Raw genomic sequence first — 71,743 nt, forward strand, 5'->3', positions numbered from 1 at the left:
TACCGCGTTAATTATTAAGTACTTGTATCGTAATATTTTAGAATATATTATTTTTTTTATTCGTTACTACATCCGTCAATCATTAGCTACCTAAATTCTCTTCCTACTCGGCAACATATTCGTGTATTCATACATAACTCTCTAGAATCTATTCCGCCTTCGTGTGTACCGATCTCACCCCGAATGATCTGCACGAACGCGTAATACAATAACGATATTATTCCCGATGCGCTCGTACCGATCACACTCCGAATGATCTGGGCGCAGCAGGAATAAGACCGCCTCTCTTCTCATTGCTTATCAACGTTAACGAATGCCGAAACGCGCCGGTCGTCGTCACCAATTGAGAAAGTTGGCGAAGTCTTTCATCTACGGGCAGTATCGTCCGAAACACCAGTATCCAGAACGGGTCATCGAAGTCATCACTCACACCTTCGTCGCCGACCCAGCTTCCGGAACCAGCATCGAGCACCAGTCTACGACCGTGCTGAGAGAGCAGATTGCACCCCGGAAACCCTGAGGACCACAGCGAGGTTGCGTGCGATCAAACGACCGACCGAGGTCCTCCGAAAGGTTAGAATTCCAATTGTGCGCCCGTCGCAGCGCGTTATTCGTGAATGCCCAGTGGATACGCGAACGAACCGCGTCGCGTGCCCTAAAGTTGCGATTTTGCGTCTTTGCCGCGGTAATCGCGCGATATATAATATATTTTGCGCGTCGAGACTCGTGGGACGTAACACCACCATCGAATCGACATGGCCAAAATCGAAGTTCGACATCACGGAAGATGTGCCAGAGGTGAAACGTCTCAAGTGTCTCGCTACCGTTAGCCATTCCGATGAAATCCTAACCAGGTATTCCGATATATCTCGGTTAATTAGAATCACCGCGTATTGCTTACGATTCAGACAGCCTCACAAGAACAAAGGACCTCTGACAGTCTAAAAGCTCCAATCGGCAAACGATCAAATAATAAGATTAGTCCAAGCATCGACTTTCGCCCAAGATCTACAAAATCTGAAAACCGGGTCAAATTTACACGCGAAAAGTAAACTTTTGCCGCTACACCCTTTCATCGATGAAAGGGGTATACTCCGCGTGGGAGGCCGGTTGCAAAACTCGAAACTACAATATGACCAAAAACATCCGATTTTGCTTCCCAAAGGTCACCATATCACAAATCTGATCATTCGCGACAAACGTGTGAGTAATCACCACGCCGGCATTACCACAACCTTATATGCCGTGCGACAGAAATACTGGCCGATCGACGGAAAGAATACGACTCGCAAAATCGTGCGACAATGCGTCAGGTGTTTCAGGGTGAATCCGCCTACACCCGAATACACCATGTGAAATCTACCTGCCTCCCGTGTTACCGAAACGCGGCCCTTCTACAACTGCGGTGTAGATTTTTGCGGACCCATTTATATCAAGGAACGGCGCTTCCGCAATCGCACCAAATTAAAAATTTACGTTGCCGTATTCATATGTCTGGCTACCAAGGCCGTTCATCTGGAGGTTGCGAGCGATATGACGACCGAAGCGTTTATCGCGGCATGTTAAATGACACGGCCCTCAAAGATGTTGTTGAGCCTACCTGCCTAAGAGTCAACCGAGCGGTAACGGTCCTTTTTATTGCATTTCGCTCTCGGGGAGTCTCGTTTTAGATCCGGTGGAGAGTACATCGGAGCCGCTCACGTACCGAATTCTATCTTTTATACAGTGTCTATCGTTGTTTAGTAAGTAAGATATACTTGTTCGTCAATAAATTCAGTTTAGCTCATTTCAGTTATACACTTTATCATCCCAGTCATTATCCTAAAGTAACATTTGGCGACCGTGACAGGACTGTGGATTTCTTCAGTGTCGTGTATAACTGAGTGGCTCATTTTTTGCGAACATCAAAAATGGATAGGATCAAGAAGAAGAGAACTACGGAGCGTGCAGCATTTACGAAAGCACTGAAGGCTTTCGACGAAGCTCAGACAACACCACAAGATGCGCGGAGTATCGGGGTTGCATTCCAGTTTTTGGAAAACAAGATGAAGATGTTGGAAGCAACCACTGATCACTACATAAACCTCTTGTATGATACAGCGGACATACAAGATCATACCATCGAGCAAGAGATGGGTGACGCAGAAGAGTATCAGAAGAATTTCCTAAGAGTCAAGTGGGACATGAAGCAGTTTATATCAACCCGAGCAGATGCATCAAACGGGAGCGTTTCGAGTGGTGAAAAGGAGAATAAAAAAACGTGCCACCTGCCGAAGACAGAAATACCAAAGTTCAGTGGGAATGTGCGCGATTGGTTGCGGTTTTGGAGCCTCTTTAAAAAGATACACGAAAATGACACTATCGACAAAGAGGATAAATTCCAATATTTAAGCCAGGCGATAGTACCTAATTCACGCGCAGATCATGTAATTAGAAGTTTTCCGGCAACAGCACAGAACTATGATAAAGTGATTCAAAGTTTAAAAAACCGGTACGGTAGTGATGATTTACAAATAGAGGTGTATGTGCGCGAGCTGTTGCAATTAGTGCTTCAAAATGCGATGACACCGAGCAAGAGTGTAAGTTTGGTGGTCTTATATGACACTATCGAGTCACATCTAAGTGCTCTCGACACGCTCGGTGTCACTACCGATAAGTGCGCGGCAATGCTGTTCCCTCTCGTGGAATCCTCATTACCAGAGGAGTTATTGCGCGTTTGGCAACGAAGTGCCAGGCGTGCTGAAACATCACAAGGATCCAGTGAGAAGGCGGATCCGTCGAGAAATCGGTTGGACGAGCTACTACAGTTCTTGGCCAAGGAAGTCGAAAGCGAGGAACGGGTCATCATGGCTTCCAAGGGTTTTAGCTTGAAGCCCCAGCCAGAGTCGACAGTGGAGAAACGCGAGGATCCAGACAGAAGGCGACAACGGAGAGATGTACCGAGTGCGACTGATCTACTGACGACGAAAGGTGAGCTAAAACCGTGTCTATTTTGTGGTGAGAGTGAACATCTCAGCATGAATTGCTATAAGGCAAAAAGGATGACTCTTAGTGAACGACACAACGAGTAAAAGAAAAGCGAGCATGTTTTAACTGTTTAAATATAGGCCATGACGCTAAAAAATGTCGTTCACATGTGAAATGTGCGTGGTGTTCGCGACGGCATGTGCTAATAATGTGCCGTGAAATGAAGAGAGAAGAGAGTGAAAAAAGTTCAGATACGCCGGTTAAAGTCGAGATTAACAATTTGGCAAATGCCAATAAAGCCGAAGTGTACCTGAAAACATTGCGTCTTTATTTGTGCAACGGTGAGAACAGGAGTGTCGTGCGAGTGGTAGTGGATGATGGATTGCAGCACTCGTACATCACCAAGAAAGCTGCTAATCGTGTGGGATACGAGTCGATAGGGGAGCAAGCCATGAAACATAGGCCGGCTAAGGGACTGTCATGCGCAAATAAGGCCTTTTGGCCATAGCCTCTGCAGTTCAAGTCTTCCCCACCTTCATGTGGTACTGGCTGTTTCCGCCGAAGGGGTTCAGACTCTCGAATGACGCAGCCATAGTGGTAGCTGTCGACGGGTACAACCACTCATACTTACTTCTACACACACTCTTCTACGCGTGTGTGTATGAGAGGCTTTTCCCCTTTTTCCGGGGAGCCAGGGTGTGAATTGAGGAACCCTATAAACGGGTTCACTCTTGAGTGAAGGGGGCCTACCTATAAACGGGAATGCCCCGGCGGGTTATGAATGGGCCGGGTACCACGTCAATAGGTACACCGGAGTATGTTTGTGTCTCCGAGATCGAAGGGCTGCTGTCTGGGAGCGCGGTGCAGTGATCGCCGGGGGAGGGAACGACCGGGGGTCTTGACGGGACTCCCTCGTGTCCGCGTGCGCCCCCTATCTGGAGGGTACAGCAGTTAACACCGGTGGGCACTGCCGGGCCACCATTAGTAGGGGGGCCCGAACCCAGCCCAGCCAGTTGGGAGGCAGCCCTGCACAGTGGTAGGGCGTTTACGCTAAATCCCGCTGCCTGTAGTAGTGCCGAGTGGCGTCCGGACGGGTACCCTGCTGCGGGGGGCGGGGGGGGCGACGAGGCCACCGGATTGTAGGGACGCTCGGACATCGGGGGGGTCCAGGACGGGCTGTCGGTGCCCCTTCTCTCGGCGATCCTCCTGACCACGTTTTACATCTACACTCTCTCCTACACTACTGTCTTTGTCCTACTGTGTCTAAAAATTCTTTACCATGAATTTAGAAAACAAAAAGCAGCAGGTTTCTTCAGTGCCGCCTGCATCTCTCGGCTCTGCCGAGTTAAGGGTGTTTCCCGGCACCCGCTACCCGTCCAAGTCGGTAGGCAATCTGGCCGATCTGGATGCGCTGGCTACAGGAAGCCATCGCCACGACATCGAGCAGGAGGGTTCGCCCTTCCTGCCGAGGAAAAGTTTGGCGCGGTCTCCGCCGACGGGGTCCCGCGACTCCGTGCGCGAGACCGAGGACGTGAGTTCCCGGAGGGCGGCCGTTACGGTCTCCTCTCCGGCTCCCAATCCTCCCTCTCCACCCTTCTTCTCCCCTCTCCCTCCTTCCTTTCTCTCCCCTCTCCCCCCTTCTCACATCCTCGGCTCTGGTAAGGGGACGGGGTCCAAGAAGAAGACCAAGCGAAAGAGGACAGCCGGGTCGTCTCCAGAGGAGATTACTGACTGTACCTCGGACGAGGCTTCCACGGCGGGTGGGAATGTGAGCCCTCCGCCAAGCTTTGAAACTCACATTAAGAAGGCGGTCGCCGGCACTCGAGCCCTCAGGTAGAGGCTGGGTGCCTCTTTGGAACAGGATGATGGCACAATGGGGTTATTTAACACCATCATCAGGAGCCTCAACGAGGTCTTACACACCGCTAAGGCGATGCGGAGGAGGGAGCGCACCTCCTCTGCCACGCGGCTCATACCACGGAGCCCTCCAACTCCGTGTACGGACCCCTTCGTCAAGAGTGCCACGATTGGTACACAGACCGACGAGCATGAGGCTATGGACGTCTGTGGTACCCTGGTACCTAACCGCAGGACCTGCGGTACACAAACCAGCGATCCCCTGGAGGTGGACGAACACGAGGTGCTCGACTGGACGCAAGGACCGAGGGACTGGGCTTCGTTGAGGGTCCTCATAGACCGGAAGTGGTCGGACGGTGCCTTCACGAACACCAGTATTGTTGAGGGAAACCCCCTTACCTGCTGCCCGGACGATGACCTCGCATGCTTTGTCCCGGCCGATTTCGAGGTGGGCGCCGGACCGGCGCAATTTATCATCGACCGGTTTCCGGGCGTCTTCGATTTGAGGGCTGACCCTCCGTCGCCAGGTGAGGCCACCTTCTTAACAGTTAGGACTTCCATCCCGCGACGCGATGCACCCCCCAGAATTCGCGAGAGGAGGGTCTTTTTCGCGGCTGACAGGGGCTCCGGGACCAACGGTTTTGTCGCGGAAAATGCATTCAAGGCGTTAAGGCATTTACGGGAGTTGGGAGGTAAGATGGCATGCAAGTGCATTTCCATCGCTCTCCATCCCGACATACCAGTCGAACCATACCGCAGGATGCTCGAGGCCATCTTTGCGGGATCTGGAATCTTGACAAAGATCTGGGGAGTTCGGGCTGGCCATGTGCGTCGCCCCCCCCCCCCGAGTCTCCCTCCGACACGGTCCTTGTGCGAGGCGAGAATCTCACGTACGCCCAAATGCTCCGGGCTGTCAAGGATAAGGTTGACATTGACGGTGCGGGGATTCTCGTCTCCGACGTGAGGACCACATGCTCATTCAGGTGAGGGACGACGGGGCTAAGGCCAGGGCGCTCAGCTCCCTGGTAAATGATAAAGTACAGGGGCTTAGGGCGTCGGTCGGTGTGGGGAGGGGTCCTCTCCGTACCTTGCACCTTCGCCGTATCGAAGGCGATGCGACCGCCGACGATATCAAGGCGGCCATTCACCGTAGGCTGCCCGACTTGCAACCTGACAGCTATAAAATACGCGCCCTCCGCCCGGCATTTGCCGAGAGGCAGAATGCCTCCATTCTGGCTCCCGCATCTGTGGCTGCGCGTATTCTCGCTCTCAGCCCTCTTCGGGTGGGCTGGAGTTGCTGTGGGCTTTCTGAGCGCGAGAAAATTCTCCAGTGCTTCAAATGCCGGGGTTACGGGCATCGGGCGGCCAAATGTGACGGGCCAGACCGTTCCAAGGTCTGCCGTAAATGCGGTGCCGATGACCGTCGGGCTGACGAGTGTAAGGGGCAGGAGAGGTGCGTGGTATGCGACCAGGCCGGGCATCCGGACGGAGGTCTTCGGTGCCCTGCCTATCGCAGGGCCCTCGAGGAGGCCAGAAATAAAGGGGGGAAGCCCCCTCCGGCCGAACGACGCCCTAAGGCTACCCCGCGTGTTCGGCCCTCTCCCCCTTTGGCTGCGAAAAGGGTCCTCCCGCCTGCAGGGCTTTATGCATCTGGCGAGACCGTTTCTCGCCAGGGGCAGTCGGATTGCATCCCTCGGGTTGTCCTCTCCCGTGCGGGCGGCTGTCCGCTGCCTGCACCGCGCGGTGCAACGTCTGGGGGGGAGTCCTCCTCGCCAGCAAATGCGCCTCTAACGCGCAGCGAGGACTGCGCAGGCCGCTGCGCAGTCTCGGCCGCCCGTGGCGACACGAGGCGACAAGAGCCGACGCTCGGCCCGACGGGAACGCTGATTCAGGGACGCGCGGAGGGGGGCGGAACGCTCCGTCAAACTACCGATGTCTCGCGGACGCGCAGCAAGGGCTGCGCAGGCAGCTGCGCAGACTCGGCCGAGCGACGCGAACCTACACGACTGGAGCCGACTGGCTCGACGCTTACCGCAGTGCAGGGACGTGCGGAGGGGGACGGCCCTCTCCGTCAAAACACTGGCTGACGTCAGGCTGTGTCTGCGACAGTCCTTCGCGACCGTTTCTTACCAGTTCTTTTTGTGTATACGTCTTTCTGTCCACAGTTCTTAGTCGTTTTCTTTTAGCACCTTTTTTCTACTTTCTTTACCGTACGTTAATTGTCAGATTTTAAATTCGTTTTCGGTTAGTGCAGTTACCTGTGCATCGAAGCTGTCTGGTTATACCTGTTTTATACTTTTACTTCCAGCCCATTACTGACATACTACTCCTGGTAATTACTCTTATTCTTATTTTCAGTTTACTTTTATTATTTTTATTTTCAGTTTACTTTTATTTTAGTATTACCCTTTTAGCAACCTATTTTCATAGCAATGGCCAATACGGCTAATTCTCAGGGAGTCCGGATGGGGGGTCTCAACGTACTCCAAATCAACCTGCATAGGTGTCGTCTCGCCCACGACCTGCTCCAGCAGGCCGTGCGGGAGCTCGAGGTTGACGTTGTCCTCGTGTCGGAGCCCTGGACCGTTCCAGGTGACTGGCACAGGGACGAATCCGGAAAGGCGGCCATTTGGGTCACGGGGAGGGGCGCTGCGGGGGCGGGAGTCAGGCCCGTTGGTGCCGTGCGGGGGGCGGTGGCGGTCAGCGTGGGTGATCTCACCCTCGTTGGCTGCTACTACTCCCCGAGTATCTCGCTCACCGAATTCGGCGCCCTTCTCTACGATCTTGAGGCCCTAATTGGACAAGTTCCTTTGGGCCAGATTGCAGTGGGCGGGGACTTCAATGCGAAGTCCCCGGCCTGGGGATCGGTCTGCTCCGATGCAAGGGGGCACGCCATCCTCGAGCTTATTAACAGGGTTGGCCTCGTCCTGGTCAGAAGTGCCGGGGCTTTTACCTTTGAGCGGGGGAGCCAGCGCTCCCTCATTGATTTCATGTTTTGCGGCGGGGGCGCCTATACTAGGTTGAGGGAGAGCAGTATTCTCGACGTTGAGACTGCCTCCGACCACCGGTACATTCTTCATAGGTTTGCTGAGTGCACTGCCGGGCGGGGACCATATCGTGGTTCACCGCGCCGGAGTGTAAATATCAAACGTTTTTTAGATCTTTACTTTAGATATGCGCATGAAGCTAACCCTCTCAGTATTTCTACTGTTGAGGATGTGGACGCGTACATAGACACAGTTGTCGACCTGGCCGGCCGGGCATCTCGTTTCCTCCACCCCAGGCTGCGCGATAAGCGCCCCGTGTGGTGGTGGAATAGCGAGATCTCGGCGGCCAGGAAACTCGTATGTAGAGCCCGGAGACATATGCAGAGGGCCAGACGCGGCCACGACGTCAACCTTTTAGAAATTAGGATCGCGGCATACAGGGTCCTTAAGAAGGACCTGGCCCGCACCATTGCGAGGGCCAAAACCTCCGCGTGGAGGACGTTTACCGACAGCGTTGAGGCGGACGTCTGGGGCCGGCCGTACCTGTGGGTCAGCGACAGGATTAAGGGACGCTCTCCGCCGGCATCCCTTGGCGCCGACGAGGTTGCGGGCGTCGTCCGCAAATTTTTTGTTACGGAGCCTCCTAGCGGAGCTCCCTTCCCTCGAGTGGAGGATATTTTGTTCGAGTGCCCTGCCTCTTCAGGCCATCTATTTTCAGAGGGGGAGGTCGAGGCGGCCTTCAACAAGGTTAAGAGGAGAGCGGCTGGCGTCGACGGCATCTCGTCCTGCGCGGTCTGGGCACTTGGGAGAGAGGCACTTAGCCATATCGCCCACCTTTTTAACACATGCCTCACATTGGGATATTTCCCTGAGGCATGGAAGGTGGGTCGGCTTGTGCTGATCCCCAAGAAGCCTGGACCCGGGGGCGGGGTTTCGTGGCGTCCTCTTTGCCTCCTCTCAAACTTCTCCAAGGCGTTCGAGTACTGTCTCAAGGAGCGTCTGGCGTCCGGGGTTGCCTTCGCAAGCAACCAATTTGGCTTTGTCAAGCGCAAAAGCACGGTAGATGCCATGCGTCGCCTCATCGACACATGGGATGCTGCTAAGCGTACAAGGTTGCATTGCGTGATGGTGGCCTTGGACGTCAGGAACGCCTTTAACACCGTACGGTGGGACGATATTCTGGGCGCTTTGGCGGGGAAAGGGGTCACGGCTCCGCTGTTGCGTGTGCTGAGCAGCTATCTCAGCAGGCGCGTGGTGGAGGCGACGACCCCGTCTGGACCTGAGCGTTTTCCAGTGCATGCCGGGGTGCCTCAGGGCTCTGTTCTCGGCCCCTGGCTCTGGAACGCCCAATACGATGGTCTCCTCGAGATGCCTCTTCCCAGGCACTGTAGTGTTTTGGGGTTTGCGGACGACGTCGCCCTTCTCGTCGGCGCGCGTAGTGCCGAACGCGTGGTTGCGTTGGCCGAGCAAACGCTCGCCCGCATCCACGCGTGGTTTCGAGATAATCATCTGGAGCTGGCGGAGGAGAAGACCGAGGTCCTGCACCTGACCGGCAGGAAGGCTCCCGAGGCCCTTCAATTGGCCCTCGGCTCGGCGTCCCTTCGAAGCAGCGGGTGCGTGCGCTACTTGGGACTGCTGATCGAGGAGAATCAGTGCTTCCGCGCACATGTCAGGCGGAGTTACGAGAAAGCAGCCAAATACGCGGGCCTGCTAGCCAGAATCCTCCCCAATATTCGGGGCGGGGGCTACTGGGCTCGGCTACTCTATTATAGGGTGGTCGAGTCGTTGGTCCTCTACGCGGCCCCTGCCTGGGCGCACGTGGCGTCGAGGTGTGGTAACGACAAGGTCATCAACGCGGTCCAACGTGCGATCCTGGCTCGTGTAGCCAGGGCGTACAGGACCGTGTCCCTCGACGCCGTTTGCGTCTTGGCGGGCGTGCCGCCCTTGGTGTTGGTGGCGGAGGAAAGGCTCCGTATTTTTCGCAGGCTGTCCACCCTCGACAGGGGCTCGGCTGGCTACGTGTCGGAGGCTGGGAGGGTGAAGGCTGAGGAAAGACTTGCCACACTCGGGCTGTGGCAGGTCAGATGGGATGCTGCAAGGTATGGACGCTGGACCCATCGCTTGATCCCCAATATCAGCGAATGGGTCCAGTGGGGCCCTAAACTGCTCAGTTTTCGCCTGACCCAGTTCCTCTCCGGGCACGGATGCTTTGCGGAGTACCTGTCGAGGATGGGCTTTACGAGTAGTGACCTCTGCCTGGCATGTGGGCGGGGGCCCGATGACCCCGTTCACGCGTTCCTCGAGTGTGGGCACTTCGCTGCTGAGAGGGACGCCGCCGAGAGAGCCATGGGCAGCACCATGGTTCTGAGTAACGTGATGGCGATCCTCGAGGACGAAAGGAACAGGGGCATCTTCGTCACCTACGTGACGGACGTGGCCAAGCAACGTGAGGAGTTTGAAAGAGAGTCCCAACGGCGACGACGTACTAGGGCTCGCAATCCTAGGGCTCGCAGACCCGGGCCTCAAGGTTAGGTGCTTCAGGCTTACCGTGGCCTTGGTTAAACGGTTTAGTCAAGTGAACCAGACACTCACCGTGCAGGAATCCCGAGAGGGGACACCGCGGTGGGTGTTCTGTGTAAAGGCGGATGCCTGAGGAGGGGTTTAGTGGGTATACCTGGTCTTGCACCCTTTAACCAGGGAGTCCCACACTCCCGCTCACTAACATCTCAGGGCGGCGTGCGCAAAGCATTCCCCTCCTCCTGAAAAAAAAGCCATGAAACATATGCTTTTTGGTGGAAAGCAGTCAGGTATCGTGCAGCATATAAAGTATAAGATACAACTGCGTGATTTGGAAGATCATTGTCTGTGCACTCTCTCGGCACTGGATGAAGAGATTATATGCCAAAAAATTCCTACGGTAGAGAGTGGACCGTGGATGCAAGAGTTGAAGGCATTAGGTATTACACTCACAGACATCGATGAGGTTGAAAGCGCGGTGGCTATTCTTATCGGAGCAGACGTAGCCGGAAAAATACTTACAGGTAGACGGCACGAATTAAAGTGCGGATTAGTCGCCGTCGAGACGTGCTTGGGTTGGACGGTGATGGGCGCTATAACAAGCCCGGATAAACGAGAAAATCCAGTCATAGTTACGATGGGTATGTTTGTCAATAGCGAGAAAGTAGCTGATTTATGGTCCCTAGATGTTTTGGGAATAAAGGACCCTTTAGAAAGTGCCTCGAGGGAGACACAGATGCAGAAGTTAAGAGAAGATTTCCTCGAAACAGTAACTATAAACCAAGACGGCAGGTATGAAGTGCAATTGCCGTCGCTAGAAAACCACCCAGCGCTGAAGAACAATAAAGAGAGTGCGACGCGAAGGCTGCACTCCACCATAAAGAGATTAAAAAGAGATACGCTCTTTGAAGACTACGACGCGATTTTTAAAGAATGGCTTGCTCAAGGCGTCATTGAACATGTGCCGAAAGAAGAGACAGTGACGTAGGGACACTACCTACCACATTGGCACGTCATAAAAGAAAACAGCACGACAAAGATTAGGCCGGTATTCGATGCATCTGCAAAGGAACCTCGCTACTCGTCGCTCAATGACTGTTTGGAGAAAGGACCTAATCTCATAGAGCTGATCCCAACGGTTTAATTGCGTTTCCGAAATTAAAAGAGCGTTTCTGCAAATCGCATTGCATGGTAAAGATAGAGATTTCTTGCGTTTTTTATGGGTGAATGAATGCGAAGAAATTGTGGTTTTACGACATTGTCGAGTAGTATACGGTGTGTCGTGTAGCCCCTTCATTCTAGCAGCAATAATTCACTTGCATTTAAGTAAATTCATCAAGGCTTCAGAGAGTAACGGCAGCCAAGATTTTAGCACGTATAATATACAGCAGTTGGCAGAGAGTTTTTATGTGGATAACTGCGTTACGAGCACAAACTCGGAAAAAAGTCTGAATGAGTTTATGAGCGATGCAAAAGCAGTGATGACGTTAGGCGGGTTCGACCTTCGAGGGTGGGAATATAACAGCGACGGCTCTCACGAAACCCAAACCGCAGTATTAGGCATGAGCTGGGACAAAGAGCGCGATACGCTGTCGTTGAAGATACCACCACTGAGTCAATCAGGTTCAGAAAAGATAACTAAGAGGTATATTCTCTCAACCGCCCATAGTATATTTGACCCATTAGGAATCGCAAGTCCCGTAGTACTTTGTCCGCAAATTTTGTTACAATAGACTTGGTCTCAAAAGTTATCGTGAGATGAGGAAGTCGGGGAGGACATACAACGCAAATTTAGAAAATGGCTAGATTCATTGCAAAATTTAAATAAGATTTCATTGCCGCGATGTTTTCTGGGGGATGTTCCCAATACGGATCGCGTAAGCATACATTCGTTTTGTGACGCCAGGTAGCATACGCGACCGTAATATACATACGCGTAGAAGATGACTCCGGTGTAAGAGTAAATTTTGTGCAGGCGAAAACACGGGTAGCCCCGGTAAAAAAGGAAACGACGAACGCGCGACATAGCATCCCGCGATTAGAATTGTTAGCGGCGATGATAGCCGTGCGATTAACAACCAGCGTGCTGCAGGCCCTAAAGCTAGAAAATGTTAGTACGTACTACTGGAGCGACTCGTCAACGGTGCTAGCGTGGATTAAGAAGGAATACGATTGGGCCACTTTCGTAAACAATAGGGTCAGAGAAATACGTGAGTTCACAAAGACCGAACAATGGCGGCATGTGCCCGGAGTTTTGAACCCCGCCGACTTACCATCAAGAGGGTGTACGGTGGACCAGCTAGCGAGCTCCCGCTGGTGGGAGGGTCCGGCGTGGTTATACATGGGAGCGGAGAACTGGCCTCATAGTGAATTCACATATGACGAGAAGGAAGTGGGCCAAGAGATGAAGAAATCGAGTTCTAAAAATTTTAAATCTACGGTGTTGTTTTCCGCCGCGAGTAATTGTAAGGGAGAAGGGAGTTGGTTTGAAACTAAATTCTCCGATTATAAGAAAATTTTACGGGTCTTAGCGTGGATAAAAAGATTCAGGTTTAATACGAGTAACACAAAGCCGATGCACGAATCCAAACCGATTTGAGTATTTCGGAAATGCAAGGAGCTGAAGTGACCCTGGTGAGACTGATTCAGTTAGAAACGTTCATTCACGGGGAAAATGATGCGCGAATTAAACATTTACAGCCGTTCAGGGATGTGGATGGGTTGCTTCGTCTAAGCACGAAAATAATATTGCGAGAAGATGCGTACAATTTTCGATGCCCGATCATTTTGCCTTGTAATCATAGAATTGTGCATTTAATTATAGAGGCGAAACATAGGGAACTAAATCACGCGGGAGTTGAAATAACAATGAGCGCGCTGAGAGAAAGTTTCTGGGTCTTGGGTGGCCGGAAGGTAATTAGGTCGGCAATCAGGAAGTGTGTGAATTGTCGCAGGCATGATTCCAAGCCGCTCGAGTCTGTACCTGCATCGTTGCCGCTGGACAGAATTAGGGACGCCGCGGTCTTCGAGATAGTGGGCGTGGATTTTGCCGGGCCGGTGTATTTAAAGGGAGGACAGAAAGCGTGGATCTGCGTGTTTACCTGCGCAGTTTATAGGGCCATACATTTGGAACTGGTGACGTCATTGTCGACCCCCTCATTTTTAATGGCTTTAAGACGCCATATATCTAGAAGAGGTAGGCCGAGGGTAATATACAGCGACAATGGCACGAATTTTGTAGGGCTCTATAATCAATTAAAGAAAATAGATTTTGAGGAGGTAGCCAGAGTAGCTGCTACTAAACAGATTGAGTGAAAATTCAACCCTCCGACTGCGGCATGGTGGGGCGGCTTTTGGGAACGGCTTATTGGCATATTGAAACGCCTATTAAGGAGAACCTTGAGAAAATCGTGCCTAACATATGAAGAAATGTTAACTACCCTATTAGATTGTGAGGCCATAATTATAATAACAGACCCATCACCTTTATGTCCGAGAGTAAGCAAGATCTAGTTCCCATAACGCCATCAATGTTTCTGCAGGAGATAAAAGAAGTAGGGGTTTTAGATCTTGACCAAATTGAAAATTGTCGGTTGGATAAAAAGTTTCAGTACCAACAATATATAGAAACAGTAAGCCCGCGAATAATGTAAGTGTGAATGTCGGAGACCTTGTATTAGTCGAATGTGAAAAGATCAAGCGTATTGATTGGCCATTAGCACGCGTTAAGGCATTGATTCCCGGTAAGGATAGTAATGTAAGAGTTGTGCATTTAATTACAGCCGGCGGAGAAATGATTAGACCTATCGAACGCATTCATCCGCTCGAATTAAGATGTGCGAGATCGCCAACAAGAATAAACGAAATTGTTTCAAGTAAAATCAGCGATTGTTCAGCGCGTCAGTCAGTAGAGCCAGAACAGAATGAGAGTGAGAATAGTCACAATGGCAATATTGTAACGAGAAGCGGGAGAAAGGTAGTGAAGCCTGACCGATTAGGTTACAATTAAATCATAGTGTTTGTAGGAACAATTTTGTATACCTACAATAAAAGAAAAGAGGAAGAGGGCTGGTGATTACAGGTTAATTGTTATTAGATTAAGGGCCCGGGTCGCCGCACACTATGACAAGCCACACATACAAGAAAACCATATACGTATATTAGTTTTAGGGGTGTCTATCGACCAAAACTGACGCTTTAATATCGAAGTATGCAGTTCACAAGTGGAAAATTTAGATTCCGGAAAGACTAAACGACTGGGCTTCGGTTGTAGAAATATCCGTTTTGCAGTTATTGCGGAGATATTTGCAATATTCGGCCAGAGTGGTGTCAATCTCACGAGCATGACGTCACAAGATGGCCGCCGCTAACAGTTTTTCGTAAATATCGAGAGATATAGAGCTCGAATCGAAAATTCACAACCGAAGTCCAGTAGATAAGGCACGTACAAAGGCAATGGAGTGTATTTTCAGTTGATTTCTTAGTTAATTAAGACACAGGAGTAGTTGATAGACCGAAGCACCAACCCCGAGCTTCCGACATTTTTCACTACTAGCGTCACAGTTCTCTTCCAACCAACAAGCTGCACCACAGCGAGCTCAACCGTCAGGTATATAACATAACCTTGACATAATCTTGACATAACCGTCTTTGTACGTGTCATATCTACTGGGCTTCGGTTGTGAATTTTCGATTCGAGCTCTATATCTCTCGATATTTACGAAAAACTGTTAGCGGCGGCCATCTTGTGACGTCATGCTCGTGAGATTGACACTACTCTGGCCGAATATTGCAAATATCTCCGCAATAACTGCAAAACGGATATTTCTACAACCGAAGCCCAGTCGTTTAGTCTTTCCGGAATCTAAATTTTCCACTTGTGAACTGCATACTTCGATATTAAAGCGTCAGTTTTGGTCGATAGACACCCCTAAAACTAATATACGTATATGGTTTTCTTGTATGTGTGGCTCGTCATAGTGTGCGGCGACCCGGGCCCTTAAGTGCCATTTCAAAAAAAGGGGGAATTGAGATTTAGCGTCAGTGTAATAAATCTCAATTGGGGGGAGGATGTTAAATGACACGCGGCCCTCAAAAATGTTGTTGAGCCTACCTGCCTAAGAGTCAACCGAGCGGTAACGGTCCTTTTTATTGCATATCGCTCTCGGGGAGTCTCGTTTTAGATCCGGTGGAGAGTACATCGGAGCCGCTCACGTACCGAATTCTATCTTTTATACAGTGTCTATCGTTGTTTAGTAAGTAAGATATACTTGTTCGTCAATAAATTCAGTTTAGGTCATTTCAGTTATACACTTTATCATCCCAGTCATTATCCTAAAGTAACACGGCATTAAAACGTCTCATCGCGCGTCGAGGCATATGTCGCAACATTTATTCCGATAACGGCTCTAATTTCGTGGGAGCTAACAATGAATTACGGGAACTCCAAGAAATCTTGAAAAAGGACGATAGGGTAGAAAATTTCCTCGCGGGCAAGGGAATTACATGGCACTTCATGCCTGCCCTTTCACCACACTTCGGCGGGATATGGAAAGCCGCGGTAAAATCGTATAAACACCATATCAAGCGAGTCGTTGGGGACGAATTGTTCACATTCGAGCAATTCAATACATTCATAACTGAGGTCGAAGCGATTTTGAATTCTCGCCCTTTAACTCCCCTATCCTCAGATCCTCACGATCCGTTAGCATTAACACCTGGTCACTTCTTGATTGGCAATCCGTTGACGAGCTTGCCGGAAGCCGATCTTACTTCAACGACCACGAACCGGCTGTCGAGGTGGCAGCACATCCAAAAGGTCAAGCAAGACTTTTGAACTCGGTGGCATAAGGAGTATATCAACCACCTTAACGTACGACAAAGGTGGAGCCAGGGCTCCCATGACATCCGAGAAGGCACCATCGTCGTTCTGAAAGACGACAATTTTCCACCGCTCCAGTAGCACCTGGGTCGCATCGAGAAGATTCATCCAGGGGGGGACAACGTCATCCGGGCCGTTTCCGTTCGAACATCTACCGGTGTTTACAGGCGCAATGTGAAACAATTGGCGCCGTTACCAGTCGCCGTTACCATACCACAATAGTGCATTGAGCGATTTGTCGCTCAACGGGGGGAGCATGTTCCGTTACGTAGGACCTCCCGTAGACCTCTCTCTCGTGAAGGTTTATGGCACGGACAAGCGTGGGTCATCTGAGGAGACGGAAACCTTTTTTTGCAGCTGCCGAACATCTGGGCAGTGTCTTCCGCCTTTTCTAATGATCGCGACACGTCGTAAATCCGAAAGGCCCGGAAAATAATCCCGCAATAACACTTGAGATTTTTGAACGCGTCTTGGGAAAGTTAGTCCCAACCGCCGCGGGGATGACATCTCAAGGCCACGCAATTACGTGCCGCACCCCTCTCCTAGACAAGGCCCGTGCAGGACGGTACGGGAGGGTGGTGACAAAAGGTTTGGAGGACGCTGATTGGAAAATCATAATATTCGAGAAAACCAATCAGTGCATCCCGGCATGGAGGTGGAGGTTCCTTCAGGAATCTCAAGTGGGGAAAAATGCATAAAAAACGCGAGCAGTCGAGGCGCGTGATAGATATATATTCTCATTCGGAGTCTCTCAATCGTTCGTTTCAAGTCTCAATCATTCGGAGACTTACTCTTCTCATTCGGAGACTCATTCGTTTCGGAGTTTCAATTTCGTTTCAAGTCTCAATCATTCGGAGACTCACTCTTCTCATTCGGAGACTCATTCGTTTCGGAGTTTCAATTCGTTTCAAGTTTCAATCATTCGGAGACTCAATCGCATTCATTCGTGTAACGACGTCCAACATTCGAGGACGTCGCGTAAACCGTACGAAGAGCATAAATCGTTAGCTCTCTCGTGACGTTAAATCGTTCGTTCATTCGAAATCGGTCAATATCGGACCGATAACCAGTGTAAACCGACGCGTCTTCAAACAGTAAAACCCGGGCCTTACAACCCTGGTAGGGTTGCGTCCGATCCCCGCGCTTCAAACAAGGCGCTGTAAAAGCACGGCGCTACACTATCCAAAATGAATGCAATAACTCTCACAATCAGTGGTAGTACCAAGTGGTAGGTTTAAAATACATGGATTCCGTTCTCACAAGTATGTAACGCACAAACGTAATTCCATTTCAGAAGAATAACTACGATGACACAGATCTGCTTAAACCAATAGCGCAACTATGAACAAAATGAAATTAATTAATTACATTAACTTTACGATATTATAAATGCTCCGAGTTTGGTCGAAATCATGCGACGTACATTCTTTTTCACTAACACTGCAATTTTTCCCCTGTATTCTAGATTTCATGAGGTGAATGTTTCAAATCGATCATTTAAACAGGGATTTCCATAAATCTAGAATATTTGATTTTATCTCGTATCAGAATCAGAATCAGTCAGTAAACTTACTCAACAACATACTCGTTATAGTAATTTTTCTAGTCTAAACATAATCTGAGTGCAGAAATAAGTATCAGTACAACCGATTCTCGAAAGCTGTAGTATTTTTTACTCAAATATGGTTGCAAATTTTTGATAAATTAGAAGCAGTAGAAAATAATGAGAAGCAAATAAAAATCGCAGATATCGATGCCATATCTTCGCATGTCAAAGTTATATAGTATGCTTCTCAGTGACTTTCGGTATCTCCAATGCACAATCTTCATACGTCTCCGTGTAAGCACTCCGATAAGTAAGTGTTCCAGACTGTTGATTGAATTCAGCAAACTTCACGTCGTAAGATCCAGTGACAAACACACAAACCCTTGCTGGAAAAATTGATCTGCGGACTCCAGATCAATGTAGTCTCCAATTTTGTTGTTAGTTACTTCTACAGTAACGCCGTACAAAGTTTCAAACAGATGTAATGAAGAGTTGTAAATATCTGCTGTACACTGAAGTGAATGTTCACGTGAAAACTGGATCACTCAATGTGCTTCAATCGACTGAGATCATGGTAAGAGCCACCGGCGTCATGTCCATCACAATATTTGAAAGTAACTGCGAAGGTGCAGTTGCATTAAAACAACACTTCGAATGACTTTTAGTTAACTTGTGTTGCACAGTAATCGAAAACGGAGTGTCTTCATTTTAAATGTTCCATTTAAGAATGCAACTCCACATTTGTAATAAAATTATAATATGTTGGCGATTCCGTTGCCTATTCCGAATGTTAGGAATTTATCAAGCAACAACCCGACCCAACTATAAGATTTGCAACACCTTGTCAATACAATGAGTTTGTCTCTCGACAACACATCTTCAATCGTTTCGTAAATCTCAACTGTGTTAACAGATTCAAAAAATATAGTTGCAACATATTTGAAAATTCTGAGAAGAATTACAAACCAGTTCCTTTGGTAACAAATTCAACTCTTTTCTGCACTTTATGAGTTTTCCTGAATACTACGTATTTGCAAATTTACACATTTCATTATATCATTACATGATATTTCACATAAAATATGATTCTTGTGATAATAAAATTGTCGCCAATTGAACCACTATAGATACTATTCAGAGCTGATGACAAGGCGACTATAAATAATGCATATACGTTTGCCCCGAGTGCCTTCTTGTAAGCTCTAGAATACAGGAGATATGAACTAGTAAATTCAACCTAATGTATTTTTATCCAAATCGTTACGAGCAAACTTATTATTATATAGCGGTGGCTTATGCAAACTAAAAGAAATGTCTTTCTTCTTTTTATAATTGTAATAAGTTGAGCAGAATGTGACATTGTCCTTAAATTTCTCATATTCTTATTCATCTTTGCCATAAATGCATATAATCCGCAGTCTAGTAATCGAATACAAGTATTATATATATTACTGTATTCATTCACAGATATGTGATTGTGTGTGTGTGTGTGTGTGTGTGTGTGTTGATGTTCAAAAGTGTTTATCATACAAACAGAATTTAGGTTTTAATAATTCTTTTTAGGAATTAATTTTTCTAATTCGAGTACAACCATACAAATATATGATCTCGTTTACAGGTGACGTTTGTGCGTTAATGTAATTATTAAATTCAAATAATTAAAACAAAAATTATACAATTTGTCTCACCACTTGTGGTACAGCAGAGATGGAGGTGATTGTACATGAAAAAATAAATCGAAAATAAGGAATAAAATTTTTCATTTAGGGTTTCGTTGGCGAGAAAATTGACTTTGAATACTCATCGAGCACGTTGTTACACGTGAGTTTGGTTTGCAATAACGTAGATGGATGAATCTCGATAGAAGTCTTATGTCATTAGAAATTGCAGATAGTCTTAAAAAATTTAGTGTCAAGAGCTTAGCGTGAGAAGAAAACAAATTACGGAGTCTAACCAAGAAATTGCAAATTTATAAGTCCACTGAAAAAAAGGACATCCAACAACCACACAAAATGAAAGAAATTTTTCTATGGCGACAGGTTTTATTACAAAAAAAGAGATAGATTTTCTGATTCTACATTAGACGCATTATACTTTTTAAGAGGTCAATTCAGAACAAAAGCGTAATGTTTAATTTTAGAGGTTATCTTTTTCATGCTTTTAAACTTATTTATATGTATATTTAAAGTTATTTATATATATTGGACAGGAATTCTCGAGAATGCTCCAGAATCCGATAAATTTCGACAAATGTCGATAAATATAGTCTTATTTCTCATTTCTCGAAAAATGATGAAGGTTGAGAAATCAGAAACACAGGGCGTATCCATGAATGGGACAGTGTATCAAAATAATATAATTCATATTTTTGCATTCGTTTCAAGTACATATAATATTGTAGAGTACTCTTAAATAACATAAATCATCTTTCCATCTTTGCAATAACACATTCTTGTAGTAAATTCCAACTGATTAGAAAAACAATCTTTTTGACGAACACTAGGTACTTTTTTGTTATCAATGTTTAATTCATATACAATCGATTTATCACGATTTTCAACGATTTTCACTAACTGGGCTCTATGCGATTAAGTCATACTAAAAGCTTTAGCTGTTTATTTTATCGAAACTCCAACAGTTATAACCTTACTAACAGCTTCTTTTATTCATTCTATGTTAACGCGATTTTTTTCGAAAACATTTTTAATAACTCGTAAATTATATGTAACTCGTAATAACTCGTAAATATACTTCAAAAATCTAAGCGTAACAGAAACTGCACTAACTTTAAATAAAGCTCAAAAATCAAAACTTAGCAGATGCTTTGACGAGATTATCTCATTATACGACACCTATGTACATATGTGATGTTAATGATTACCCCTTCAATAAACAGTCTCTATGTTCCATTCAAGAACTTGTTAACAACATTAAAACTTTAACTTGTTTACTTACTATAATAATTCTTGAAGAATTATCTGACTAAATGCAATAAATAAAAGCTCTATCAAACGTAACAGTACTTCGTACAACGTTACGAGGAAAAAAATTACTTTCATGCATAAAAAAAAATTAAATATCTGTTATACCCTGTCAGACAAGTCTGGTTCGACCAAATGTATGTAAAACGCTTGCTAGTGTACTCTGCGTGAAAATTTATATCAATTTGGTGCAAAAACACTGCTTTTGGACAAAATCCCTGACGTAATACGGACACAGATGGCTCGGTATTTGGAAGCAGACGCATTGCACTGTCAAATTAATGGCGAACTTGGCGCAATCTTATAGCGAAACATTTTGTTTGAAGAGGACAGGTCGGTCGCACTTATGTGCCAGATGTAGCAGTGCTATAAGTTTGTCCTCGATTTATTTGATACAACAGCGTGCGGTAGGATTCTGTACTGTACTAATTCTACGGATAAATTTCCTTATGGAGAACTAATGGGTGGCTTACAGTACTTATTGTCAGCAACTAAAACTTGTCCCGACATTGAATTCGCAACAAATTATTCTATCAGATCTATAGAAAAACTGGTAAAACAAGATATATCAAATGTAAGGAGACTTTTAAGACACTCGAATAAAACATACATAGAAAATACAATATATAAATTTACGTATATATTTACGTATATATGTATGTGCTCAGCTTTGCCCAATAATTCTTAATGAACTCCTAGAGAAGTATAATGAAATGGACTTACCAGAGATGAACTCATTGATATATGTAGATGCCACCTACTACTAGCAACTCAGTAATTCAACAACCTGACGTCGTATGCGCATTCACCAATTCCATTATCAATTATAGTCACATCACGACCTACGAATCGTAATAGAAATTAGTACAAGGTTTACATGGAATCTTCAAAAAATAAAGAGCAAAAGATATAAGATTATTAAAAGAACAAAGAAGCACATTTAGAGTGCAATATAAGTTCAAAATTTGATAACTAGTATCGTGTCTCATTAGGCTTATAAAGTATACACTATATTTGATTTGGAAATGCTCTTAAGTAATTAAAAAACTGTGGTTTATATTATTTTGTCCTAAATTTGGCTTCTGCGATACTATTTTGTCTACATACATTTGTGCAATCATAAAATTATGTGTTTAACATCCATACACAAATCTACTGAAAATAATGACTCATTATTTACATGTAGATATAACAAGTACAGGATTTCCCAGAGAAATAACTGCCCCTTTCAAACCTTGCAATCGCGGAGGTGATAATTCTTAACCAATTATGTACGTTTATTTAACCCACACAAGGCAAATCTTACTATGATCGCACAAAAATATTTTAAATGCAGGAAATTATAAAATTATTAAAATGATCAGAAACTGACATAAATGATAGTGAAAGATTACCTTTCTCCATCGAAGTGATAATTATCAGTATTGATGAGCGTCTAGAAATTATATCTGTCTTGTGATTTGTAAAACTCTGCCAAGTATTTAAAATACATTAAAAAAATTAATATTTTACGAAAATTCATTTTACACCCTGATAGAAAATTCTAATTTACAATTATTATGATTGTCATTTCTTAAATTTTAATAATAACAACAAAATTTTCAACCCAAAAGTAATAAAAATCATTAGAAGTAGGAAATAATAGAAAAGAAAAATCAACAAGTTCAATAAGTATAAAGCGTGGCATTAAAGTTGACTAGGACATTTGAAACTTACACAGGTTATTTGAAAATTCTATTACATTACCTAGTTCACAGGATTTTTCGGGTATGCAAATTAACCATTCCAAAATGGCCGTTCCACTGGTGAAGCCGATATGGCGGTTTTCTAAAAAATTACGTGCTTCCTCCGCTGCTACGCCACTGAAATGTCCATAAAGTTCATTTTTCTTTTTTTTAACTCAATGTTGATCAACCTCATGATTCATAATCAAAAGTTACAACGGTAATTGCAAGGCATAAAATATTTTAGCAGTTTTGTTACCGAAATACCGCGAATGAGTGCAGAAATAATGTAACGTCGCTAAATTTACGAAAAGTTATGATCAAGAAATTATGTAATTGGTAGATAAAATTTTAGATAATATTTTAAATTCTTTTTAAAAAACAAAGAGTTGTGGGGAAAATGCGAGAAAAATATCGAATTTGAACCACTTCACCACCGAGTAAGTAACGCGTAGTAAAAATCGAAAAATTTCGAAAAATGCAATTTACATATCCGCGCTGCGAATAATAGAAAATGAAAGATAATGCTTCGGTTATTAATTTCTGTATCACTCACGGCAACACACTGACTTTATTGTTCAAAATATTAATTGTTGGAGGAAGCACTCACCTGTAGCTGCGTACGGCTTGCCGGTCGGTAGAAGACAGCAACTCTCTGTAGGATTGTAGGCACTAGGTGCTACGTTGTTCGGTTTGAAGAAGGCAACAATAACAAATATGGCTAGCCTCACCGTTTCGTCAGCCAATCGTACGAAAATCTTTTGGAAATGCGGAAAAATACATTTCTCGGCATAAAATTGCGAGAAAATCGCGAAAATGATGGGAAACATCGCATGCAAACGCTAAAAAAGCACAGTCCCTCTGATTTTACGAGAATATGTTGGAATATACGCCATATATTAAAACTAATTACATCATCTGTGTACGCTTGAATGTATGCGTAAATTAATAGGTATGTGTGTATAAGAACGCTTTATTATGATCGCCGTTTTGCTTGTCCTTGTTTCGACAGCGATAGATTTGTACAGTTCTAGCAAATATGAAATTGTACATTTCTGCGTATAAAGTCATTGCCTTCTCTATAACCAAAATCGAACAACATACGGTATATACGAATTATGTAATTTATTTTAAAAAATGAAGAAGAATAAAGAAAATTAATACTTCGTTGTCGCATTTTTAAGTTAAAAAGAAATAATTATTTTGATAAACGACACGATAATCAGGCCGAGATGCGAAGTAACCTGCAATTACCGCTGAAACGCTCTATAAAAATTGTAAAACCTGTCTTTGTCTTTGTTTCACAAAGATTTTGAATAAAAGTATCATGAAAAATTCTAGAAAAATCACAAGAATACAGAAAATATGTTTAAATTTCTATTATTAATGGTTGGTTATTTTCACGACCACCATAACGTGATTGTACACTTCTGGATCGGTGAAGGTCGGTTACAAAAATGGACCACACAATTGTCTTTGATAAAGATGAATAGGTGAATTTCTTTTATTGCATCGTACAGTACTTGTCGCGTACAACAAAAGACTAAAAAGTAATTTCATTACATTACAAGATCATGTTACAAACGGCATAAAAATTATATGTCGCGACCACCGCGGTACATCCGGCCAAGTAGTGATACTAAACGGAAAAGCAAGTCCAGAAAAAAGAATAACGTTTTTTCATTAAAGGCTGTGTTCTCGAGAACACTGAGGTGAAATGTGAGTCAAGTTCGCGAAGTTTGGAATTGGTATGTCGTGGCCGGCACAACTATATGATTTCCATTAAGTAGTATTATTTTTCTACATAGTTTTTTCTCGGAAACGAGCCTTGAATGAAAAAATGTTATTCCCTTTGCCCCACTTATTTTCTCATGTAGAATCAATGTCCGACCTATTATATCACGATTTCGAGGATACACTAATCAATTTTTATCTTTTTTAATATCGTCTCTTACGGAAAGGATTGACTTGAGACCCATGCATCCTTTCAAACTTTCGGTCCTCTCGATGAGTACTATATTTTGCAATAAAAAACCCTTTGATCTTGATCGTTGTGACATATAATTTTGTACAGCATGTACAATTTGACAACAATGTAAGAATTCTCGAGATCAACGGAATTTAGCAGAATTATGTACTGGACGAGAAAGGGACTGGAATTGTACCTTTTTTCGCAACGCAGTATCGTCAGTTATACACAACACTGAAGAAATCCACAGTCCTGTCACGGTCGCCAAATGTTACTTTAGGATAATGACTGGGATGATAAAGTGTATAACTGAAATGAGCTAAACTGAATTTATTGACGAACAAGTATATCTTACTTACTAAACAACGATAGACACTGTATAAAAGATAGAATTCGGTACGTGAGCGGCTCCGATGTACTCTCCACCGGATCTAAAACGAGACTCCCCGAGAGCGAAATGCAATAAAAAGGACCGTTACCGCTCGGTTGACTCTTAGGCAGGTAGGCTCAACAACATCTTTGAGGGCCGTGTCATTTAACATGCCGCGATAAACGCTTCGGTCGTCATATCGCTCGCAACCTCCAGATGAACGGCCTTGGTAGCCAGACATATGAATACGGCAACATAAATTTTTAATTTGGTGCGATTGCGGAAGCGCCGTTCCTTGATATAAATGGGTCCGCAAAAATCTACACCGCAGTTGTAGAAGGGCCGCGTTTCGGTAACACGGGAGGCAGGTAGATTTCACATGGTGTATTCGGGTGTAGGCGGATTCACCCTGAAACACCTGACGCATTGTCGCACGATTTTGCGAGTCGTATTCTTTCCGTCGATCGGCCAGTATTTCTGTCGCACGGCATATAAGGTTGTGGTAATGCCGGCGTGGTGATTACTCACACGTTTGTCGCGAATGATCAGATTTGTGATATGGTGACCTTTGGGAAGCAAAATCGGATGTCTTTGGTCATATTGTAGTTTCGAGTTTTGCAACCGGCCTCCCACGCGGAGTATACCCCTTTCATCGATGAAAGGGTGTAGCGGCAGAAGTTTACTTTTCGCGTGTAAATTTGACCCGGTTTTCAGATTTTGTAGATCTTGGGTGAAAGTCGATGCTTGGACTAATCTTATTATTTGATCGTTTGCCGATTGGAGCTCTTCGACTGTCAGAGGTCCTTTGTTCTTGTGAGGCTGTCTGAATCGTAAGCAATACGCGGTGATTCTAATTAACCGATATATATCGGAATACCTGGTTAGGATTTCATCGGTATGGCTAACGGTAGCGAGACACTTGAGACGTTTCACCTCTGGCACATCTTCCGTGATGTCGAACTTCGATTTTGGCCATGTCGATTCGATGGTGGATAGCCATTCGGGTCCGTACCGCCAGTCCGAATCGCGAAGAAATTGGGCTGGTGATTGTCCCCTTGACAGTCGATCTGCTGGATTGTCTTGAGATCTCACGTGTCGCCAAGCAGCAATGTCTGTTTTGCCTTCTATGTCGGCCACCCTATTGGCTACGAATGTTTTCAAGGTGCATGGTTCCTTCTGGATCCAGTTCAAGACGATGGTAAAACCGGTCCAGAAGTTAACATGCTCGGTTTTGATGTGCATAGCCTCTCGGACTGTGGCGTTCAGTGATGCCAGAAGAACTGCACCGCACAGTTATAGACGGGCGAGGCTCATGGTTTTCAGCGGGGCGACACGTGATTTTGCGCAAAGCAATTTGTTGTCTATTTCTCCGCGGTTGTTGATTGAGCCATGAAAAGCCATGAAGTTAGAACCTTTGAGTGGAAGATTGACCGACGTTTTGATCAAACGAAATGGTATTTAACTGCCCGATTTCTTCTACGAATGCGATCCACTCCGTGTGAAGAATGGCTGGCAGCGATTCGTCCCAATTTAATTTCAACTGCCATAAACGTTGTATGATTAATTTTGCTACGACAGTGACCGGGGCCAAGAGACCTAGCGGGTCGAAAATTCTTGCGATAGTCGACAAGATGGTCCGTTTCGTGATCTTCGTCGGAGCGTGGAAGTCGACGGCATACGCGATTGAGTCGTTTCGCGCGTCCCACGAGATACCGAGCGTCTTCACCGTGGACTCGTCAAAGAATTTCGGATGGATCTGCTCCTTGTTTAAACCCTCAATAAGTTCAGGGTCGTTGGAGATCCATTGACGGATGTTGAATCGTCCGCGCTGGAGTAGATCCATGATTTCGTCGCGTAGATTCTTGGCCTCTTCATAGGTATTCGCGCCGGTGAGGAGATCGTCGACATACAAGTCTTGCTTTATGATTGTAGCTGCTCGTGGGAAGTCAGCTTGCTCGTCGTCCGCAAGCTGATGGATGCTTCGTATGGCCAGAAATGGTGCCGAGGACAGTCCGAATGTGACTGTGTTTAGCTCGTAATCGGCTATTTTGTTGCGCTCGTTTCTCCACAGAACTCGCTGATAACGACGATCCTCTGGCCGTATGAGAACTTGCTGGTACATCTTTTCGATGTCTCCGGTCAAGACGTACGTATGCAATCGAAATCGTACGAACAGTGCGAAAATGTCATCCTGAATGGTTGGCCCTGTATTCAATGCGTCGTTCAGGGACAGCCCGCTGCTTGACTTCGCCGAACCGTCGAAGACTACTCGAACCTTTGTCGTTGAGCTAGAAGTTTTGATGACCGCATGATGTGGCAGGTAGAAACCATTCGCGTTTTGTGGTTTCGTCTTGCTCATGTGGCCAAGCGTCAAATATTCATTCACGACCGCGGAATACTCTTCGCGCAATGACGGATCACGCTGAAGTTTGCGTTCAAGCGAAAGAAACCGATTAATGGCTTGCTTCCGAGTTTCACCTATTAATGTTCTCTTCGCGTTGAACGGTAGCGCGACGACGTAACGTCCGGTGTCGTCTCGTTTCACGTGGTCGATGAAGTGGTCTTCGCACTCGCGTTCTTCGGCTGTCAAATGTTGCTCACGCGGTCCCTCTTCGATGGCCAGAATTTCGATATGTCGAAGTCGAGATTGCTGACAAATGTTCGGTGCTTCACGCGCGACGAAGCAGACAAAACACTCCCCCCGATGATCCAACCGAATTGAGTTTTTTGCAAAATTAGATCCGGTCCGTCGGATGGTGACAGGTCGATTTGTCCGATGCTTAGGCTGGCTAGCGAAGGGCCGGTGCCTATTAACATGTCCACGGATGCTGGACGATGAAAATTCAGATCTGCCAATTTGAGATTGACCGGGATTCGCAATTTAGATCGGTCGATGTTCGTGTCCGGTGTGGGTCCCGAAATGTTGGGGATTACTAAAAACGTGATGTCTCGTTGAAATTTTGACGTCTTCGATTTGATGGCGGTTGAAACGATTTTGTCGCTTAGCGTGTTCAAGTCGTTTAATGCTTCGATGGTTGCGGAAGCTGCCCTTGTGTTGTGTTAAACGTAATTTTTTCGCGAATCTTTCGGTGATGTAATTCGCGTTCGAGCAAGTGTCTATCAAGACTCGACATTCGAATGGTTTTTGGTCGCAGTCTAACGCGTCGACAACTGCGGTAGCCATTAATTCGTTTGTCGCAATCTTGACGGACGGAGCGCTTTTCCGGATCTTGTATTTTCGATTTTTTGTACGGCGCGGCTTCGACAGCGATGTGTTTTGTCATTGTTTTTTATCGTCTTCTAGATGAAGCTTCGTGTTATGTTGCTTGTTACATACACGACATTTCCCGGCCGTGCAGTCGTTGGTTTTGTGGCTGGATTTTAGACAATTTAGGCACACATTCGCCTTGCGTGCCATCGCGATCCGGTCGACAATCGAAGCATCTAGAAATTTACTGCACTGAAACACGGGGTGCGCTCCTGCGTTGCAGATGTTGCAATTCCGTTTAGTCGCGCGATCCGACGGTGACGAACGCAAATCGTTGGTCGTCTCGACCTTGTAGTTTCTGTTGTTGGTGGCGAAAGTCCGGCGTTTTATTCGCGGAGATGGGATCTGACGAGATCGGATTGGATGTGCGTTCGTTCGAGACTCAGATTTTGGGGGCGCGGTGTCATCGTCCTCGCATTGATGCGACGCGTTATGTAAATATTTGAATACGTCCGCGATTTTTGGAACTTGGGTGTCGGCCAGAGAGTTCGTTCCCACGTTTTCTTTGTCTCCTTGCTTATTTTTGATATGAGGATACTCGCTAATAGATCGTTTGCGACATACTCCCACGATCTACCGAGGGCTTGCAATGACCGCACATGAAGCTGCACGTGGTTTGCCAAGTCGCGGATTGATTCCGATGAATCATCGGGCATTGCGGGGGTGTCTCGCAAAAGCGTGGCGTGGCGTATTACGAGTGCGCGTTCGTTGTCGTACAGTTCTTTTAAGTGACTCCACGCTTCGTTATAATTGCCGTCGCATATTGTGAAGGCTTGAATCGCGGAAGCTGCCTTTCCGGTTAGCGACAATCGCAGATAATTTAATTTTTGTATGTTGTTTAGCCCGGACTGTTGGTCGATTAAAGAACTGAATGCATCCTTAAATGTGAGCCAATTTTCCATTTTTCCGTCGAATTTCGGAAGGTCGATTTTTGGCAAATTTACCGGGACTTACGATGCAGTTGATACCGGAGAATTTCGCGCGGAATTGTTCTCTCGGGACTGTAAGTCGAATGATCGTTGGAGAATGAGTGCTGATGCCATCACGTCGTCGTATGCGTCAGTCACTTCTTCGCGCTCGCGCTCTGATTCATCTAAATCTTCTAACATCATAAGAACATCATGATCCGCGTTAAAATTTTCAAATGACTTGCGGAGTCTACCGATTCGATCATCTAATCCGATTCTATCTTTTTCTGAAACGACGTATGATTCAATGAAATTCCGAAGCCACGTTATTTGTGACTTGAATGAGCGGCGTTTCATTTTTAGAGCGCGAATTTGTTGGTCTCGGTCTTCAACTGAGGTCGACATGTTAAATGATGCGATGTAAGTGGATGGGAATCACGAAAGGAATGATCACGTTCTTATTAAGAAATAGCAAATCCTTTTGGACGAGCTTACCTTGTACGATGTCCTTGCGTGATGGAAGCGTCTCTGGACCGAATGATTGCCGAAGACGTATCTCGATACTCTGCAAGGCTGGTTGCTCGAGTCCTGGTGCGATTCCCAAATCCGGCTCGAAGGACCAAAATGTAGCGCCGTGCTTTTACGGCGCCTTGTTTGACGCGCGGGGATCGGACGCAACCCTACCGGGATTGTAAGGCCCGGGTTTTACTGTTTGAAGACGCGTCGGTTTACACTGGTTATCGGTCCGATTGATATACGAATGAATGCGATTGAGTCTCCGTGTTATTGCTCGTAGTTGATCTTGCGATCGTTCGAGCCTTGTTGTAATTTGCACGTTAGTGTGCCGACTAAATTACTATTTTTGTTAACCGGGTGCTTCAACAATTAGCTTCCCGAGAGACCTGAAACGTACCTAGAGTGTCTAATTCGACTCAGTGTGGTTAGCTCAGAACATGTATGTTCTCTAGTGCTACGATGTGAACCCTGCTGGTGGCTCAGAACTATCTAATACTCCAGCCTAGGCGGTTAGAACTCTCTACTAGGTATGATGATCAAAACTCTGTATCTGACGGATCAGGGCTGTCGAATAACCGTGTGACATCCACTAGGTCACCTCGGTTATCCCTACCTTTACTTGAGGGTGGGCGGCGAGGAAAACTGCCCAATCACGGCAGGCTCAAAACCGAGCGTTCATTGGTTGAAATGAAAATGGTTGGGACCTTTGGAAGGGGTACTGCGAACGCCTCCAGATGAGTTTCCTCCTCAAGGGAAAATTTGGAAATCTACCTCATCTGGAAGCAATTACGCCGAGTAATCCAAGTCCCAACCCCACTAACGGCCTGGTCGTAAACGAAGGATAAGTTTTTGACGGAGGACCACTATAAAACGGTTGACGGTGGCCATGAGATTTACTATGGTCGAAAACTACCGTTTCCGCCACTTGGGTGACAGGCCCACATCCTAGCCATTTAAGGACCTATGTACCTGGCCCCCGTCGTGAAGCCCGGATGGGGAATCCCTAACATACCGCCCACCTTGAACTAATCTAGTTCAATTGCACTAAAAATTGGGCGACTAGATCGTAATACAATGCTAATGGTTATAAACTAGTACAACAATGAATTATGAGAACAGTTGAATAATGTGATTGAACCTACTGAACGCAAACTATTTCTAATTAATGTGTTAACAAGCGCGGGTTGAGTGTGGCTGGTGCACATCACGCTTGTATATTGAAGATGACCATACTCCAAGAGCACCTTTGGCTTCCGTCTGAGAATTCATTCTGCCCTAAATCCACTGGCCCACCTCCCATCTTGACTCCAACCCCTACCCCTTTGGAGGCCTTCCGCAAGATGGGGATGTCCACTAGCCAATCCTAATCCCGCAAATAGCACCGCCCATTTGTTTGTTAAGACCGACCGGGCCCTGCAATTCTCCCACCCCGGTGGTCCGGCGTGGAGTGCTACCTGGGGTCCGTCCCGGGGGTGACATTTCGAGGGATTTATGGGAACGTTCACATCTGGTATCATAAACAGATAGAGCGTCTAAAATTCTACACTCGAACCTTTCCATAAAACTCCAAGAACCGAACGACGCACCATAAATCGCCTCGAATCCTAAACATGCCGCCCACCTTGAACATATGATGTTCAACCGATGGAGTGCAAAGACTATCCTGTCGTATTGTGCGATACAAATCACGGATAGGATATCTATTACATAAGCAATATACTAAATAGCTTAGTCTACCACGTGGTCCAAAGATGATAAGATTTATCTTAATTCTATAGGTGTCCGGTGTATCAAATTCAACGCATCAAAATAGAGTGATAAATGAGGAACAATTAACACGGAGTTTCTCGTTCGACTGGCATGATAACACTTATTATACGCTGCACTATATGCTATAAACACTTGAATTATTTTAAGCTTATCATCTATTGAGTCTATGAACTTATGCAGTTGTTTGCGCTGCTGTCTGTGGTTGATCAAGGTCGTCGTCGACAGGCAGGATGCAAATTTTCGTAACTGGCCTCCTTAAGATGGTGTCAGACAGTTTGATGCTGACCACACGCGTATTTCCATCCTTCCCAGGGTGGAGCTCAATAATCCGTCCTGTGCGCCATCTTAATGGTGGTAAGTTGTCTTCCTTGACCACCACCAGTGTTCCTAGTCTGAATTTGGATGGGTTATCCAGTTGCCACTTATGCCTCTGCTGCAGCTGATGTAAATATTCCCCTTGCCACCTGCTCCAGAAATGCTGCAACATATACTGAAGATGCTGGTATCTGATTAGTCGATTTGGTTGGACATGTCGAACATCAGCATCTGGCAGCGATGTCATTGTACCACCAATAAGGAAGTGATTAGGTGTGAGAGGAGTGAGGTCTGATGGATCGTCATTTAAAGGACATAATGGTCGGGAGTTCATGCATGATTCAACCTGTATCAGTACTGTATATAATTCTTCAAAGGTTAAATTGGTCTCCCCAACCACTCGTTTCAAATGGTACTTTGCTGATTTCACAGCGCCTTCCCATAATCCACCGAAATGCGGTGCATTGGGCGGGATAAAGTGCCATTGAACATTTCTTGTGCTGCAGAACTCAGTCATTTGAGACTTATGATTGTCGCTGGACAATAGCGCGCCTAAACTGATTAGCTCGTTTCGGGCTCCAACGAAATTTGTGCCATTGTCTGAATAAATGTGTGCGCACATTCCTCGACGCGCAAAGAAACGTCGCAGACAGTTTAAAAATGCTTGTGTAGTTAAATCAGTTGCCAGCTCGATGTGGACTGCCTTAGTTGCGAAGCATACGAAGATGCATATGTATGCCTTATGTATTACACGGCATCGCGATTTTTCTTTAATTGGAAACGGACCCGCGTAATCAACTCCGCAGGTCGTAAATGCACGAGATGGGATTATCCTGGACGCAGGTAAGTCTCCCATCGTATAACTGGCAAGTCTGGGTTTAACACGGAAGCATTGTACACATTGCCTCAATATTCCTTTCACGGTAGTTCTAAGAGAGAGTGGCCAATATCTTCGACGAATTGCTGACATCACTAGTTGACACCCCGCATGAAGTAATTGAATATGTTCATGTTTAATAATCAAACGGGTGAGTTGATGTTTCGCAGGTAGTATGATGGGGTATTTTTCGTCGTAGTTTAATTGTGCATTGACCAAGCGTCCTCCTAGCCTGATGACACCATTTGAATCTAAAAATGGATTGAACGACCGTAATTTGCTTGTTCTTGATATGATTCTTGAAGATTCTAATAGTCTTAACTCCTTTGAAAATGCATTCCTTTGAGCCAATTTAACTAGAACTATTATTGCTTTATCTAAGTCCCGTACCGTTAAATGCTTACTACAGGCATTGTTGGTGGTTTCGTTTCTGATACTAGAATTTGACCCCTTTTTTTTCTTAACGCTATATATGAATTTCAGGCAATAGGCAGTCACCCGGATTAACCGATTGTATGACGAGTATCTGTCGAATAAATCCCAGTCACTGTTGACAGTTCCTGCTAATGCACATGGATTCTTGTGTTCCAGAGTGTCTTCACTTGCCTGATTCACAATCAGATTTTCTGATTTGGGCCACCAGTTACTATCTTTAGATAACCAAGTAGGTCCATACCACCACAACCTTGTAGATTTCAATGTTGCTGGTTGTATGCCCCGAGAAATGATATCTGCAGGGTTTTCTTCTGTGTTAATGTGAGACCAGGCATTAGTGGTTAGATGCTGAATTTCGGATACTCTGTTTGCAATGTAGGTTTTCCATCTGTCTGACGGCGCTTTAACCCATGCAAGAACAATGGTTGAATCGCACCAATAAAATTCCCTTAACGCTAGTTCTAATGCCGTTTTGACCTTATTGGCGAGTTGTGCCAGTAACACGGCCCCACATAATTCGAGTCTGGGCAACGTGATTTTTTTTAATGGGGCGACCCGACTATTAGCACACAAGAGACGAACGATGTACTGACCTCTCTCGTTTATGGACCTCAGGTAGATACATGCGCCGTAGGCCCGTTCAGAGGCATCACAGAAGCCGTGAAGCTCAAGTCCCTTTTTTGACCCAATCGCGAGTCTCGGAATGCTAATCTCATTGAGTGATGCTAATTGATGGTGAAATAGTTCCCATTCCGAATGCAAGTCTTGAGGTAGCGACTCATCCCACGAAGTTCCAAGCTGCCATCATTTTTGCAATATCATCTTTGCCCTAATTGTTGCTGGACCTACTAGCCCCAATGGATCAAAGATTTTCGAGATTTCTGATAATATCGTGCGCTTCGTTATGCGTTGTTCGGAAGAAATGGTAACTGAATAATTTAGAGTATCTTCTTGTACCATCCACAAGAGACCTAAAGTTTTTGGATCCTTGTCGAATTGAATTCTTACGTTCTTCGGACATGCGTCCTGTGTAGTTAGAATGCGTGAGTCGTTAGATGCCCATTTTCGTAACTGAAAACCAGCAGTATTCAGAATATGTGTAATATGTTGACGTAATGAATTTGTCTCCTCGATTGTATCCGTACCCGTTAGTAAATCATCTACATAAAAATCTTTCTTAATGACATGACTTGCCAGCGGAAAATTAGAAGCGTGGTCGTCGCCTAGCTGAGTAAGTGATCTCGTTGCTAGGAAAGGTGCAGAAGCAGTTCCATATGTGACTGTGTTGAGTTGAAAAACCTGAATTGGAAGCTTGTCATCAGTTCGCCACAAGATCTTTTGAAATCGTCGTTCATCTGGGGCAATATTATGCCTATACATTTTTTCAATGTCTGCTGACATCACGTATTTATGCTTCCGAAATCTTAACGTGATTGCCAACAGATCATCCTGCACCGTCGGCCCTATCCTTTGGACGTCGTTCAGTGACATTCCGGTGGTCGTTTTTGCCGATCCATCGAAAACAACACGGAGTTTTGTGGTGTTGCTTGTTTGCTTAATAACCGCGTGGTGTGGAAGATAAAATCCACGGTCTTGCTTGTTGTCGTCTATGAGTTGCGTCATGTGCCCTAACTCCTCATACTCCCTCATAAAGGCCATGTATTCCCCCTTAAAACCTGGATCCTTCTTAAATTTGCGTTCCATGGCATATAAACGTTTTTCTGCCGTGAGTTTTGACTCTCCGAGACCGCTAATTTCTGATTTAAAAGGAATCCTCACCATGAACCGTCCGCTTGCATCGCGAGTAGTTGTTTCCCGAAAATACTGTTCGCACTCGTTGTTTATCGTTTTGTACGGACAGTCATTGGTTTCCTCTATGGCCCAAAACCTTTGTAACTGATTTTGTAAGTCTTCATTCGTAACGAGATGGCATGCAAGTTTTTGTTGCTTGTTATAGGGAAATGAACACATTCCTCCCGCGACTACCCAGCCTAGCTGTGTCTTTTGCATTATCGGATAGTTGGACCCAACGTTTACTTGCCCTACGCACATCAATTTCCAAAATAATCCTCCGCCGATTAGGATATCAATTTTTCTAGTTTTATAAAACTGTGGATCTGCAAGCTTTACGTTTTTCGGTACCGGAATTGCATTGGATTCCATCGATACATTTGGAAGATTTTCAGTAATTTGTGGAATGATCAAACATCGAAGCGGTGTTTTGAATGAAGTGACACACGAATGCAAATTTGTCTGGGTCCAACTATTCACAACACTTAGCTTGCGCGCTAAGCCTGAAAATGTGCCGCTAAATGATTCACGCTGCAATCGTAGTTCAGCCGACAATTCCTCTGTCATAAAATTGGACTGTGACCCTGGATCTAATAGGGCCCTACACCTGTGTTTCCTACCCTGACGGTCTTCTACGTAAACTATTGCGGTTGGTAATAAAACGTGTACTCCGTCCGAATGGAAGTGGGTACTGGTTAGGGATACGCTTGAGGCAGGTTCAGGTGCCATTGCTTTGTTTACCTGAGAGCCGAGTGCCGAAGCGTCAGCCTCAATGTGCAGAGTTGTGTGGTGTCTTTTGAAACACTTCTTGCATTGTCCAGATGAACATTCCTTAATGCTGTGTCCCGATCGCAAACAGTTAAAGCACAAATTTAATTGTTTGACCTTATCATTACGTGCCCTTTGTGACAACTTCTGGAAATGACTGCAGACGTAGAGAGGATGTTCTTCGCTGCACAAAGGGCATTCCTTTACCGCTCTGATTACATAAGATGCTACGGTTGGTGGGTGCTCGCGCTTATACCTTCCAGCCGTTTTAATTACAGTATTTGATGGTGGATGTAACCTTACTGGTTTATCAATTTCCATCCTTTCGAGATATTTGCAGTGGTTTTCCAAAAATTCTGACATTTGGTTCCACGTTGGCTTATCCGAATATTTCATCACATGCTTCTCCCATTCGCGCTTCGTAGATGCATCAAGTCTTGTTGAAAAGAGATGTATAAGAATAGAACTGCATGCAAATACTTGTTCATTCAGTGATTCTAGTGCTAGTAAGTGGTTCGTGAAATCATCTAATAAATGTCTCAAGTTCGTGTGTGAAAGTTTCGTCACGGGGGATATGTCAAACAGTGCCTTAACGTGATGCTGTATTAGTGCATTGGAGTCGTTATAACGATTTGTTAATGCCGTCCACGCTAGTACATAATTGCTGTCGGAGATGCCTAGAGATTGCACAGTTCGCGCCGCGTCATCCTTCAAAGCTGAATTTAGGTAATGGAATCTTTGAACATTCGTCAGACTCTCATTGTTATGTATGAGCGATTCAAAGGTGTCACGGAAACGAATCCAATCATTATACGCGCCATCAAATGATGGTAAATGTATCGTCGGGAGTTTGATATGGACTTGTGGATCTGCTGACCCGTGCGACGTCGATGCGTGACTCGATACAGGTGTGCTCGCGTGGTCGCGTTGTCCTTTTTCGATGCGTTCTTTAGCAGACGATATTAATTTAAAAAACATAGATTCAAAGGATTCGCGCTCTTGTGTGTGCGTGGATTCAGAAACAGACCCGTGTGCTTCTAATTCAATTTTAGATTGTATTGACTCGAATCTGTCGTATAATAGTGCAAATTTGTCTATTCGCTCTTGAAGCTCTCGCGTGGGAGAAGTACTACCCAATGATTCAAAATACGTTTTGAAGCGAGTGATTGCCGATTTGACATAACCACGTTCCATAATCAATTGTTTTAACCTTTCTTCCATATTGACAGACATTCACAGCTTGAGTCAGCACAAAGTAATTAAGAAAGATGGAGCTTACGGGATATGAGAGTACTCAAAGGATTGGTGAGTTGCTCCTCTGTCTGGGACGGCAGGTTGGGCACGATGATCCAGCTGGAGAGTTGCTTTCCTGTGTCCGACGGCAGGCTTGGCACAGTGATCTAACTGTCGTATGTTGGACAATGTGTTGTCCTCGTAGGAGTTCCAACGTCTGCGTCACAGCTTCAGCTTCTCGGATGTTGACACGTTCGTGAGGAAGACTGGTAGTGTAGATTCACGTTGAATTCACACGTTGCAAGTGATATATGTCAAATCACAAGCACGATTATACACTCCGAATACTAGTGGACGTTTTCACAGTATCCGGCTCGAAGGACCAATGTTAACAAGCGCGGGTTGAGTGTGGCTGGTGCACATCACGCTTGTATATTGAAGATGACCATACTCCAAGAGCACCCTTGGCTTCCGTCTGAGAATTCATTCTGCCCTAAATCCCCTGGCCCACCTCCCATCTTGACTCCAACCCCTACCCCTTTGGAGGCCTTCCGCAAGATGGGGATGTCCACTAGCCAATCCTAATCCCGCAAATAGCACCGCTCATTTGTTTGTTAAGACCGACCGGGCCCTGCAATTCTCCCACCCCGGTGGTCCGGCGTGGAGTGCTACCTGGGGTCCGTCCCGGGGGTGACATTTCGAGGGATTTATGGGAACGTTCACATCTGGTATCATAAACAGATAGAGCGTCTAAAATTCTACACTCGAACCTTTCCATAAAACTCCAAGAACCGAACGACGCACCATAAATCGCCTCGAATCCTAAACATAATGTTCGCTTAGTCTTCTTCTATGGGCAGCATACAAATTTTAGACGCTGGTCTCTTGAGCATTCCTCGGGTAGTGCGAATGGTGAACACTCTGCAGATACCATCCTGGCCCAGATGCAGCTCAACCAAGCGACCTAATGCCCACTTCAGGGGTGGAAGGTTTTCCTCCTTGATAAGGACCATGTCCCCGACCTTGAGAGGATTGCCGTGTCCCTGCTTCCATTTATGGCGTTGCTGGAGATTATGTAGATAGTCACGCTGCCATCGCCGCCAAAAGTGTTGGATCGTTTGCTGTAGCAACTGAAATCGATTTAGTCTATTTTGACGAATATCAGTGAGATCGGCATGAGGTAGAGTCGTTAATGATTCTCCCACAAGGAAGTGACCAGGGGTTAATGGGTTGAGATCGGATGGATCGGAAGACAATGGATGTAGGGGACGGGAATTGAGGCAGGCTTCAATTTGCGCCAGTATCATGCACATTTCCACGAATGTGAGCCTTTGCTCCCCTATCACGCGTCTCAGATGTGTTTTTACTGACCGAACTCCACGTTCCCATAAACCACCAAAGTATGGAGCGCGCGGTAGGATCAACTGCCACTGAATGTGGTCTTGGGCCAATGTCGTTTCGCATTTTTCATTGTGAGCACGGGATGCCAATAGCTTACCCAAATCCTTTAGTTCATTTCTCGCCCCAATGAAGTTTGTCCCATTGTCAGAGTAAATGACACGACACTTTCCTCTATGCGAGATGAATCTCCGAAAGCAATTCAAGAACGAGTCGGTGGTCAAGTCTGTTGATAATTTTAAATGAATTGCCTTTGTGGTGAAACATATAAATAAGCAAAGGTAAGCCTTTCTAATTATCCGAGAGCGCCCGCTGTCCACTATCAAAAACGGGCCGGCATAGTCTACGCCGCAGGTAATGAAAGCGCGAGTGGGGGTAACCCGATCGGCAGGTAGAATACTCATTTGGGGTTGCGCGCTAATAGGATTCGCTTTGAAACACTTTATATAACCGCGCAAAACCCTACGCGTAATCCGTCCACCAGACACAATCCAGTAATTTGCGTAAAGAGATGCGCGCGTCTGCTGGCAACCAGCGTGAAGCAGTCGCAAATGCTCGCGCCTAATTAATCACGCGGGCAATGGACCCGAATTCGGTATTAATATCGGATGCCTCCGTGCGAAGCTTATCGGAGCGTTTTGGAGGCGACCGCCCACCCTAACGATCCCGTGATCATCTAAAAAGGGATTTAAGGAAAGTATAGAATTGGATCCTTCCAGAGGGTTCCCGGCCCTCAACGTGTTTATCTCCTGGCCAAAGTGTTGCTCTTGCACGAATCGAATTACGACGCGCTCGGCCGACAAGAGTTCTCCAACTGATAGTGAGCCACGATACTCGTTATCCGTACTCTTATTCGAGCGCTGGCCCTTACGGCAAAATCTAAGAATGTAAGCTATGATTCTCAGCAACTTGCTGTAACAAGAATATTTGTCTAACAAATCCATTATTACATGGTCGCGGTTGACTGGAGTAGTTAACTGTATTATTTGGGTAGGCCGTGCTTCCGGCACTTCTATTGTTAATGAATCGGGCCCATTACTGGGCCATTCCAAAGCATTAGCTGATAACCATTGAGGACCATACCACCATAAATTGCTATTCCTCAGCGTGGATGGACTCGAACCGCGCGACAGTTGGTCTGCGGGATTGTCGGAGGAAATAACATGCGCCCAATTCCTTATTTCTGTCAATGTTTATATTTCGGAGACCCTGTTTGCGACGAAAGTCTTCCATTTGGATGGGCTATTCTTGAGCCACGCTAGCACAATTTGACTATCCGTCCAGCAATGAACTTCCATTGCTTCTATTCGTAGTGAGGCACGGACCCTTGCCACTAATCTAGCCAATAAATAAGCGCCGCATAATTCTAGGCGTGGCAGACTTATCATCTTCAAGGGTGCCACCCGAGATTTGGCACATAGTAAGCGCACGACCCACGAGCCATCCTTTGCTCGGGAGCGCAGGTATACGGCGGCCCCGTATGCCCGTTCTGACGCGTCACAAAAGCCGTGCATGGACAATTCTTCGTGCGATGATAGAGCGCGGCGCGCAATTCGCAGGGAAGAAATTTCGGCAATCTCATTCCGAAAGCTCAACCATTGGGAATGGAGGATTTGAGCAATTTCGGCCAATACGTAGACCATAGAAGACCTAATGTTTTGGGTTCTCGATTTAAAGATTTGAATTCTAGGCTTTGGTTATCACCGTGCGGCTGGTCAGTCAATTTGGGATCGTTGCTGGCCCATTTCCTGAGTGGAAAACCCGCTTTCGCCAGGGCTGATATTAGCGAATTTTGCAGTTCAAGCGCCTGCTTAAAGGTCTTGCATCCAGTTAGGAGATCATCAACATAAAAGTCCCTTAGAATTGTTTCGCTGGTGCGGGGTAGCAATTGCGCACAATCTTTGCCTACCTGATGCAAAACGCGAGTGGCTAAATATGATGCTGAGGCTGTTCCATAAGTTACCGTATTGAGGCAATATTCACTTATTGGCTCATCCTCCGAAAACCGCCAAAGAATGCGTTGATAGTGTCGATCTTTCTCTCTGACCAGGATTTGCCTATACATCTTAGCTACGTCCGCAGAAAGAACGATGGAATGTTTGCGAAATCTCAGCAGTATGCTGAATAATTCGTCTTGCATTGGAGGGCCTACCATTTGAGTTTCATTTAACGAAATACCCAAGGAGGTATTTGCCGAACCATCAAAAACGACCCGAAGTTTGGTGGTCGTGCTATCCTTCTTTATCACTGCGTGATGAGGCAGGTAAAAGGAGTCAACGACCCCTCCTATGTCTTTCGGATTCACTTTTGACATATGGCCTAGGTCCTGGTATTCGCGGAGAAACTCGTTGTATTGTGCGTGCAGGTCAGAATTTTTTTTGAACTTGCGCTCTAGATTAATCAATCGCCGCTCCGCTTGAGTGCGCGACTCGCCTAATTGGTGAAGCCTCTCATTAAATGGAATGGCTACGATGAAACGCCCTTCCTTATCGCGCCTTGTGTTTCTGATGAAATGCTGTTCACAAGGATCGCGGGGATCGAACAGGGGAGTAGATGTACTAATTTCCTCTACCTCCCAAAAACGCGACAAACTATTCTCTAGTTCGGTATTGGTTGCCGCGTGAAAGGACACGGTCCTTGATTGCTGTGTCGGGTATCGCAGACTACCGCCTAACACCCAGCCGAGTCGGGTTTTCTGCAATGTTAACTTCCCGGTTCCCAATTTGATCTGACCGACGCATAGGAGATCCCGAAAGATTCCTGCTCTTATTAACAAGTCAGTCCGATCCGGCGTCTGGAACTCGGGATCGGCTAATTCTACTCCGGTTGGTACCGGAACTCTGATCTTGCCCAAAGGGATGTTGGGCATTTCATCCGTGATAGTTTCTATTACCAAACAGGAAAGACGCGATTTGAAATGGCCCGATGCGGATTTTAATTTTATCTGAGCGGAGGATTGGACTTTATTTTGCACTCGTTCCAAGCCACCGACCATCTTCTCGGTGGGCAGACGAGGCAACCCAATGCGCTCGCAAAATTCTCTAGTCACGAAATTGGCCTGCGACCCTACATCTAACAATGCTCGGCATTTGTGATACCTTCCCTTGCCATCGGCTACTAACACCGATGCTGTTGATAGAACTACGCAATCAGAGTGGACGTTAGCGGAGCATGCTTGTAACACGTTCGACGAGGATGGCTCGCGGTCTTCCTTGCTGACCAGACTTTCCTGAGAAGTCGTCTCTCTATGGAGCAAGGTGTTGTGTGGTTTTCCGCATTTTCGACACTTTGACCGAGTACACGATTTGACACTGTGGCCAGGCAGTAAACAGTTGAAGCACAACCGTGATTGCTTCAACGTGTCGAATCTTTTTAAAAGGGCATGGCTAGAAATTTGGGACACTGCGCAATCACGTGCTGCTCGTTGCATACTACACATTTACCTATTGTGCTCGCAACATGAGTCGCGGCTACAAAGGTCCTGATGGCTCTTTCACTATGCGCTCTATTCCTTGGGCGATCAGCTCCATCCTTGCTAACGCTCGATCTATTAGATTCTCTTCGGTCGAGGTATTGGGACCGCTGTTCTAGGAACTTTGATAGTTCACGAAAGGTGGGCAACGAACTTGAGTTCGTGGTACGCTTATCCCATTCGTCTAGTTTTCTAGCAAAACAGGCGCTAATAAGCGCATTCCAAAGTTCCGCGGGTTTGAGAATTGATTCGAGAGCACGCACGTTATTAATTGCAGTATCTACAAATTCGCTGAGCCCTTTGCCACTCGGCTTCTTCAGTGGCTCTGCATCTAATATGGAGTTTAAATGGTGGGTCGCGAGCAACTTCGGATCATTATATTTTTCCTGCAGCCGTTCCCAAGCTAATTTGTAGTTGGCTGCAGAAACACTATATGATTCGATGACGCGAGCGGCCGCTCCCGTCACCAACGACGTTAGGTAATTAAACTTGACGATGTCACTTAGTCTTTCGCCATCGTGCACCAACGAGATAAATGTGTCCCGAAAACGAATCCATTGGTTACAATCCCCTTCAAATATGGGGAGTTTGATTGTGGGTAGACGAACCGCGGGCAAGGCATCGGACAACGACGGTGTAACGCGATTCGAACTATTTGTAGCGGTAGCTGAGTCGCCACGAGCCTCTAATAGGCGTGCTTCGGCCTTGGACATCGCGCTAAAATACGAGTCCTCAAACTGCTCGCGTTCGGCTAACTGCGCTTCTTCGTGCGGGGTGCCTATGACGGCGCATTCTATTCGAGACTGGACGCTATTGAAAATTTCGTACAGGCTCTCATTTGCTCTTACGCGTTTTTCGAGGGCCATTAGATCCGCGCTCGCGATCTCGGACTCGAGGAACCTTTTGAATATGGTGAGCCTGGCCTTCACAGACCCGCGCTCAGTAAAGAATGCCTTTGCTGTCTCCATGATGTGCACGAACTAACAACAAATTAAAGGGATGGTGACTTACGGATCGGATGAAGTGAGATCAGCTTGACTTCTATCATCCCACAGGATGCCCATTGCTTCCTGGCGGCTAGCAGTCCTTTCTTGCGTGATCCTTGCACAATGTCCGCAGTCTCGTGCACGAAGCGTGGACCCTGATGACGGCTGTCGCTTGTTCCTATCACGTCCAGAGGGGTGGTGAGCTCAATTCTCACGCACGGCAGCCACACTGGATGTACAAGCTGACAGCGGACTTCCAACAGGTCGAAGTTCTCCTTCAAATGTTATTCGGCTAACCGGCTCGAATAACTCAACGATGATGTTCTTAGTTGTAGGAACCAAGGAATACACAGTGGACTGTATCTAATTACTCGAGCGTCCGGCTCGAGAAACAAAGTATCCGGCTCGAAGGACCAAATGTTAATGCTCGTGGTTGATCTTGCGATCGTTCGAGCCTTGTTGTAATTTGCACGTTAGTGTGCCGACTAAATTACTATTTTTGTTAACCGGGTGCTTCAACAATTAGCTTCCCGGGAGACCTGAAACGTACCTAGAATGTCTAATTCGACTTAGTGTGGTTAGCTCAGAACATGTATGTTCTCTAGTGCTACGATGTGAACCCTGCTGGTGGCTCAGAACTATCTAATACTCCAGACTAGGCGGTTAGAACTCTCTACTAGGTATGATGATCAAAGCTCTGTATCCACTGACGGATCAGGGCTGTCGAATAACCGTGTGACATCCACTAGGTCACCTCGGTTATCCCTACCTTTACTTAAGGGTGGGCGGCGAGGAAAACTGCCCAATCACGGCAGGCTCAAAACCGAGCGTTAATTGGTTGAAATGAAAATGGTTGGGACCTTTGGAAGGGGTACTGCGAACGCCTCCAGATGAGTTTCCTCCTCAAGGGAAAATTTGGAAATCTACCTCATTTGGAAGCAATTACGCCGAGTAATCCAAGTCCCGACCCCGCTAACGGCCTGGTCGTAAACCAAGGATAAGTTTTTTACGGAGGACCACTATAAATCGGTTGACGGTGGCCATGAGATTTACTATGGTCGAAAACTACCGTTTCTGCCACTTGAGTGACAGGCCCACACCCTAGCCATTAAGGACCTATGTACCTGGCCCCCGTCGTGAAGCCCGGATGGGGAATCCCTAACACTCCGAATGATTGAAACTTGAAACAAATTGAAACTCCGAAACGAATGAGTCTCCGAATGAGAAGAGTGAGTCTCCGAATTATTGAGACTTGAATCGAACGAGTGAGACTCCGAATGAGAATATATATCTATCACGCTGCTCGACTGCTCGCGTTTTTTATGCATTTTTCCCCACTTGAGATTCCTGAAGGAACCTCCACCTCCATGCCGTGATGCACTGATTGCTTTTCTCGAATATTATGATTTTCCAATCAGCGTCCTCCAAACGTTTTGTCACCACCCTCCCGTACCGTCCTGCACGGGCCTTGTCTAGGAGAGGGGTGCGGCACGTAATTGCGTGGCCTTGAGATATCATCCCCGCGGCGGTTGGGACTAACTTTCCCAAGACGCGTTCAAAAATCTCAAGTGTTATTGCGGGATTATTTTCCGGGCGTTTCGGATTTACGACGTGTCGCGATCATTAGAAAAGACGGAAGACACTGCCCAGATGTTCGGCAGCTGCAAAAAAAGGTTTCCGTCTCCTCAGATGACCCACGCTTGTCCGTGCCATAAACCTTCACGAGAAAGAGGTCTACGGGAGGTCCTACGTAACGGAACAGATAGAGTACAAAAAATATATTTGGTCTGGAAATAAATTTTTCATGCATTACTTACTGGCGGTTTTTGTGAACGTTCTCATAAAAGTTTTAGTAACAGAAAATGTAAGTGTTTATTGTTTATAATTTTCTAGAGGCAATGATAACGTTGGCTCATTGGAAAAGATTTTTTGCAAAATTTTCGATCTTAACATTCGAGTTGCAAAAAATTCTTCTCTCAAACATTGTTTCTACAATGAAATGAAGTCATTTGCATTATATATTATATTATTAGATTTCAAGCAAACATTTCGAATAAGTGAAAATATAGATTCAGTTTTACAACGGAGGGGAGTCTGGAGTAAATCGATACATTTTTCACTTTTTGATTTATACAATCTTTATTTGTGCTAATTACGTAATACAAAAAATGCTAAAATATACTTTATAATCCTTCCTTTTTATATTTTGTAAAGGACGACTTCAGACACTACATACAACATAAATCATAAAATGTTTTCTAACTGATTGAAAAATGTATCAATGTACCCAACTGCGTGACAAGTTGAAATCGCTTTGGGGGCAGGTTAATACTCATTTAGAACACCGTGGTCTAATTTATAATAATTGTTCTTATTATTAAAAATACGTCATTCAAATTTATTTATTATAACGTAATAGTGATTCAGTTATATTTTGAATATATAGTGCACTATAGTATATACTACAAATGAAACGATTTTATTTGAAATTGATTAACGCAGTGAAGCAATTTTATTTGAAATTAACTGACTTAATGAAAAACATAAAATTTTATCGCTTTCTAAAATGGTTCCACACAAATGATACACACACTGTCCCCATTTTCTGATTCTGATATATTTTTGTTTTGTAAACAATTATTATTTGTTTGTTGAATTAATTCGTTCTTGATGTATTTTTTACTGTTACAATTATTATCTATAAAGAAATTTTAAAAAATATCTTTCGTAAATCTTATGCTTGCTGAATATTTTTCTAACAATAACATTTATTAGTACTTGTTCCGGCCGGATCGCGGACCGCGGGTCAACGTACGTTCGACATTCGGTGTACGCCGTCTCGCCGTTTTTGTCGAATTAACGGCGAGGCGGCAAGACAATAACACGATCGACGTACGTTGGCCCGATCGTCAAACGCTCGCCTCGGCCGAAATGTATGCGCGGTGTTTTTGCCTTGAGAAGTCAATGACCCGGCCTTCGACACCTGACGATGCTTCCCCTTGAACATCGGCCAGGTGTCTATATATGCTGCCGCACATTTCGATAACCGATATAATTAGGATTGTCGACGCTTCCCGCGAAGCTAAAATCACGAGTTTAATTCTGCGCCCTTGCGCCCATCCGAAGCCGTGCTTCATCTTTATACGCTGAACGGAGCCGTGCTCCAACAATTGTAACTATCAACAATTCTTTTGCGCCGTGCGCAACACATTTTATACAAGTTTACGTGGACTGTGGAGTCCAAAATAAATCAGCAAGCGACACGTCGTCGGACTGAATCATTTCGTCTCCCTACAATCTCCGACAATTACGTTGCTCCGTGCGCAATAGTACTGTTGAATTTCAACAAATAGGTTCTACACAAAAATCATTCGAGCAAATAGTTTTTTATTTACTACGTGATATTATTTAGTTTTAAATAATTAATTTAATAATTTAATTTCATTACTACCTGATATGATTTAATCCTGAAGACATTTTCCTTATTGTTTTTATTGAGTTGAATCATGTCAGTTAATGCAGTCATCACATAAATGGAGAACGTATTTTATACGTTCTTTAATTAAGTAAAAGTTCTAATTCAAAGCTCAAATAGTGAAAAGTATTAAGGTTATTCCCATAACTAAATATAATTCAATAGATTATTGGCCGTATTAACACTTTTAATTTTTTGAGAATATACAATATTGAGAATAATTTAAAATAATATAATAAATGTTAAATATAAAATTAAAAATAATGGAATACGCAGGCATAGAACGAAATATTAAAGTATTTGATGTTGAGAGGTATAGCTTGTGTGGATGGCAAGAAAGTAATTTCGGTTTGCACCAATAGTTTGCGTTATGTTTGCATTGTTGTGGGGACTTGGTTCCTCAATCCTCAAGGTTCGATTATATCTTGGAAGACGGTCGCGTGTCGGCGCTCTCGCCCGTCGTTACGGGGAGAAATTATGCTTCGCCATCCTTCTCGCGACGTCCGTCGAGGTGTTAATACGTGAAAAAAACGCAAGGGGTTCCCAAAGGGATTTAGAACCCCGCTGTTCGAGGACCACGCCCATCGCGAAATCCGACGCATCGGTCACTATTCATAACTCTGTCCCAAGACAGGGATGCAGTAATAAGGTCGCCTTAGCAAGAGCTTCCTCTGTCTTGACAAATGCATTCCCCGAATTCACCGGCATCCCAAAGAAACTCGTTCAATGGAGCCAGCAGGTGAGCTACGCGGTGAATACTTCGACGGTAAAAGTTTACCATGCCCAAAAACAGCGGAGATTCATGATTCGTTTGGGCTTGGGAAACCGAAAAATGGCTTCTACAGACGATTTCAGGATGCGATTTGCTTAGGTTCACCCGAAGGTGATGCTCTTGCAAACGATGTAACACAACCCGAAGGTGGTTCGCGTGCTCAGCCTTCCTTTAGGAAGCGCTGAAACGTTTGACTGGCATTCTCGAGACATAAACAAAAACTCAAAAATCCCAAATAGCGTTATCACAGCCGTCTTTTCAACGTCTTCTAAAGTTATAGGAATCTGGTTGTATGCTTTATGCTAGTCTAGCGACGAAAAATACATCTTCCCGCGATGATTTGTCGAAAATTCGTGGAGATGCGAAGTAGGATACCTATCAGGAGTCGTTTGTTTATTTAGACTCCTGTAATCATCGCAGATGCACCAGGTGCCGTTCTTCTTTAAGACTATGTGTATGAGACCAGCCCAAGGACTCGAGGATTGGCGGCATATATCTGTTTCGAATAACGCTTTAAACTCGCTTTTCGCTTCGCGGAGCCTCTCTGGATTGAAGCGACGAGCCCTTTCGGAAATCGGTGGAACAGAGGTCAAGATGTAATAAAACACATCGGCGGAATTCGTCGGTGGTACTCTGGACGTACCAAAAACCGTGGGAAACTCCGAAAGAATATTCGGAAAACGGGCATTTGGTCTCACAGTGTTGACACACTGTTACAAGACCGATCTAGAGCATCCGCGAAAACGTTACGATTTCAGAGCGATCTCCGAAATTATAATATCCATCGGTGCTCGCGGGTTTTCATGCGTTAACCACGCGCGATATACGTGTGAGGAACGTGAGAGAGAGAAGAGAGTGTGAAGAAACAGTTTACTCTATAGAATTTTAAGAGATCTTGGAGTAAGAATAATCGAACGATAAGGAAAAACGACACTGTTTAGATACGAGATTCTCGAAATTCAGCGTCGATAGCGCAACAAATGGGTTGCAGATGTGACGACGAAGAACAAGGGTTGGATCCGAAGCCTCGTTTTCCTGTGAGAACAAGAATCGTCTCGTCCCTATTGTCCGAATTGTTATTACGTACGGCGTACTAACGTTAATGTTTATAAAGCAATGAAAGCATTATTAAAGTAAATGTTAATTTGTCTCGATGGTCCTGTTCAGAAAAATTTCACGAAAACATGGGACAATAGCCTAGAGACAAAACTTAGTAACGAGTCATTTTATCATAGCGACAAATGCTAATCGTTGATTGGTGCGCGTTTCGGCCACCAAATCTGTATAAAAGACGGCACAAAAAGGAAAGGTACGAATTTGGGTATCAACTGTCTTTGCGACTGGTCACGACATTTGAAGTTCCGCAGATCTGACTCTCATCGAAACAGATCGTTGTAGTTTCGTACCAGTATTATTCACTTCTAGTGTCAATTGTCGCTATCGGTGACAATAATTAGTGATATATACATTGTAACAATTATGGCACATAGAAGGACATCGAACATACAGCGATGCTTCGATGTCTTGAGGAATCTACGAAGAGCAGAATTACCAACTAGACAATCTGGAAGGAACGGTAGCACTGGCCTCACAACGGTCCATCGTATTATAAGAGGTGCGTCAAGAATTACTGGGCTTGCGGATAGAAATATATGCAAACTTAAACGACGAAGAATAGCAATTAGATACAGAGTTATTGTCATGGATCGTGGAAAGAAGAACACGTGGCGACCGTATAACCAATAATTTCATATTAAAAAAGGCAAAGGAACTGAAAGAAAATTTGTCATCGTGTTCGCGATTTGGAGCGAGTCGTGACTAGTTACTAAAATTTAAAAAGCATCATCGCATATGCTTAGCAAACATGCACGGGCATCAGGATGTACCAGATGAGTTTGCAGTTATTTTACAAACATGTTAGAGGAAGAAAATATAAGTTTGGAAAATGTTTATAATATGGACGAAAGCGCGCTGCTATGGCATACACTTCCAACAAAGACATCGGCTGGAACGGAAGAAAGTTCTCATAGCGGACACACGATGACAAAGGAAAGGATTTCAATTGACTTATGTGTAAATGCGGCACAGGCACACATAAGATTAAACCTCTTATAATTTACGGATATAAAAGAACAAGAGTTTTGGGAGATAGCATTTCATTTCCTGCATTTTTTAAATCGGAGCCGAACCTACGAATGAACAAAACATTATTCTTAGATTGCTTTGTAAACAATTTCATCTGTAAAAAGATATCAGGAGCAAAGAAAAATATCAGGAAAAGCATTTCTGTTGGATAATTCCGAAGACCATAAAATTCCGCTACGAGAAGATGAAGACGTTAAAATTGTGTATTTACCGACCAATAAAACGTCTGTTCTTCAAGCGATGGAGCGAAGGATTATGGGGAAAACGAAAAGAATTTTCCGTCACAAACTCTTAAAACGAGTTTTAAAATATAATGGAGGGATAAATGAATTTTATTCCAATTACACGTTGAAAAATTGCACCGACATCTTAACGTCTTCCTGGATATCAATTACAAAAGGTTATATTAAAAATGCATGGAATAATCATATTAATCCTACTAACTTTCCATTCGGTCAAACCGAATAAATCTGAAACCTGATTGGTCAGACATGATAGGTGCGATCACGGGGGAACAATGCACCATGACACACGTTATAAAATATTTATTAGAATGTGTCGAGGAAGAAAAAAGGAATGCAACCGAAGTACAGAAAGAACCTCGAAAATTATTTTTGTATAGCAACCGAACTAGTGAGTGACGAATCTCGTTATCTCATCCAGGGAATAAGAATGATTATTGCAATTACACCACCTCACATACAAGAAATGGCGCAGATAATAATATTACATATCATGAAGAAGGAGCAACCACATAAGTACATACCTATTCATATAACGTATCTCAGATCTGTGGTGTACCTTACACTGCTTTACCATTAGCTACTTTGATATTTGTCGATTTTATTATCCCCAGGTTAATAAAAAAAAACGAAGAAAAGGCATATGACACAAAGAAAATGATAGAAGGCCATTTTAAATTAGGAGATAATTGTGTGATCATTGAAGATGTAGTCACTAGCGGTAGCAGTATCCTAGAGACTGTAAAAACTTTAAGAAAAGAGGGTTTGAAGGTAACAGATGCTCTTGTAGTGATTGACAGAGAACAGGGTGGCAAAAAGAATATTGAAGCTAATGGTATAAACATGTGGAGTTCGTACTCGGTCACCAGTCTCTTGGCTTACCTCGTGGAAGTCGACAAGATTACACCAACGATAAGAAAAGATGTACTAAACTACTTGTCGCTATGTCAAGTTCCTGTTATCGTTAATCAAGGTAAATAACATTTTACGCTGCATCATCATTTTCTACTTCATAGAATATTAAATAGCTTCTTTCAAAGTTCCAGAATGCAGACTGAAAATACCATTTTACTGTCGCGCTAATAAGGCTACAAACGAGATTGCATCTAAAATATTTAATCTAATGGAAACAAAAGAATCTACTTTGTGCTTGGCAGCAGACTTGACCAAAGCAGACTCTATTTTACAATTAGCAAATTTGGTAAGACCACACATTGTGGTACTAAAAACGCACGAAGATATAGTAGAAGACTTCAGCTGTGATTTTATAAAGCGTTTGCAAGATTTGGCTAAGAAGCACGATTTTCTTTTAATGGAGGACCGGAAGTTCGCGGATATCGGCAACACGGTGTCTTTGCAATACCAAAAGGGTATTAACAAAATTGCGGAATGGGCAGGTATTGTTACTGTGCATGCGATAGCAGGAAAGAGCATAGTAGATGGATTAAAAAATGCGTTAGGAAATGCTAACGAACCGCGTGGTATTTTTATATTGGCGCAGATGTCCTCTAAAGGCGCGTTAACAAATGACGAGTACGTTCGGCACGCAGTGTCGATCGCACAAAATTCGAACATAGTCGCTGGTGTAACGGGCCCAATTCCCGTAACACAATCCAGGAGCTCTCATTCTCGTTCATAAACTATACATCCGCTATAATAAGATAAGATACGTATATATAAGCCACTGTATTTCGACCAGAGGATAGTCTTGATTCTAACTTCCGAACTCGCCGGACCCTTTACCAAGTGCCATTGTAATCTGTGTATAATAATTTGTGTAAAAACGAAATAAAACAAGTAGTAAGTTGGGCTACGGCTCAACTACCTTTTTTTTATTATTTCTGATCACAGTTTTACGTGACACTGGCATCGTTTGTCAGTCGAATATATTCACGAATCCAGGTCTCGTTCAGCTGGCCCCTGGAGTGAAGCTCGGCCAAAGTTCCGACAATTTCGGTCAACAGTACAATACTCCAGAATCTGTTGTAAAATCTGGAGCAGATTTAGCTGTTGTTGGTAGAGGTATCACCGAGGTAAAAGACAAGTTAGCTGCCGCGTTGGAATATAAGAAGGAACTTTGGACTGCTTACAAAAAACGATTGAAATAAAAAGTATTTTCCAATTATAAACTAGCACCATCCATGCAGCCTATCCCTTGCAAACCGTTGTTCTTCGACTTGGCCTTCAACATGGTCGACTTTCCGGATTTGAGGGAGAAATTGGGAGATCAAGCCAAGAAGGGCGGCCAGGCTGGACTCACAGGATTCGTTAAAGGTTTACGGGGCTGGGGAAATAAATAAAACAAGTCTATTTTAAGCGAAAGATACTGGATTTTTGATGTTATCGCACGTGGTGCGGTAATGCGTTTTTAGAAAGATTCTCAAATATCTCGATGAGCATCGAGTTTTCACTTATACCAACAGCAATATTGATTAAAGGAAATGAAGAAATATATTATTGATATACCCGACATATTTACTTAAAACACACCCTACGGATTTTTATATCTGTTCAAACCTATTGAAATTTACAAGCGAAGATATTACCTTAGAATTTTTCCATTTCCATCTTTTATAATGTAAGTGTCCTACAATAAAACTGAATTTTGAGGGAGAAATTTTCAATCTTTGAGGATGAATTTGGAGGGCAAGAATTTTAACAGAATCTAATTATTTACAAAGTTTCCACAGTTCGATCATTTTAGAGTTTGAGAGGTTCACTTATTTGCCACAGGTGGAGTATTTATACTTTGATATCTACAGCAAAGCGATTACATAGGTGAGAAGCTACCGTTCCGATCACGCAGTGTCAGAAAACCTAAAACCTAATCCCTCATCGTTAACGTTAAAATTGTTATTAATAATTAATTAATTGCATAATTTATTCTTATCGTAAAATGAACTGTACACTTGAATGAAATATAATACGAAATAAAAACAGCTATGTGCAACAGGTTAAATATCGCTCTGTGCATCATGCTTTCAGGGACCACGCGGTGTTTTAATTTCAATAGACAGAAATCATGTGCGAAAAATCGAGTGCCATGGACGTAGAATTGAAGGAGTTAGTTAGAAGAAGTTTTTTAGCATGAATTTTGAAAATAAAGTTGATGCTGAAGTTCAGAACGAAACGTGGGGGGATCATTACCTTATTTCTGTTTGTGTTAATACACGGAAAAATTATTATATCGAAAAGTCTTTCAAACTTGTTATCAAACGTACACATTGGCCTAATTATGAATCGGTAAAGTATCCTGAGTTCCTCAGCTTAAAATATAAGCATCTTTTTCAAGCGCGAAATATGACTTCTTCGTAAATGTTGGTCAAGAATCCATAATCTCTATTACTTCTAGAAAAAACTCGTTATTTTAGAAATAAAAATAATCTTATTGCATGGTGAGATGTTTGTTGGGTAAGCGTTTGAGAGGTGCAACGTATAAAAAGTGAAATCATACCAAAAACATGAAAGACTTATTATATTAGAATATATTATAATAATATAGTATATATTATAATATATATCTAATATAATATATTATATTATATTAGAATATAAAAAGTACTACGCCTCAGCCAACAAAGTATTTAAAAAGAAAAGAAAAAAGATTGCTTTAGAAAATTTGCCAAAAGTATTAATTTCCGTTTAAATCCTATATACGTGTGCAAATTGTGCAAACTATTTAAAAATAAATAGATTGTTCAAAATTATGTCAACTGTGCTAATTTTGAATTAGCCGTATCGTCTTCAACGTTCACCTTCCGCCGCGTGCGTGTCGATTGTTTTTATATTGACGAGTCCGATGCCTATTCGGGGTTAAACCACCTCACGACGTTATACATGTGACCTGCGCATGTTTACACCGTCGCTTTGTATTCGTCACTTGGGTCATCCTTTCAATAATCCTAATATTAAATCAGTTACCCATTTTCCATTGTCTCCTATTCAACATCGTTCGTAAAAATTAATATTATTCGTTAAGTTCTAAAAAGGATGCTATCATTGTAAAGTGTATAAATTTATTAATGTTATAAATACCATCTGCAAGAATACATATATAAGACCATTCTGATAAAACATCGCTTATTATGTAACTATTAGAAATAATAGCTCAACTGTCCACAAAAATAATTGCGTACATGTTTCATAAATACTATTTCCACCATTTAAACGTTCGTGATGACTACTCTTATTACCTCCATATAATATTCAGCAATCGTAGCAGAAATGAAATATATAAGACATTCGCTCCTTGCTAACGTGTATAAATTAGTGACAATGATGTCTTAATTCTTTTGAAATTTTTATATAAATTATATTATTTTTATATGATATATTCTGTTGGATTTTGTTTACAAAGAAGGCACTAAACTTTGTATGCGGAAGAGTATACAATAGCTCACGGAAGTATTCGAACACCTTCTAAAAAGCAATAACCTCTTTAAAACTGAATTAAATGAATCAATTTTGGTTTTTAGATGATAGTGGGACTGAGGGGGTCTGTGTATACTAAATGTCCCGTATACGGAAAAGTGACTATATACAACCGAGGGATACTCGTCTACTCGCGCTTAATTAACGAACTTATAACTTAACCAAGACTCGACGTGGCCACACTGTTCTGACCGAACTGTCCTGACCGGACTGACCCGCGGCATCCGATTTTTGCCGCTTATATTTCTCCGACGGACACATCGTCTGTCTCCTAAGGGTTTTCCCCGGCCGCGCTAAACGCGCGGCCAGGTAGCCCTGTAGCGGTAGGCGGCCGGTAATTATTTTTCAACAACATCTGCTGTACCCGTGAAGTTGTTAAAAAAGTCAATAAAATCATTTTCGACTTGCAACGACCATGGTAAGTTTATTACTTAGTCCTTGGCCTCTGCAAGCGAATCCTCTAACGGTTATTATTGTCGCCGGCCGCGTACCGCTATAAAATCGAAGGTTTCTCTAGGCGGGCGCGTAGTTGCAGCAAAATGGCTGCTACAGGACTAATCCACGAGACAATAACTGAAATGCTTTTTCTTCATTTTGCTCTTAATTGAAATGACAAAAAAAGTAAAAAAAACTCACGTTGTTTCACTTTTTTATCTGATCTTGTAACTAAAATTTAAAAAATGCCTTTCACATATTTCAGTAACTTATATTGAAAATTTTACTGAAATTGATTGACGTTGTTATGAGTTACAAATAATTAAAGATCGCTAAAATCGCAATTTTGTCCCGATTTGTGACACTTTTGACCAAAAGCTATAAGAAATCTTGCAGTTTTTGAAATCTTTCAACATCTGTAGCTTGACTCTGGGTTAGCCGATTTCGAAAAAGTTTTCAGCATGCACATGAGTTACTGAGATCTTGGAAAGGCAGTTTCTAAATGTTTATTACGTATATTATATTTATTATGTATATATTATTATTATTGTTATTATTATGTATATATTATTATATAAAATATTTATTGTGTGTATATTATATATATTATAAAAAAGTTAAAGTACGAGATTTTTTTACTTTTTTGTCATTCCAAGTAAGAGCAAAATTAAGAAAATGCATTTCAGTTATCGTCTCGTGGATTAGTCCATCTATCACCTAAAAAAAATTCAAGTCATTTAGTACAGTTTGAAAAAAGTTCTTGCGTTTTAAAAGGTGTTCGAATACTTTCGTGAGCTACTGTAAATATGTATGTCAGATTATTATCGCTGTCGAAACAAGGACGAGCAAAACCACGATCATAACAAAACGTTCTTATACACACATTCACATTAATTTTCGAGTATATTTGGCCGTACACAAATGACGCGATTAGTTTACATATTGCAATATATTTTCCTAAAATCGAAAAGATTGAGATTTTCTCGTGTTTTCTTATGCTATATCACGTCATTTTTGTTCTTTCTCGCAATTTTCGCCAGGAAATGTATTTTTCCGAGTTTTCAGAAGATTTTCTTTAAACTGCTTAACATAGTACTTAGAATCCGACAAACATACACCATAGTTGTCTTCTACCGGCCGGCAAGCTATATGCAGCAAGAGGTGAGTGCTTCCTTGAACAATTAATATTTTGCCCGATGAAGTCTGTGTGTTGCCGCGAGTGTTACAGAAATTAATAACCGAAGCATTGTCTTTCATTTCCTATTATTCGCAGCGCGGTATATGTAGTTTTTCGAAATTTCATCGAATTTTCGTTCGCGTCTCGATGATGAAGCGGTACAAACTACGTGGAATGCGGATTCTTTTCTCGCATTTCCCACTTATGTCTGTTTCTTTTTTAAAGGATATCTCTAGAATACAACAATCTGTCAATGGTTTTTTAAATTATTTATACTAATTATTATACTGCATTATTTCTGCATTTATTCGCGGTATTTACTTCGCTTTTCATCGGTGCTTCTCGTTTCTGTTTTCTGGTTTCTGTAATTATATCATCTTGAATCTGTAGTTAATTTGAATATGTTTTTGTATATTAGACATCAGAGGGAGACTGACCCATCACGAACCATCTTTCTTTCATGGAGCGAATCATGGTTCGGCAAGTCAACAATTCAGATCTGACTGATACAACCGGTACGTATTAATTGGTGGCTGAAATTGATAAAACTTTTTATATTTTGCAATTAAATTTATTGTAATAAATTGCTTCACTGTAATTGTTATTTATGAATCAAATGATTGATAAATATTGAAATTAAAATGAATTTTGTGGACGTTTCAGTGGCGTAGGACGTTCAATGTTGCTTATCTTCTCGAGAGCTGCCTGATTGGTTTCACCGGTACCATAGAATTGTCATTTTGCAACGCCCAATGAGTCCTAATTCATAGTGTATTATGTAGATCATAATGTGTGAGCATCAGCAATGTGTGAGTACAAAGTGTCTTTCACTAGGGAAAGCAGTCGCCCTTCTTGAAACAACAGCAACTGTTTAGCCAATAATTCCAAGAACTAGATACAGTAAAGTCCCGCTAATTGACGCTCAGATTGGAGGAGATACGATTATTCAAATCTTGCGGCTCGTTTTGATAGTTACCAATTGTCGACAACTATAAAAACGAGCCACAAGACTCGAGTAATTGTATTTATATCTTCTTCATTCGACAGTTATATCTATAAATAATTATTGGAACTGAAAAGTATCGTTTTTTGACTGTATTTTGTTATATTTTTGTTGTCACTCTTACTTATTTTATTCGCAATTTTTATAGGCAATGAGAAGATAATTTGACATAAATTCGCAGAAGAATTGAAACCTATTATTTTAAACAATCTTAATGCTTAGAGGTAATTTAGTTTTGTTTTGACAATTTTTTCTATGAAATTAGTTGTTTTTAAATTTTAACTCTTTTAATGTATTTCAGGTACTTGGCAGAATATCATAAACAACAGGCTTGGTAATTTCTACATACCCTTCGGTGCTGATACTTATTACTTCGATAGAAAAAAGTAGTTGTGACTATACTTTCCAATTATATTATTTTATGCTTCTTTTAATTATTTCATAATTTCCACTCTCTAATATATTCTCGCGTGATTTTAGGAATATTAGGCTTGTGATTAATAAATGTTGCACCATGACTGCAAGAATTGAAAGATTTGAAATCTAAATAATCATCCATTATTTTCGGTACAGTTGCTATCTAATTGCACGTGGGTGTTAGAGATATAATTTTAAAACTGTATAAATGTTTGCTTACAAAAAATATTATACAATTTTGGCCAGGATAATATAAATCATAGTTCTTTCATTACTTAAAAGTATTTTCAAATAAAATTTAATATATATTTTGCACGTTTTAATGAGATTCAATACTTGTTATCGAAATTTTATATCTAAATCCAATATGTGAACTTGCATTACATTTTAGCCTACTTTTCTGTTCTTATTTTTTCGATTATTTTATGTTAATTTTGAACTAATTTCTATTACGATTCGTAGATTGTGATGCAAATACAATTGATAATGGAATTGACAAATGCACATGCGATGTCAGGTTGCTGAATTGCTGTGTAGATGAGTTGCTGGTGGTAGGTGGCAAATGTTTCAATGAGTTCATCATCGGTGAGTCCGTTCTAGTATTAATAACTATAATATATATATATATTTATTAATACAAGCAGGAGATAGCAAGATACTAACTTCGCTTATTGTGTACACGTCGCACCAGAAGTGCATCAGATCACGTGTACAGACACAAGGTATTGCAATCGCTGTTTGGATACCTTATTGATTGGAGTTTATAGTTACCTCTTCGATTTATGATTCTAACTAATCCCCTTAAATGTAAATCTACTTTTTAATTTTTAGCTTGTTTTTCACGATAGTTTTCGTGCTAATGAAGTGACATTATCAACCAACAGTTTAACTTTTATCTCATTATCTAACAAGGTCTGGAGTTTATTGGAGCTGTTATTAAATAAGATAGTGAAAAAAAACTGTGTGTGTGTGTACTGTTGATGTGACCATTTTGTGTGCGTTTGGTTTTCGGACGTACTCGACTTTGTATTTATTGAATAAGACATTTTACATTTTTTAATTAAAAAATAAACAAAATGAAGAAATTAAAGTTAATTATGCCCGAAAAGAAACCAAAGGCACAGCAATTTGTCATCCCACAAAATAATAGGCTTCACTACCTTATTTTGAAATAAACATACCCCGAGTGCACCCCTTTTAGTCCTCACGTGTCTAGTCCCGCAAAATTAAACAAATTACACGAACCTAGATTTTTAGAGTAGTTAAGTATTATATTCCTCGTATCCTATAAGTGTCTAAGAATTCTGTTTACATTTAATATATCTTGTTTCTCCGGTTTTGTTTTATAGTTCTGCTAGGATAATTTATATACTGCGAAGTAACTTTTAGTTGCTAACGATGTGTACTATAAGCTACCCAATAATTCTCTGTAAGGAAATCTATCCTTAAAGATTTATAATACAGTTATCGTTTCGTATTGGTTGGTACTTAACATAACGGTAGGTGCAATATTTGCATTTTCCATTCTAAAACTTTTAAATACTTTTTTGTACATAGTTTGATTAAAGTAACCCAGTTGTAAACATATTACTTACCTTCATAGTTATGCCTAGGAATGAAACTAAAGTATAATAGACCTTTGTTTCAATCTTACTTCGGCACGATCGAAGAGAGTTGTTTTGGGACAACTTAATCGAAAGATGCTTTCTGGTTTGCTCGACTTCATCTCGAGAACTTATTTTCCAGTGATTGGTTAAAGGAATCAATCAAATATGTTTGAATATTATAGCTTTAATATAAATGTTTAAACATCTCATGTTTAAATGATACAATTGACAGTGGTAGATACTGTCCAATGCGATGGTTGTTGGTCAGCTTACGATATTTTGTACTTCAATAAGCGATTGGCATTTTTCCATGCAGAAGTAAAAACGCCTGAGGTTTCCGGCTTTTCCTCAGAATGGGATGGTCACTTTTGTCATACGTTTTTTTAAAGATATTATTTTAAAGATATTAAAGATATTATTATTAGGATTGTACTGAATCTTTTGTATTGAAACTATTGAATTAACATCAGTGATTGTTTCGCTATTTCTATGAATTTGTGATGGCTACCTCTAGACTCGCCAGCAGATGGATTCTCCTTTCTCGCAAGTAACCGATCCGCCACTTTTTCCTTAGCGAAAACGTGATCCGCGGCCTTGTTTATGAGTTATTAATGAAAAACAGTGACCAATGAAAGTCGAGGGTATACGGTGTGTATACCGTGCCGCGTAAACAGTTGTAAGCCAGGATTAATCCTGGACATTATTAGTGCAACTTACGCACTGCTTCAAATGGAGGATACTTTCTAAAGAATTTTACAATTCTTTACCTGGAGATGTGTATACCGTACCGCGAAATTCACTGTTCGAGGCCGGAATCTGTACTTAGGCCCTAGATCCCTCCCGCCTCCCCCCTCACAACTACCGGTTATGGATGGTGAATTAATTTTACGCACGATATACACATCTCCACGTAAAAAATCGTAAATTTCATGAATTAGGTTTCCAGGAGCACGATTGGAATTTTTAGTTGTTCTTCAGTTTTCCTCGAGTCAACGTCGCAATGTATTCCTGGTAGGAACGGTATCGCATCTTTTCGGTTTTCGTGGAGTGCGGCGGAAATTCAAACGAAATAGTGAGAAGATTAAGGGAAGAGTCTCCGAAAATACGAACAATTCGATATGTGAGAAAATAGCATTATAATTTTTATCACGAGAGTGTTGTGGATTGCGGCGACAGCAGAGCCTGCAGGTCGTGTTCCGCACAAACATTAGCAGCAGAGGAAGCAATCCTTGAGGAGGTGGAAGCAGGCGGTATCGCGAGCCTGCCAACGAAACGAATCCAAAGGACATCCGCACATCTTTCCCGATTGCCGAGGATTAATTAAGTAGCCAATGTGTTTTGTGACATTGATATGAAAGTGAACTCCTTTTCGAAGATTAATTAAGTGGTTAGTGCTTGGTGACAATGTTGCAAAAGTGAAATCTGTGCCGTTTCTACCTAAGGCCCCTCCGAACGCATCCCTTTCTCGGTAAGGCCATTGATCCGAGATCTACTGAAGATTGTGCGAGGTCAGTGCATTGACATCGTGAATTGTGATCGACATTACCAAGCAGCAAATGCATCCTCATTGAAATGGATAAGTTTGCTATTAATCGTAGTCTTCACAATTCTTAAATAAACATGTCCCTCATGTTCTTTGATGCATTTATTATTGAATTAGCTTTGCAAATCGTTCGTTTATTTCTGTTTGGATACGGAATTATTGAAACAAAAATATCTTTTGCACGAGTTTGACTTATTGATTATTACATGAGTTTTTCTTATTGTTAATCTTCACTGTAATCGGCTCAATTATATGCTATTTCGGCTCCGAAAAATTAGTAAATATCCTTCAAACGTTCTAAAGTAAAGGTGAACAGCGTTTTTCTTAAAAATATCACTGTTACATAGTAAAAAAATCCGGAAAGTTCACGCTCTGTTACTTGTTCAATACTTCGAATGCGGTCTCAGTCTGTTCCGACCTTCTGTCAAAGCCACGTGCTGCGGGCTCTCGGACTTCGCGCCCTCGCCTCTCATTGGTCACTGTTTTTCATTAATAACTCATAAACAAAGCCGTAGATTGCATTTCTGCTAAGGAAAAAGTTGCTTCAAATGACCTCAGGAAACCCCTCATTTCTCGGAAATACGATAATTTTGGGACACCCTGTATACTGTGACACCGCTCTGATCTTCGCGAGTCCCTGGACGTGGACAAGGGCGACTCCGAGATTGTAAAGCCCTTAGGCCAAGCCACGCACGGCTTTACGTGCGTGATTCACCCGGCACAAAGCACGCATTCTCGAGAAATACGACGCGGAGCGCGATACCAAGTCCGGGCGCCAGATACCAGGGCAGTGCTACGCGAAACGCGAAATGCTTTTCTCCGAAGCTGAATTGGAAACCGGTGGACGCGAGAACGATCTACACGATAGGGGTCCAGGTTTCGATCAAGGGAATAGGGGAGGGTAACCCGTACGACCGGGCGGATCTCGCGGACAGAATCACGACGCAAAGATAGGCTCTAAATTAGATTTCTAATTGAGCCAGTTGTGCTATATACAAAATCGCGCAGCCGGGTGGCTGCTACCGAGAGCCCGCGCTCCTTACAAAGTTAGTGGAGGTTGATCGTCCGCGGCGCGCAGTTGTCGTAATTCTTTCCCCGTGGCGAGGGTACGGTAGATCGGTTCCAATTCCGTGGCCAAGACGAAAATCGCCACGAAACACAGATGTCCGGCGCTGTTACAATGTAACTGTCGAGTCCGCCTACGATACGCGGGGCGCATGAGAGTTACGGAAACTCGGCCCTAAAACGCCGTCACTGCGAGGATTCCCGAGCTCTCCGAAATCATAGGATCCGGATTCCCAAAGAAGATCGCGAATCGTACAGGAATCCCCGAGCTGACCGAACACACGCGATATCACTGAAAACGACTTACCGTCTCCGGCCTTTCGTTCCTCGCGGTCACTCGCTCTTCTCTCTCCGCCTCTCGCTCGCTCGTTCTCTCTCGTTCTTTCGACAGTGATCCTTGGCGGTTTTCCGGCCGCGATGGAGCCCGATCCTTCGTATCCCCCACCGCTCTATTCGCTCGCGGGTCTTAGCCCAATTGGCTTAAATACTTGCGTGATAAGGAATTAACGCAGGATCGTCCCGCGGAAGGCCTGTGGCCCGTGGCCGTATCCGACTATTTCCGAGTGCGTTCGCTAAGATCATCCAGGGCATCTTCGCACCACCCACACTTTCTAGAGCACTTCCGAGCAGGATGGAATGACTTCAGGACGTCGAAATATGGATCCTCCATGGAGTTCCGATGTCTTGTTGGGCTTTTGGTCCTGGTCGCCCCCTGGTTGGTTGGCCGTGTGCGAAAGTGTTTCTGATCATCCACATACGCGCGCGTACGATGTCTTGATGGTAGCCATCAATAAGTTATTGTTCTATTCCGGCAGCTGTCAAGGGGTGCCCTTTCCGAGGGTCTGCGAGAGAGTGCTCTCGTGCCGGTGTCGAGTTCACGAGATACCATTGGAGTGGGGGGGGGGGTGATCCGGTCCTCTGTCGCGGCGTTTTCTTTCGCTTATAAAATGGCGGGGCCACGTCATTAAAGCGCCATGTCGCACAACAAAAATATAACAAGTTACAGTCAGAAAACCATATTTTTCAGTTTTAATAATTATTTAATATTAAAGCTATAGTAACCGTCGAACGGACAAGATATAAATTTACTAATTTACAGTTATTCAGATTACCATTTCTTAAATTGTAATAGTTAAAATGTCGTGCATGATCGAGAATTCGTTTGGTTGAGAGAGTGGAAGAGTTTGTTAGTTATAGCCGAGCCGGTTTTGTTTCACCTTTGGAACCCACGGGATGGGTACTTGCGGACAAGCTGACGTTCGTTTCACCATCGGGAATCACAAGAGAATGACGGCGTAAGGAATTGTTAGTTTGGACCGGTACCATACTTGTTAAAGATGATGCACTTCCAGCGGCAAGAGTTCACCGTGGTGGACTTGATACTAATGACAGGAATCGATAAGAGGATGAGAATTGAAGGAATTGAATTAACTACAAGTGTTAAATGTGAACTGTTCTGACTATGCCCAACTTCCGTGCTTCGGTTGTAACACACTGAGAAATGAGGAGGGATCAGAATTAACAGGATAAGCGCCCTTTTATAGTGTCAAAATTAGTCCAAATATGGCGGTAGAGATTTGCGTACGTGATCTAGATACCTAGTTCCCGGAATTACTGGCAAATTATTTTTCCCTAATGGAAGATCCTTTGTACTGGCACATAGCTCATCGGAAGATTAAAGGTCATGAATGGGCGCTTAGTCTCCCAAAACGGATGAAAATTCTCCGTATGTAACGACAACAAAATTTTCAACAAAAAATATTAAAAATCATTACAAATAAAATCAATAGAAACGAAATATCAACAAATTCAATAAACATAAATTAAAACACGATATTGAAGTGGAAGTGGTCTGGTTTACGACGGTCGGACGGGCCCCAAAACTTTAACCCAAAAAATTTAACGTGGAGGAAATCTGCTCGCCAGACACCCCCGCCCCGCCCGGGGGAGCGGGACGAGGGTAGTGTGGGGATTGACCCACTAAAACCTCCACGGCGACCTGAGGACGCTGTACCGATCGCTGGCGATTCAACGGGGGAGCCACGGGAACTCTTGAAGAACACTACCGCGGCTCCCCCTCGCCTGGCCGGCCATCAAGATGGTACCGATGGCCGGCCGCGTCCCGGGGGGAGATAAATCCTCCCCCCTAAAATCCATTTAAATTCGGCGGCGCGAGGGGTCGCACCCCGCACCGCCCCGACACGGCGACAGCGCGATAGGTGACCAGGGCCCCCGCCCTGATCACAGCGGCCGCCGGGGGGACGACGAGTATATTGGAGGAGGATCACAGTAAACCCTAGCCTCCTTCAGGCGACTCGTCATCCCCCACTCCCAACAGTGGAGGTCCTCCTCTGTTGGCGGGCGGCGGGCAATGAAACCAGCATGTTCTGGTACACCCGCCACCCGCCTACTCTCAGCTGCCCGGGGTTACTCGGCGTGGGCGCGCACGCCGTCCCCGGGCACGTCGGGCAGGATCGGTTAGCTCCCGATCCCGCTCGGCAGCCTCCTTCTGCGACATAACCTCCTCGCAGAAAGAGATTGCTGCCGCCCACTTCCCTGGGCTCTCCAGCATGGCCCCAACTAGGCTGGAGAGTGCGAGGTCGTGACCGACTTCCCGTTTTAGGACTCTGCGCAGCGCTGAAAAGGCGGGACATTCCTCCAGCGTGTGCTGCGCCGAGTCTTCCTCCGCGCCACAATGGTGGCACACCGTCGTCGCTTCCCGCCCGATGCGACACAGGTAGACACCGAAGCAGCCATGCCCGGTGAACACCTGCGTCGCTCGGTAGGAGAGCCCGCCATGCCGTCTCTCCCGCCACGAGGTGAAATGCGGCAGGAGAGCCCCAGGGACGCGCTCGCCGGCGTGGGAGCAAAGCTCGGCACGCCATCTGGCGAGCGCTAGTCGCCGGGCCTTGAGCTCGAAGCCCCCGACCGTCTCTCGCTCCGGCGGGGCCCCTCGAGAACGGCTGGCGATGCTAGTGCGGCTATAAACGTAGGCGCGCACCGCCGCCTGAAGCTCGAAGGGAAATTCTCCCGCCAGAGCAAGCGCCGCCACGGTTGACGTGGTGCGGTAACCTCTTATGAGGCGGATGGCCATCCGCCTCTGAAGCCGGCGCAACAACAGCGTGCTGCGCCGGCTGGCCATCACGTACGGCGCCCATGTTGGGGCACCGTATAAGGCCATAGACCGCACCACGCCCAGGTACAGGCGGCGCACCAAATCTCCTGGTCCCCCGAGGTTGGGCAGCAGTCGGCCCAAAGAGGCCGCTGCCTTTTCGACTCGGGGGACGAGACGGTCGAGATGCGCGCCGAAGCTCCAGCGGCTGTCGAGGATCAGTCCGAGATATTTCAACTCGGACTTCACCTCGACGCAGGCTTCTCCAACCCGGATCCACGATCTGGCCGGTGGCCGAGACCGAGGCCGTCCGTGGAACCAGACAGCCTCGGCCTTCTGCGGGGCTATTTTCAGCCCCAGATCGCGGATCCTCGCGACGACGGCTGCCACCGCAACCTCTGCTCGTCGGATGGTCCTCTCGAAGGTACTCCCGACGGCGACCACCAACGTGTCGTCCGCGTAGCAGACGAGGGTGGCACCGTCGGGCAGGGAGGCCTTTTCCAGGACCGCGTTGTAACCCAGGTCCCACAGGAGCGGTCCTAAAACGAACCCCTGCGGGACCCCGCGGTCCACTTCCCTCCGTATCATACAGTACCGGCCCGAGTATTCAACCCACCTGTCCCGCAGGTAGGCCCCGATCACCCGCCTCAGATAAGGAGCCACCTGGTGATCGACGAGGACCTCCCTAATGGCGGACCAGGGCAGGGTGTTGAACGCATTGACGATGTCAATGGACACCGCCAAGCACACCCCGCCCCTTGCCACGGCATTGTCCGAGAGACGGTCGATAGCGTCGACCGTCAATCGCCCCTCCCGGAAGCCAAACTGGCAGTCCGCCAGATCGGGGCCGTCGCGGGACAGGTGCCTGGAGAGGCGGGAAACAATGATCTTCTCGAAGATCTTGCCCGCCTCATCCAGGAGACAAATGGGCCGGTACGCGGAGGGAGAATCCCCTGGCCTCCCATCCTTCCTCAAGAGGACCATCCAACATTCTCTCCATAGTTCGGGGAATGTCCCCGACCTCAGGAGCCCAGAGTAGAGGCTTCCCAACCTCTCCCCCAGGACGCTCGTGGCGAGCAACCAGACCCGGCCGGGGATACCGTCTGGCCCCGGGGCGGTATTCTTGCCCCGGAGCCATTTGACGACCCCGGCCATCTCCTCCGGCACGACCTCAAGATCCGGGGACCACTCATGTTCCTCTGGCTCAGGGACGGGCCAGGACGCCTCCCCGCTAACGGGGATTAACGCGTCCACGACCCGCCCGAGCAGCCTCGGATCCAGGCTCTCCGTCACGGGGGGCGCCCAGGGACGCAATCGTCCCAATGCCATCTTGTATGGGCGCCCCCACGGATCTCGGTTCAGAGAACCGATGAGATCGCGCCAAGGCCTGGTCCTTCGCTCGCCTGATGGCCAGCTGCAGAGCGAGCACCTTCTCTCTGTATAGCCCGTACAGCTGGGCAGCCAGCACGTCGTCCGTACGTCGTCGTCGACGGTCGCGAGCGTACTGGCGTCGCGCGCGGACGCACTCGGTGCGTAAATCCGCTATCGCGCGCGACCACCAGTACACCGCCTTCCTCGGGAAGACCCTGGCCCGGGGCATGGCGACGTCGCAAACCGACGTCATTGCGCCTCGGAACCAATGGGCCTCCCCATTCCCGTCGACTGGCCCGGCCGTTGTTGCTGGCCAGGCCACGACGTGGGCCCTGTGGGCCGCCATCAGAGCGTCCTGGTCGAGGCCCACCGCAGTTGAGGCGAACCCTCATCGGCGGGGCGACGTCGGGGTGTCGGTGGTGGGGCCGCGAAGAGGCCGAGAACTATGTATCTGTGGTCAGACAGCGTCTCGACCTCTTCCGCCACCCTCGACCCCGTAATACGGCGCGCGGCCGAGGGCGTTGCCCACGAAAGGTCAACGATGGACCCCCCGTTATGCCGCACGCACGTATGGGCATAGCCCGTGTTCAGGGGGCGGAGCTCCAGTCCCGCCGCCCAATCCAGCACCTCCCGGCCCCTCGAGTCAGTCCCGGGGAAGCCCAAGCCGTGGACTTGGCATTGAAGTCCCCCAGGACCAGCACCGGACGGGGATGGCAGCGGGAGACGCATCTCACTACCCCGTCCAGATACTGCACAAACTCCTCGAGGAAGCACCTCGGAGGTACGTATATCGCCACAACCGCAGTGCCGCCCCAATCGACGACCACGTATACTAGGCCGCGGTCGATAAGCGAGCACGGCGGGTACCCCGGCCTCCCAGCCCAAATAATCGCGGCGGAGCCAATCGAGTCCCCCATCCAGTGTGGATGTTTGGGGACCCTGTGCGGCTCCGCCACGACTGCCAACCCGGCACTCCGCTCGGCCAGGCATTGAAACAGGAGATCCTGCGCTCTGGCCGAGCAGTTGAGGTTTGCTTGTATTATCGAGCCCGGGGGCCCCATTACACAGCCGTGTCCATCGCCGTCACGGCCGCGGATGCGGTGGCGTCTGGGACTTTAATGGCCCCATCCGCCCCGCGGGCGCGGCGGTAGCATCAGGCGATGCTGCCTTTCCGTTGCTGGCCACGGTGGTCGCTGCCTTGGTCATCGTGGTTTTTCTCCCTTTATTATTTATCCTGGCAGAAGGCCTTTGGCCGCCTCCCTTGCCTCGCCTCGCACTGGTAGGACATGCCCGGCTGCCGAGGCGGTGACCAGACGGCTTGCCCGCGCCCGCACAAAGCGGACAATTGGGCGTGGCCGTACAGGCTGCCACCTTATGGTCCCGACTGCCGCATCTATAACAGCAGTCGGACCTATCCTCGGCAGAAGTGCACCGCTGACTGGTGTGACCAACACCAAGGCAACGGTAACACTGCAGAGGCCGGGCACTCAGGGCCTCCACGGCTGCCTGTGTCCAGCCGACGGTTATCCGGCCCGCGACAGCAACCTTGCGAGCGGCCGCGGCAGGACATCGGACCCAGAGGGTGCCCATTCCCGAGGGGGAAGACCGGATTTCGCCGGTATTGATGTCCCCTTCGATGCACCCGCCCACGCGGGCAACAGCCGCAGCGACCTCCGCCGGCGTGGTCGAATCGACCAGGCCGCGCACCCGAAGGCCGACTTTTTTTTTTTTTTTTTTCTTTTTTTTTTGACCGGGCGCGCGACCTTTACGCCGGTTCCCGCCAGCGCTTCCGCCACTTTTGTGGCGAGGACGGTGGCCATGGCGGCCCCATCGGTGCCAGGGACCTCCAAAAAATTATCCCCCCAGTCACCGCCCTTCGCGGCCTCAGCGAGACGATGCCAATTTCTGCCAGGTCCACCTTGGACCTGGCAGTGGCCATCGCCTGCGCGTAGGTCATCTCCACGCCAGACGGAACCGTTATGGTAACCGCTGCTGTGCGTGGCGGACGTGGAGGCAGGGGTGTCTTCCTGTGCCACCACTGTGGCGCGGAGGAGGACTCGTCGCAGCATACACTGGAGGTATGCCCCGCCTTTTCAGTGCTGCGCCGAGTCCTAAGACGGGAAGTTGGTCGCGACCTCGCTCTCTCCAGCTTAGTTGGGGCCATGCTGGAGAGCCCGAGAAAATGGGCGGCAGCCATCGCCTTCTGCGAAGAGGTGATGCTGCAGAAGGAGGCTGCCGAGCGGGGTCGCCGTGAGCGGGGGGTGCGTCGTGTGCGCCCACGCCTAGAGCCCCCCCCCCCCCCCGAGCAGATGAGAGTAGGCGGGCGGCGGATGTACCAGATTACTGGTTTAATTGCCCGCCGCCCGCCACCCCCCCCCCCCAACTGAAGCTGTCCTCCCCATATTGGGAGGACGAGGCGGTGTGGGGTGCGGTCCCCCGCACCGCCGAAGCAAGATGATTCATGGGGGGAGTATAAATCTCCCCCCGGGACGCGACCGGCCACCGCCATTCCATCCTGGTGGCCGGCCAGGCGAGGGGGAGCCGCGGTTGTGTTCTGTGAGAGTTCCCGTGGCTCCCCCGCTACTCGCCAGCGCCCTAGGCCGCCGTGGGGGTTTTAGCGGGTCGAACCCCGCACTACCCCCTGTCTGACCAGCAGATTTCCCCCACGTTAAACAAAAAAAAAAAAAAAAAAAAAAAGGGGTGTCTTCCTGGGGGCCGCCGGGACCTCCCGTCCTTTTTTATTCGTGGCCGCAGTGGCCTTGGCAGCCGCCTTTTTGGCCTTCCGGCCAACCACCTGAGACCACGCCTCCTGGGGTGGAGGCGCGGCGGAGAGTGGCGCCAGTTCTGCCCGCGTGCGTGCGGACTCCGTCTGGGCCGCTTTAGCCGCCCCAGCTTTCCCACCTTTCTTTTCCTTCTTCGCCCTCCGCCCCACTCTGTCCGAAGACTGTGAGGGGACGGACGGCCCAGGTGCCACCGATCGCAGGGCCGTGTCCGCTCGCGGCGCGAGCTCCCTCCTGAATGACGCCAATTTGGCGTCTATCAGGGCGCCTATTTGCGCCAGAAAATCTGCGGGCGCAGCCGCAGGTGGGGGCGAGGACTTTTCTTGCCCGGAGCGATGGCAATCCCGGGCGCCGACGATCGGCGGCGACACTGAGCCCTCTCCCGGGCGCGGCGGCGGAGGCATTGCGGCAGCAGCCGTTCTCGCCTCCACCACCTGCCGGAGCCGGGCCACCTCCGCCCGCAGCTCCGTCATTTGCCCCCTGAGGACGGCATTTTCGGTCTCCAGGACACGCGTGGCGTCGGTAGATGACTTCACTGCCAGCTCGGACACCCCCACCCTGCCGTTTAAGGCGGCCACCCTCAGGGCGCGGGCCAAGTTGCCCTTCAGCCCCTTTGACACGCCGGAGATCCTGGCCACCTCATCTAGGCTCTCCAATATAGCGGCCGCTACTTGCCCCGTGGGACGGTTGCGGAAATCTTGCGCAATATCCGTCTCGTCCGGTAGCGGCATGCTTGACCGCGACGGTCTCGGCACGGGGGCACCCGGGTCAAAGATTGTCGCTACCTCCCTTGCCTCGGCCTCCAACTGCGAGGCCTCGGCCAGCCTAAGTTTGGCCTCTGCGAGGCCAACATAGTCGCCGGTCGTCGGCGGCCGGCCTCTCTTTCACCCTGACGACGTGCCCGGGACGCTCTGCGATGAGTGGTGGGAGGAGACAGAGAAATCTGATTCCTCCCCCTCATCGCACTCACCAAGGCCCGCTGCGGTCCCCTTTGTGCCGCGTGTTGCCGAATGCCTCCGCGACACCGGCACTATACATCTTTTGAGGCGCACGATAGGCCCGCGCACCTCCCCCTAACGCTCGTTCCCCCCCACCCCGGTTATTTGTAAAGAAGAATCCATAATTGGTCCCACGAGTGTGGTCGGAAAGAAGGTCACCCCGGGCAGAGCCGCCATACCCGGGGAAGGCTAATACACCCGGGGGTCGCCAGGTACCCCGGGGTTGTCCGCTAAAGATTGGTGCACCCACCAACCATAGCTGGCGCTTGTTCCAGCTACACCCTCATCACCGCGCAACACTGCTTGGGGCTAGGGATTTTTTAGAGAGGTTGTCATCCTCGCGGCCCGGCCGGTTAAGGCAAGACCCCCGTTCCTGTAATACATGACCACAGGTTTACGGTATGTGTCCGACTTTAGTTGGCCCCTCACCTCAAGCCACTCCGGCATGGTAGAACCTGCCAGGGAATAAATTCCAGGCCGGCACAGCCTTGAGGATCATTAGGGCACGAAGCCCCCGCACCACGACAAGGTAGCGGACACGGGGGGGACGATCTTAAGCCCTCAACTAACCTATAGTAACCCCCGTCCCCGGAATCATCATCTACCGCAGTCGTAACCTGTTGATTTAAAAAATTTTTCTAACTGAAAACAACAGAAAATAGTCACGGAGCACACGAAATCCCTATCTCTTCATATTTCTTATCAAAATTTAGGAAATCTCTTAAACATAATAACCTAACACCAGTTGTATCTTAAAGATAATAACCTAACATCAACCTTAAAACTGTTTTTCATGTTCTTCAGTGTCCAAAAACTAACCTTTAATAACCCTCGGCCCTAGAACCATCATTTTTTTGTTTTCATGAGGAGGGGAATGCATTACACATTGACACCGGTCAATTGTGTACGTAACTGACCCTAGGTGGAAAGCGATCGGTACTGTGGGACTCCCTGAGCGGAAGGTGCAAGACCCAGGGTTACCTACTAAATCCCTCCTCGGGCATCATTCCGCAAAGCACTCCAGCCCAGCTGTGTCCCCTTCTGGGATTCCTGCGCAGGGTGTGCGAGGTGTAGCAGGGCTACACATTAAAGGTGCTAAGACCGTTTAACTGAGGCCACGATTAGCCTGTATTCTTGAGTCTCCGGTGTTGTTCGGGTAGCCATCATGGTTTTCTTCATTGGAGAGGTCCTGCCTCACCTGCATCAGTGTTCTTGGAAATGTAGCAGCCGTCAGTACTTAGCGTACCGCATATGGCATCGACTTCTGCCCTTTCATTAGTGAAGCACCCTGGGCCGTGAGGAACTGAGTCAGGTAGTAGTCAATTGTTTTAGGAACCCACTTTGTCCATCCGCTGATGTCTCGGATCAGTCAGCAGGTCCAGCGCCCATGCTTTGCGGCGTCCCATCTGGCCTGCCACTTAGCAACCATGGCAAGCTTTCCTTCCTTTCTGATCAGCCCCATACGGACAGTGTAGTCAGCCGAGCCCCTATCCAGTACCGTTGCTCTATTATATGTGTTTTTCCTCTCTTTAGCAACCAACGCCATGGGGGGGGGGCAGAACGCACGCGGCGTCCAGAGACCCCGTGTGGAAGGCCCGGACCGCCCGAGCCAGGATCATCCGTTGCAGGACGTCCATAGAGGATCATTACCTCAGCTGAATTTCGCTCCTGTCCACGCAGGAGCCCGGTAGAGGACCCCGACTCTACGATCCTATAATACAAGATCATGGCCCAGTAGCTCCCGCCCTGTACTTTGTGGAGAATCCTGAACGGCATAACGGTGTATTTGCTGTTCTCTTGCAGCATTTTTTGACTTGCGTATGTATTGAACAGGTGGGTCACGTGGTGAAGTCCTTCACGCCCAAGTGCCCAGACAACGGCCGACAGAACGTCGTCGACGCCCGTCGCCTTCATTTTGACCCTCCCGATATCGGCCCTAACCTCACTAGACGAGAGTGGGGGCCCAAGGCTATCATCGAGAGATCGCTCCCCAGGGGAGGCGGACTGAAGGGTTTCTCAATGGGTGGAGAGGTGACAAGAGGTCATTCACCACCTCGGCCACCTTAGACGGATCGAGGGAAGTAGGCGGAGGGACGGCCCTTAACGGTACGCACAACCCACGTATACGATTAGACCCAGACGTCGGCTTTCACGCAAGGGCCTCGTAGATAGCAGTTACTGTTGTCGTCGTAACTGTTGGTCACTGAGAGACGGGCCGTACCTAAGTCCTTGGTGGACCATACCGGCCGCTCTTGCGACTTATGCCTGATGTTCGGGCTCTACCCTCGTTCACTATCGTATCAGGGGAAGACAGCGTGCTACTCCCACTGCCACCTCGAGTCCAACCCTATCCAGGCACTCTTACGGAGTAGTGTTAAAGTCTTTTATCACCGCAAGAGGGGCTTCAGCCTGGCCCGAGGGGACGAACCCCGAGGGGTTCGCCCAGCATGCCGTACATCGACGGAGCTGGACGAGTCCACGCTCCGTATGTAGTTTCGTACTATGTTCGTCTCTTTGTCGTTCTTACGGATCGTGCGAATTTCTGGAACTCTTTAAAAAGCTGCTCTGACACCAGACTGGCTTTGTCGATCGGCCACTGAAATCGTTCTCGAATCGCCGCCTGGCGTAGATGTT

The 71,743-nt window shown here is 45.9% G+C and overlaps 4 protein-coding genes across 4 annotated transcripts; 1 reads left to right on the forward strand and 3 right to left on the reverse strand.

Moving 5' to 3' along the window:
* Positions 1-25,174: 25,174 nt before the first annotated feature.
* LOC117217401 (uncharacterized) lies at positions 25,175-28,716 on the reverse strand. The gene is made up of 5 exons (XM_076525971.1): positions 28,632-28,716; positions 27,514-27,843; positions 26,513-27,409; positions 25,677-26,052; positions 25,175-25,622 (listed from the first exon to the last, which is right to left on the reverse strand). Exons 1-5 carry the CDS (start codon positions 28,714-28,716, stop codon positions 25,175-25,177), a joined length of 2,136 nt encoding a protein of 711 aa, XP_076382086.1.
* A 2,717-nt stretch (positions 28,717-31,433) lies between these two features.
* LOC143260483 (uncharacterized) lies at positions 31,434-37,167 on the reverse strand. Its single transcript, XM_076525972.1, has 4 exons — positions 37,132-37,167; positions 36,727-36,847; positions 33,738-36,163; positions 31,434-33,686 (listed from the first exon to the last, which is right to left on the reverse strand). The coding sequence occupies exons 1-4, from the start codon at positions 37,165-37,167 to the stop codon at positions 31,434-31,436; spliced, it is 4,836 nt and encodes a 1,611-aa protein (XP_076382087.1).
* Positions 37,168-37,519: 352 nt separating this feature from the next.
* Positions 37,520-46,062, reverse strand: LOC143260484 (uncharacterized). The gene is made up of 8 exons (XM_076525973.1): positions 45,988-46,062; positions 42,562-42,811; positions 41,522-42,508; positions 40,042-41,219; positions 39,675-39,987; positions 38,950-39,216; positions 38,735-38,892; positions 37,520-38,329 (listed from the first exon to the last, which is right to left on the reverse strand). Exons 1-8 carry the CDS (start codon positions 46,060-46,062, stop codon positions 37,520-37,522), a joined length of 4,038 nt encoding a protein of 1,345 aa, XP_076382088.1.
* A 2,200-nt stretch (positions 46,063-48,262) lies between these two features.
* Positions 48,263-51,278, forward strand: LOC117227626 (uridine 5'-monophosphate synthase-like). The gene is made up of 4 exons (XM_076525974.1): positions 48,263-48,398; positions 49,688-50,143; positions 50,217-50,753; positions 51,022-51,278. Exons 1-4 carry the CDS (start codon positions 48,263-48,265, stop codon positions 51,276-51,278), a joined length of 1,386 nt encoding a protein of 461 aa, XP_076382089.1.
* Positions 51,279-71,743: the final 20,465 nt, after the last annotated feature.

This window comes from Megalopta genalis, chromosome 13 (assembly GCF_051020955.1).
Source record: "Megalopta genalis isolate 19385.01 chromosome 13, iyMegGena1_principal, whole genome shotgun sequence".
NCBI classification, from domain to species: Eukaryota; Metazoa; Arthropoda; class Insecta; order Hymenoptera; family Halictidae; genus Megalopta; species Megalopta genalis.

Bases quoted from the DNA above. Each gene is read 5' to 3' on its own strand.
- LOC117217401 (XM_076525971.1), bottom strand. From the start codon at position 28,716: ATGATTCATCGGAATCAATCCGCGACTTGGCAAACCACGTGCAGCTTC. The intron at 27,410-27,513 runs GTTGGATCATCG...TGGCCATCGAAG, and splicing joins TTTGCAAAAAACTCAATTCG to AGGGACCGCGTGAGCAACAT. The intron at 26,053-26,512 runs GTATCTCGTGGG...TGAACGCCACAG, and splicing joins GTCCACGGTGAAGACGCTCG to TCCGAGAGGCTATGCACATC.
- LOC143260483 (XM_076525972.1), bottom strand. From the start codon at position 37,167: ATGAATTCTCAGACGGAAGCCAAGGGTGCTCTTGGA. The intron at 36,164-36,726 runs GTAAGCTCCATC...ACCTAAATTCAG, and splicing joins TTTGAGTACTCTCATATCCC to CTTTGAAGGATGACGCGGCG. The intron at 33,687-33,737 runs GTAGGTCCAGCA...AAATGATGGCAG, and splicing joins TCTTTGATCCATTGGGGCTA to CTTGGAACTTCGTGGGATGA.
- LOC143260484 (XM_076525973.1), bottom strand. From the start codon at position 46,062: ATGACTGCATTAACTGACATGATTCAACTCAATAAAAACAATAAGGAA. The intron at 42,812-45,987 runs GTAGTAATGAAA...TAACATTTGAAG, and splicing joins TCAGGATTAAATCATATCAG to GAGAACTTCGACCTGTTGGA. The intron at 38,330-38,734 runs GTGGGCGGTCGC...TTCACCACAAAG, and splicing joins ATGATCACGGGATCGTTAGG to GCAATTCATTTAAAATTATC.
- LOC117227626 (XM_076525974.1), top strand. From the start codon at position 48,263: ATGGCACATAGAAGGACATCGAACATACAGCGATGCTTCGATGTCTTG. The intron at 48,399-49,687 runs GTGCGTCAAGAA...CAACCACATAAG, and splicing joins GGTCCATCGTATTATAAGAG to TACATACCTATTCATATAAC. The intron at 50,754-51,021 runs GTGTAACGGGCC...TTCTGATCACAG, and splicing joins AAATTCGAACATAGTCGCTG to TTTTACGTGACACTGGCATC.